The sequence below is a fragment of the Hordeum vulgare genome, chromosome 7H, assembly GCF_904849725.1.
Source record: "Hordeum vulgare subsp. vulgare chromosome 7H, MorexV3_pseudomolecules_assembly, whole genome shotgun sequence".
Lineage (NCBI taxonomy): Eukaryota > Viridiplantae > Streptophyta > Magnoliopsida > Poales > Poaceae > Hordeum > Hordeum vulgare.
The window spans coordinates 561,570,820-561,641,831 of record NC_058524.1 but is presented as its reverse complement, the minus strand read 5'-3'; the positions used below and the strand labels follow the sequence as shown (position 1 = coordinate 561,641,831).

Here is a 71,012-nt window from a genome sequence, read left to right as displayed (position 1 = left end):
AGTGTTCATCGGGACCTTCGAGGGGACGTGCAAGCGCCCTGCTGGCCTTGTGGAGCTCCAGCACTGTGTCTAGAAGCAGAATGAGCCCCTGTGCGATTTCATTCAGCGTTGGACGACCCTCTACCACACGGTGGAAAACGTCACAGAACACCAAGCAGTCTGCGCCTTCAAGGCAGGCGTGCGGTACAGGGATCTGTACCTGAAGTTCGGCCGAACAGGCGACATCTCCATGAGCAAGATGATGGAGATAGCGGCACGTTATGCAAATGGTTAAGAAGAGGACCGCATCCGAAGCGGCAAGCACAAAACAGTCGCCGATGGAGATGGGAGCAACACTCGGAAGCAGAAGCAGAAAGCTCCGTCCACTCCACAGGCAGAAGCCGCAGCTGTAACCAATGCCAAGTTCAAGGGCAAAGGGAAAGCTCAGTTCACCCCCAAGAAGAAGCAGTTCAATAATCCCATCCTGGACCAGCCATGTCCGATTCATACGAAGATGGATGAAGAGGGCAACCCCATATATCCGAAGCATACCACTCGGCAATGTCGCCTCCTGATCCAGGGGTTCGGCGAAGGGCAACCGAGTGAAAAGGATAATGAACAGGATGAGGAGGATAAGGAGGATCCGTTCCCCCAAGTCCATGCAACACTGATGATTTTTGCTGACGTTGAGAGCAAGAGTCGACTGAAGCTGGTGAATAGGGAGGTGAACATGGCCACCCCTACCAACCCCAAGTTCCTCAAATGGTCTCAGACTGCGATCACCTTTGACCAGTCGGATCATCCAGCACACGTACCCACCCAGGGAGACAGGCTCTGGTCGTCGACCCGGTGGTAGAAGGAGTCCGACTGCGCAAAGTCCTCATGGACGGCGGCAGTGGCTTGAACATCATGTACGCCGACACTCTCAAGGGGATGGGCATTCCGATGTCCAAACTCAGCGAGAGCAGCATGCAGTTCCATGGAGTCGTCCCTGGACGAAAGGCCAAGTCACTCGGCCAGATCATGTTGGACGTCGTTTTCGGCTCCGACAAGAACTTCCGCAAGGAAAAGCTGACGTTTGAGGTGGTGGACTTCCAGAGCGCTTACCATGCAATTCTGGGCCGCCCGGCGTATGCGCGTTTCATGGCCCGTCCATGTTACGTATACCTGAAGCTGAAGATGCCAGGCCCGAAAGGTGTGATCACCATCACAGGCAATCGACAGCGGGCTGGGGAGTGTCTGCAGCAGGGATCAAGAATTGTCGACCAGCAGATGGCCGTCCTCGAGCTTGACGAGTACAAGAAAACAGTCGACCCCGCTTACTTGATGCGTTCGAAGAAGCCAGCTTCAGAGTCCGCATTCCAGTCGGCGGGAGAGACGAAGAAGGTCAGCATCCACCCGACGGACGACACTGCTGCCCCGACGAACATTTCCACCACCCTCGATCCTAAATAGGAAGCCGAGCTCACCCAATTCCTCCGTGAGAACTGGGACATCTTCGCATGGAAACCCTCTGACATGCCAGGTGTACCCAGGAAATTGGCTGAGCACCGACTGCATGTGGATCCCACCGCTCGGCCTGTTCGAGAACGCCTGCGTCGGTCCGCCGCGCACAAGAGGAAGGCAATCGGGGAAGAGGTGGACAAGCTTTTGGCAGCCAACTTCATTCGCGAGGTTCACCACTCCGAGTGGCTCGCTAATGTTGTCATGGTGCCCAAGAAGGAGAAGTCGCTCCGAATGTGCATCGACTTCAAGCATCTCAATAAGGTCTGCCCGAAAGACCATTTTCCGCTCCCCCGCATCGATCAAATTGTCGATTCGACTGCGGGTTGCGAGCGTTTGTCATTTCTTGATGCCTACTCGGGCTATCATCAGATCCGTCTGTATGGCCCCGATGAATTAAAAACAGCCTTCATCACCCCATTCGGGTGCTTCTGCTACATCACTATGCCATTTGGTTTGAAGAATGCAGGAGCAACCTCTATGCGCATGATCCAAAAATGCCTTCTCGACCAGATCGGTCGGAATGTGGAGGCATATATGGATGATATCGTAGTCAAGTCACGCAAAGGTTCCGACCTGCTGACTGACTTGGCAAAAACATTCGCCAACCTTCGTAGGTACGATATCAAGCTCAACCCCGCCAAGTGTCCGTTCGGCGTTCCCAGCGGAAAGTTACTCGGTTTCTTCGTTTCCGAACGAGGGATCGATGTCAACCCCGAAAAGATCGGGACCATCATCCGAATGGAGAGGCCGGTCAGAATACACGATGTTCAACGGCTCATAGGTTGCCTAGCGGCTTTGAGCAGTTTTATCAGTCGACTCAGCGAGAAAGCACTTCCTCTGTACCGACTCATGAAGAAATCAGATACTTTCGAGTGGACAGATGAAGCCCAAGTTGCATTCGACGACCTCAAAGTCCTACTTTCCACCCAGCCGGTTCTTACTGCTCCGCTCAGTAAAGAGCCCCTTCTTCTGTATATCGCGGCTACAAATCAAGTCGTCAGCACTGTTCTTACAGTTGAACGAGAAGAAGAAGGCAAAGCATACAAAGTTCAGCGACCAGTGTATTACGTCTCCGAAGTCCTGACTCCTTCCAAGCAGAGGTATCCCCACTATCAAAAACTTATCTACGGGATTTACATGACTGCGAAGAAGGTGGCTCATTATTTCCAAGACCACTCGGTGTCTGTCGTTTCTGATGCTCCGTTGTCGGAAATCCTTCACAATCGGGATGCATCGGGCCGAGTGGCGAAGTGGGCAATGGAGATGTTGTACTTCGATATCAAGTTCGAGGCCAAGAAAGCTATAAAGTCTCAAGCTCTGGCTGACTTCATAGAAGAATGGGTAGAACAACAGCAACCGACCCACATCTACTCGGCTCATTGGACAATGTTCTTCGATGGGTCCAAGATGTTGAATGGCTCCGGCGCTGGTGTTGTGATCGTATCACCAAAGGGCGACAAACTCAAGTATGTGCTGCAAATACACTTTGATTCCTCCAACAATGAGGGAGAGTATGAAGCTCTCCTTTATGGACTGCGCATGGCCATCACACTCGGCGTCCGTCGCCTGATGGTCTATGGCGATTCGGATTTGGTGGTTAATCAAGTGATGAAAGAGTGGGACGTCAGGAACCCCACCATGACCACATACTGCAATGCAGTGAGGAAGCTCGAGAAGAAGTTTGAAGGTCTAGAACTCCACCACGTTCCGCGACTGAAGAACCAAGCAGCTGATGAGTTGGCAAAACGTGGATCCACTCGGAGACCAGTCCCGAGTGACGTCTGCCTCGAGCACCTCCACCTTCCCTCGGTTAAAGAAGATCCTTTCACGGAACCAGTACAACCAAAGAGCTTGACAGATCCGACTGAAGTCGACGTACCTGCTGTGGTTGATCTGATCATGGAGATTCTTGTTGTCATCCCCGATTGGACTGTGCCGATCATCGCATATATCCTGAGGCAGGAGTTACCAGAAGATGAAGTCCAGGCCAGGCAGATAGTCCGCAGGTCGAAGTCGTTCACTGTCATTGATGGCCAGTTGTACAAGGAAAGCGTTTCAGGTGTTCTTCAACGATGCATCTCCCCAGAGGAGGGACAGTTGATCCTGGAAGAAATTCACCCGAGAACCTGCAGTCATCACGCCTCTTCAAGAGCAATCGTCGCCAAAGCATTCAGAGTTGGCTTATTCTGGCTACAGGCAAACGAAATGGCTAAAGATATGGACGACCGATGTGAAGGCTGTCAGTTCTACTCCAACAAGTCCCACAAGCCAACATCTGCATTGAAGACAATCCCTCTTGTGTGGTCGTTTGTAGTATGGGGATTAGATACAGTCGGTCCATTCAGGACAGGCCAAGGAGGATACACACATCTGTTGGTGGCAGTCGACAAGTTCACAAAATGGATTGAAGCCAAGCCCATCAAGAAGCTCGACGCCCTAACAGCCATCAAGTTTGTCAGGGACATCATCTCCAGATTCGGGGTACCTCACAGCATAATCACGGACAACGGGACAAACTTTGACTCGGACAGATTCAAAGGTTTCTGTGCAAGCCAAGGTATCCGAGTGGATTTTGCATCTGTGGCGCATCCTCAAACAAACGGACAAGCAGAGCAGGCGAATGGACTTATTCTGGAAGGTTTGAAGCCCCGACTCCTGCGAGAGGTGGGACATGCCGCTGGCGCATGGGTCACCGAGCTATCTTCAGTGCTTTGGGGTCTCCGCACAACCCCGAATAGATCTACAGGGTGATCACCGTTCTTCCTCGTTTACGGAGCAGAAGCGGTCCTTCCGAGTGACTTGCTCCACAATGCTCCACGAGTCGAACTCTTCTCCGAAGCTGAAGCAGAACAAGCAAGGCAAGATGGAGAGGACCTTCTAGAGGAGGAGCGGGAGATGGCACTGACTCGCTCAACCATTTATCAGCAAGATCTGCGGCGTTTTCACGCGCGACACGTCAGGAGTCGTACATTCCAAGCAGGCGACCTGGTGCTCCGAGTGGATCAGCAAAGACCTCACAAGTTGGCTCCCGCCTGGGAAGGACCCTTCATCATCTCCAAGGTGCTGAACAATGGAGCATACAGACTCTACAACATCTACAGGGAAACAGATGAGCTGCGAGCATGGAACGGAGATCTCCTAAAGCGCTTCTACACGTGACCGTCGACTGAAGCTATGTAAAGAACAAGTATTGGTGAAATAATACAAAGCAGATTTTTTTTGCAGATCCAAAATTCTTCCGCGATGGCACACTCCGGTCTCAAAAAAAACTTAGCTGCGATCAAGAATCGCCTAAGTACTGACTTTCTACGAGTGTGCACTAAAAGTCGCACTCGGGGACTTAGCTGCGATCAAGAATCGCCTAAGTACTGACTTCCTCCGAGTGTGCACTAAACGTCGCACTCGGGGACTTAGCTGCAATCAAGAATCGCCTAAGTATTGACTTTCTCCGAGTGTGCACTAAACATCGCACTCGGGGACTTAGCTACGATCAAGAATCGCCTAAGTACTAACTTTCTCCGAGTGTGCACTAAACGTCGCACTCGGGGACTTAGTTGCGATCAAGAATCGCCTAAGTACTGACTTTCTCCGAGTGTGCACTAAACGTCGCACTCGGGGACTTAGCTGCGATCCAGAATCGCCTAAGTACAAACTTTCTCCGACTGTGCACTAAACGTCGCACTCGGGGACTTAGCTACGATCAAGAATCGCCTAAGTACTGACTTTCTCCGAGTGTGCACTAAACGTCGCACTCGGGAACTTAGCTGCGATCAAGAATCGCCTAAGTACTAACTTTCTCCGAGTGTGCACTAAACGTCGCACTCGGGGACTTAGCTGCGATCAAGAATCACCTAAGTACTAACTTTCTCCGAGTGTGCACTAAACGTCGCACTCGGGGACTTAGCTGCGATCAAGAATCGCCTAAGTACTAACTTTCTCCGAGTGTGCACTAAACGTTGCACTCGGAGACTTAGCTGCGATCAAGAATCTCCTAAGTACAAATTTTCTACGAGCGTGCACTAACCGTCGCACTCGAGGACTTAACTGCGATCAAGAATCGCTTAAATAAGAAAGCTTCCTTCGACTGTATCCTATAGATACACTCAGGGACTCAGCAAACCCTCATTGAGGCTCATGTGGATGTCAAGACCACTGACAATTACATGAGCAGCAGACCCTCATTGAGGCTCATGTGGATGTCAAGACAACTGACAATTACATGAGTAGCAGAACCTCATTGAGGCTCATGTAGATGTCAAGACCACTGACAATTACATGAGTAACAGCCCGTTCCGAGTACGACCTTACAGCCGCACTCGAAGACTTAGCCGCGATCACGAATCGCCTAAGTACTCTATTGCCTTCGAGTGTATCCTGAAGGTTCACTCGGGAACTCAGCAGACCCTCAGTGAGGCTCATGCAGATGTCAAGACAACTGACAATTACATGCTCCGCATGTTTGCCATTGGCTTCACCAAGAAACGCCAAACAAAAACACGAGCCAAATTCGTATCAGCAACTCTTTGGCAAAAGAAGAGCAAACAGTTCGATTCAAATTCAAAGTTCACCTAAGGATAGTTGGCTCGGTGTCGATCAAGCTTATCCACACCGAGACAAGAATGTGACGGCCAACAGCAGTGGCCAAAGTTTATTACAATCAACACTCGGCATACCGAGGTAAAAGTTTTCTCAAGCGTCGTCAGGATTGGTGATGGGACTGGCGGGCTCTACGAACGTATCGAGGTCGATCCCGTCGGCGATGCGGGTGGCGCTCTCAAGGAAGGTCTCCATGAAGTCTTCGAATCGGAGCTTTTTCGTGTTCGCGACCTGCAACACCTTCAGCTTCTCTTTGCGCACCTCCTTGCAATGCACTCGGACCAGAGACAGAGCGACGTCCGCACCACAGCGAGCCGCAGACTTCTTCCATGACTGCACTCGGTTCGGGACCTTCTCCAGCCGACTCATCAAGCCTTCCATCTCGTGCCGAGACTCGTCTTTAGGACAAAGCTCCTTGTCGATTCGGCCGACGACTTCTCTCAGTCGACCGATGAAAGGTCCAACTTTGCCCAGCCGAATGTGCGCTCGGAGCAGATCTCGATTGGCGTCCTCACCGAGTGGAATGTTCTCAAGCATCGACCGTTCAACGTCAGTTGTTTCAACCTCAGCGTCCATGCAAAAATCTGCAAAGACAGGACGACCAAACAGTCAGCGCAGAATGAAATGCACGGTCCACAAGCACTCGGAAAAACAAGACTTACCACCCAGAAGCGCTATCATTTTCCGGGCCCAATCACTGACGTAATTTTCCTGTGCTATGCACCGCCTGTTCAGCTTCTTCATCTGCCCCATCAGCTCCGTCCTTTGTTTCCCCATTTTCTCCACCTCGGCAGTCAAAGCCTTGTTCGCCTCACGAGCCTGCTCCAACGACTTTTCTCGTTCCGCCAGAACATCCTTCATACCAGCCATTGCAACCAATGTCGCATCCAGTTCACCAGCAAACTGAACCTTTTCAGCCCTAACAGTCTCGTACGCTGTCCCCATCTCGCAAGTTTTCTGCCAGTCAGCACCAAGAGACGGTCAGACAAATTAAACAATAAAAAATCTAAGTTCTTCAGACCCCTGCCGACGCAAGCAGTCGACAGCGGTCTCGGGGACTACACCCAGTGGGTTCACTAAGAGTGACCCCACTGGCATGAAACTCAAACAGGTCCGCCCTATTAAGCTACATGACAACACCTAAGCCTATGAGGCTACTACTACCCGACCTGAGCAAAATTACTCTCGGGGACTCATTCAGTAGGTGCACTCCGAGTGCCCCAACTATCAGCATTCGAACAGATTAATTTTTGATCTGCTCAAGTCAAAGAAAATGTGTATAAAGACAACTGCCGGTGCAAGCACTCGACAGAAGTCTCGGGGACTACACCCACTGGGTTCACTAAGAGTGAACCCATTGCAAAAATCTTACGATATCCGAGCACACCCAGTGGGTTACAAGAGAAAAGTAAGTACTTACTAGCCCACTTACTCGGATATCGTCTCGCAGTTCCAAACTTCGCTGGTACAGGGACGCGATGGAGTCGTACGCCTTCTTGGCCTCTCCCGCCATCAGCTCCGCCTACACCATGGCCCCCTTGGCCGCTCCCACCTGATCCTCCGGGAGGCGCTGGACGTTGTACTCGACAGTCGACGGTCCTGGGCCTGGCATCGTTGGAGCCTCCTTGGGCATCCCAAGGCCCGCTCCAGTCGATTCAGCAGCAACCAGCGCCGTTTCAGTCGACGGCATCGCCTCAGTCGGCGGCACGTTCGCGGCGAGAGAAATAACTGGCGGAACAGCCTCAAGGACAAGCACCGCAGCTTGCTCAGACCTCCCCTGGTCACCCTCATCCACATAAATCGCCCCTGAGGGAGACCCGACCGAATGGCGTGAGATCACAGGAAAAAAGGCAAGACCGAAGACAGAATTCGCGATGCAATAATGTAAACTTTCGGTTTCGCTACGACGCACCTGGCTGGGACAAGACAACATTATCCATGTCCATGGGATCATCCCCCCTGTGTGCCGGAGAGGTGGCAGAGGTAGCAACTCTGTCGAGTGAAATTCATTCGACCAATAAACAGGAGTTCAATCGAATATCGGAAGAAGTTAGAAGAACAATGCACTTACGTTGAGGTGACGGGAACAATGACCCTCATCCGCGGCAAAGCCTTCCGAGGTTTAGATCCGCTCGGTTTGGCCACCTTGGAAGGCTGACCCGCAGGCTCAGCAGCAGCGTCCCTGGTCCTCTTGATGCTCCGAGCACTCGGAACCACGGGAAAGTTGGCGGGGCGCTCGGAACAGTAGGAGCGGTTGGCGGAGCACTCGAGGATGCTAGAGGGGCCGAGGGAGCCGCAGGTTCATGTCGGCGTTTGGTTCAAGCTCTGGTGGCGGAGGTGGCGAGCTCTGCTCTTCGTCTTCCTCCTCCTCTTCCCCAGACTCCTCCTCCGTCTCCCCACTGTCGGAGACGTACTCGACGCTCTCCACGCTGCCCTCCTGGCTGCCCTCCTCCTCCTCCTCGCCCGGGTTCCCGTTCGAGACAGGAGAGAACCAATTGGTCCACTTCTGCATAAAATACAGTCGGCGACATCAGACATCAGACAGTGATTCAAGAAAGCGATAAATCTAAGAAGTTATGTGCACTCGACAAGTTGTACTCACCTCGTTCGGAGGAGGGTTGTTCGCGCAGAAAGCCCTCACTCGCCGGGACCCTCTAGGGTTCTCGCAGGCGCCTGTGATCTGAAGCACCCACGACGCCACCGTCTCCCCGGTCACGCACTCGACGTTGGTACGAGTGGAGTCTTCGGGCCCCGTGTAGTGCCACATGGCGTGGTCTCGGGCCTGCAGTGGTTCGATGCGCCGGTCGAGGAAAACTTCCAGCAAATCTATGCCGGTGACTCCCCTTCTGACGACTTCTACGAGTGCGTCGACCAGAGGCTGGATATGGATCTTCTCCGCCTTCGTGAGCGCGAGCTGCTTAGGCGGAGCTGGTCGATCTAAGCTAAAAGGAGGCAACCCTGTCGTGGCATTCGGGCAAGCAACGTCCTGGCAGTAGAACCATGTCGACTGCCAGTTCCTAACTGATTCACTCAGCTGAAGAGCGGGATAACTACTTTTGCTCTTCTTTTGGAAGCCTAAGCCTCCGCAGAGCTGCAGAAGGTGGGTCTTATCATCCGACTGATTAAGTCGTTTGATAGTTTGGGATCTAGCAGAGAATATATGTTTGAAAAGCCCCCAATGGGGAGGACAGCCGATGAAGCACTCGCACAAGACTACGAAAGCAGAGAGATGAGCTATAGCATTCGGGGGAAAGTGGTGGAGCTGCACCCCGAAGTGGTTCATTATGCCTTTGAAGAAAGGATGCGGGGGCAGGGAGAAACCTCGATGCACGTGGCTGAGCAGCAGGACGCGCTCTCCCTCCCGGGGCGCCGGCTCGGTCTCACCCTCCGCCGGCAACCTCCACGACTTGTGCGCGATCATCCCGTGCTCCACCAGCTCCAGCAGGTCCTCCTCCGTCGCCGTGGAGGGGAGGAAGTCCCCCTGGGTCCACCCCGTCGGTAGCGTTCGCTGCCTCCGCTGAGCAGGAGCCTCCGCCTTCCCCCTCTTCTTCCGCGCCTCTAGCTTGCTAGTCTGCCCCTTTGTCATGGCGGAAGCTGCGGATTCGCGAGGGAGAAGGAGAAGGAAGAAGCTTGGCGTGCGCGGAGAATGGCGAGGGAGGCGGAGCAAAGGCAAGATATCCGGCGAGCGTAACGAAAAAACCCTCGCCGCTGAGGTTTAAGTAAGGTTCCGACTGGGTCGCTGGCAAGTGGCCCCGAAATCTTACCCCCCGACCGGTCGCGGCGATATCAGTGGAGAAGATGAAGGTGCGGGATTCGAGGCGTCAGGCACTACTCGAGCGCGGTGCCGTCATCCCCGATGAGCGCGCGGTAACCGAAATTTGAGGATCTCGGAAAATCCGCCGCTGTCAGTTGACTGGTCACGTCAGAAGATACCACGGAAGCACTCGGTTTTCGACAGTTTGTTTCACAAATACTTCCACTCGGATCGTTGGTCAGAAAAGATAAAATGGATCGAGGAGAGCAACGCCAAAGTCACATCTGTACCAGTCGGATCCAAACTTCAAGCATGGCTTCGTCGTTCCAACCCCAATCCACTCGGGGACTAATGATGGGGTTGTAGTCCTAGGGTAGGGTCATAGGCCTGCCCTGTAGGTCCTACCCAAGGACTACCCCTCATAAGGGACAAGGCCCTTAGTCAGTTCCGACTGAACTAAGGAGTTACCATCATTCAGTCGGTAACAGATCCTCGACCATCCAGTCGGAGACGAGCATTCGGAGAATATCAAACTAACTGACTGGATTCCACTCTGTGCATCGTAACCCCCTTGGAGGGAAACGGTCATACGTTTCCATGTGCCTTTATTAGCATTTAAGACATACGTTACCTGTAACGTAGGCATTTATTCGCCACTACTCCACCCCTGTGCACCGAACCGTTGTGGAGGGCAGCGCACTCTATATAAGCCACCCTCCCCCACTGGTGCAGGGGTTAGCAAAACACTGCATTCTATATTCCACTCGACAACAAGCTCCCAGAGCACTGAGACGTAGAGCTATTACCTCCACCGCAGAGGGGCCTGAACTCATACAACCTCGTCGTAGCTAAGGCTCTGCCCATCCTTTCGTACCCTACACATCTACTGTCAGACTTATACCCACGACACCAATAGAAACCTGATTGCAATACCTTATGGGCAGTTCTATCTCTAGCATGGTGTCCTCCATAGGCTTCGGAATGACACTTCTGCAAGATCTGTCCCTATTCATGTTCAGGCACACGACGTCTAATAACATCATCTACTCCTTCCTTATAAAGGTGAGGATCATCCCAAAAGTAGTGTCTCAAATCAAAGAAGAATTTCTTCTTTTGCTGATAGGTGAAACTTGGTGGTATGTATTTGGCTACGATATAGTTTGCATAATCGGCATACCATGATGCACTATGTGAAGTGCGGATGACATTTAATTGCTCATCCAGAAAGCTATCATCAATAGGTAGTGGGTCATCAAGGACATTCTCTAGCCTAGACAAGTTATCTGCTACAGGGTTAACGGCACCCTTTCGGTCAACGACGTGCAAATCAAATTCCTGTAGCACGAGAACCCATCTGATTAGCCTAGGCTTAGCGTCCTTCTTCTCCATAAGGTACTTAATAGCAGCATGATCAGAGTGAATAGTGACTTTGGAGTCAACTATGTAAGATCTGAACTTTTCACATGCAAACACGACTGCTAAAAACTCCTTTTCCGTAGTGGCATAGTTTCTTTGGGCACTGTCTAGAGTTTTACTAGCATAGTGAATAACATTCAACTTCTTGTCAACTCTTTGTCCTAGAACAGCACCAACAACATAATCACTAGCGTCACACATGATTTCAAAGGGCAAATTCCAGTCAGGTGGTTGAACAATAGGTGCGGTTATCGAAGCCTTCTTAAGTATTTCGAAAGCTTCCTCACAATCCTCATCAAAAACAAAAGGAAAATCCTTCTGCAAGAGGTTGGTAAGAGGCCTAGAAATCTTAGAGAAGTCTTTAATGAACCTTCTATAGAAACCAGCATGACCTAGGAAACTTCATATACCTCTGATATTTGTGGGGCAAGGCATTTTCTCAATTGCATCAACCTTAGCCTTATCAACTTCAATGCCTCTCTCAGAAATTTTGTGTCCTAAGACGATACCTTCATTAACCATAAAGTGGCACTTCTCCCAATTCAAGACGAGGTTGGTTTCCTCGCATCTCTGTAAGACTCGATCAAGGTTGTTGAGGAAATCATCAAAGGAAGACCCGTAAACGGAGAAGTCATCCATCAAAACCTCAACAATCTTTTCACAAAAGTCAGAGAATATAGCCATCATACATCTTTCAAAGGTGGCAGGTGCATTGCATAAGCCAAAAGGCATACGTCTGTAAGCAAAGGTACCGAAGGGGCAGGTGAAAGTGGTTTTCTCCTGATCAGATTGCACAACAGGTATTTGAGAGAAACCTGAATAATCGTATAGAAAGCAGAAGTGTGTGTGTTTTGATAGCCTTTCTAGCATTTCGTCGATGAACGACAAAGGATAATGATCTTTCCTGGTTGCCTTGTTCTGTTTCCGGAAGTCTATCACCATTCTATAGCCGATAATAATCCTTTGTGGGATTAGTTCATCCTTATCATTAGGAACGACGGTGATACCTCCCTTCTTAGGTACGCAATGTACTGGACTTACCCAATCACTATGAGCAACAGGATAAATGATTCTTGCTTCCAGAAGAATTAATATTTCTTTTCTAACGACCTCTTTCATCTTAGGATATAATCTCCTTTGATGATCAGCAACTGGTTTGAAGTCAGGATCAGTTTTAATCTTGTGCTGACATAGAGTAGGACTAATACCCTTAAGATCATCAAGAGTATATCCAATAGCAGCACGGTGCTTCCTCGGAGTTTTTAGTAACTTCTTCTCTTCGTGCTCTGAGAGGAGAGCACTAATAATAACAGGATATATCTCCTTCTCATCAAGATAGGCATACTTAAGAGTATCAGGCAACTATTTAAGCTCGAACAGAGGATCACCCTTTGGTGGGGGAGGATCCCCAAGCAGTTCAACAGACAGATTATTCTTGAGAATAGGATATTGTTCTAAGACAATTTTATCTATCTCATCTATATCCTTCATATGCATATCATTTTCATGCTCAAGAAGATATTGCTCTTAAGGATCCGTAGGAGGTACGACAATAGAGGCAAGAGCAATGATTTCATCCCTACCAGACGACTCTCTTTCATGGGGTTGTCTTCCAAACTTGGAGAAGTTAAATTCATGAGACACACCCTCGAAACTAATTGTGACGGTCTGCTTAGTGCAATCAATGTGAGCATTGACAGTGTTGAGAAAGGGTCTACCAAATATGATGGGACAAAAGCTATCTTGTGCAGTACCAAGGACGAGGAAATCAGTAGGATACTTCGTCTTACCACACAGGACTTCTACGTCTCTCACAATTCCCAGAGAGCAGATAGTGTCTCTATTAGCTAGCGTAATAGTGACATCAATGGGTTCTAACTCAGCAGGTGCAATCTCATCTTTGATTTCATCATATAGAGAAAGGGGTGTTGCACTAACACTAGCTTCCATATCACTTAAACCATGGTAACTGTGATCTCCTATCTTAACAGAAACAACGGGCAAGCCAACTACAGGTCTGTATTTGTCTTTCGCGTGAGGTTTAGCAATTCTAGCGGAGTCCTCACAGAATTTGATAACATGCCCATCTATGTCTTCGGCTAAGAGATCTTTGATAATAGCAACACTAGGTTCAACTCTAATCTCCTAAGGGGGTGCAAGTGGTCTAATGTAACCCCTACGTATCACAGTTGGAGCTTTAGAATAATCCTTTATCCTAGCAGGGTATGGTGGTTTCTCAGTGTAAGCACAAGGAACAACAGGATCACTAAAAGCAATGATTTTCTCCTCAACTAGATTGGTTTTGGCTATGTTGCTTTCTACAGGAGGATGATATTTAAACCACTTATTTTTGGGAAGATCAACATGAGCAGCAAAAGATTCACATAGAGAAGCTACTATCTCAGAGTCAAGTCCATACTTAGCGCTAAAATCTCTAGAGGTGTTTGTCTCAACAAAAGATTTAACGCAATCAAACTGGAAATTCATACCTGCCTCCTTACCTTCCTCCAGCTCCCAATCTTCAGAGTTGCGTTGATTCTCTCCAATAAATTCCACCTGTGATCAATATCCTTCTTCATAAAAGAACCGGTACAAGAAGTGTCAAGCATGGTACGATCTTCATGAGAAAGCCGAGCATAAATTTTTTTAGTGATGATTTCTCTCGAGAGCTCATGATTGGGGCATGAATATAGCATTGATTTAAGCCTCCCCCAAGCTTGAGCTATCCTTTCCCTATCACGAGGCCAAAATTTATAAATAAAGTTCCGATCACGATGTACTAAATGCATAGGATAGAACTTTTGAAGAAATTCCAATTTCAACCGATTGTAGCCCATGATCCAGTATCGTCACATAGCCTATACCATGTCAACGCCTTATCCTTCAAAGTTAAAGGAAAGACTTTCTTCTTTACCTCATCCTCGGGCAAACCTGCAAGCTTAAATAAACCACAAACTTCATCTACATAGATCAGATGCAAGTCTGAATGTGAAGATCCATCTCATGTGAAAAGATTAGCCAGCAGTTTCTCAAGCATACCCGAAGGAATTTCATAAAAGATATTTTCAGTAGATACCTCAGGTTGAGGAACAACTCCTCGTGCTTCCGTTTGTGGTGAAGACACCCCGAACAAACTCTCAAAGGAACGGTTTCCATAGTGACAAGTGACAAAAAAAATCAGCACAGTATAAAAATGTTTCCTTACCAATTTCCACTTACGAGAGGCGCTTCACTCCCCGGCAACGGCGCCAGAAAAGAGTCTTGATGGCCCACAAGTATAGGGGATCAATCGTAGTCCTTTCGATAAGTAAGAGTGTCGAACCCAACGAGGAGCAGAAGGCTCTGATAAACGGTTTTCAGCAAGGTAATAACTCCAAGCACTGAAAGTAGCGGTAACAAGTGATGGTGTAGTGAGGTGAAACGTAGCAAGTGAAAAGTAACAAGTAGTAGCAATGGTGCATCAAGTGGCCCAATCCCTTTTGTAGCAAGGTACAAGCCTGAACAAAGTCTTATAGGAGGAAAAACGCCCCCGATGACACACGGGAATTTCTGTCATGCTAGTTTCATCATGTTCATATGATTCGCGTTCGTTACTTTCATAGTTTGATATGTTGGTGGACCGGCGCTTGGGTATTGCCCTTACTTGGACAAGCAACCCACTTATGATTAACCTCTCTCTCAAGCATCCGCAACTACAAAAGAAGAATTAAGACAAAGTCTAACCATAGCATTAAACTAGTGGATCCAAATCAGCCCCTCACGAAGCAACGCATAGACTGGGGTTTAAGCTTCTGTCACTCCAGCAACCCATCATCTACTTACTACTTCCCAATGCCTTCCTCTAGGCCCAAATATGGTGAAGTTTTATGTAGTCGACGTTCACATAACACCACTAGAGGAAAAGACAACATACATCATATCAAAATACCGAACGAATATCAAATTCACATGACTATTATTAACATGACTTATCCCATGTCCTCGGGAACAAAAGTAACTACTCACAAAGCATAATCATAATCATGATCAGCGGTGTAATGAATAGAATCAAGGATCTGAACATAAACTCTTCCACCAAGTAATCCAACTAGCATCAACTACAAAGAGTAATCAACACTACTAGCAACCTTACAAGTACCAGTCGGAGTCGTGAGACAAAGATTGGTTACAAGAGATGAACTAGGGATTGGAGAGGAGATGGTGTTGATGAAGATGTTGATGAAGATGCCTCCCCTCCGACGAGAGGAGTGTTGGTGATGACGATGGCGACGATTTCCCCCTCCGGGAGGGAAGTTTCCCCGGCAGGATCGTCCTGCCGGAGCTATAGATAGGATCTGCTCAAGTTCCGCCTCGTGGCGGCAGCGAAACCACGAAAAAGCTTACATCTGATTTTTTTCTGGACCAAGACCCTTCATATAGCAAAAGAGGGGGGCTAGTGGGCCGTCAGGGAGCCCACAAGCCCCCACTCCGCCACTAGGGGGTGGTGGCGGTGGCAGGGCTTGTGGTGCCCTCGCAACCCCCCTCCAGTAATTCTTTCGCCCAATATTTTTTATATAATCCCAAAAAAATCCACGTAACTATTCACGGCATTTGGAGATGTGCAGAATAGTGGACTAAGATTTGCTCCTTTTCTAGTCTAGAATTCCAGCTACCTGAATTCTCCCTCTTCAAATAAACCTTGCAAAATAAGAGGGAAAAGGCATAAATATGGTACCACAAGTAATATAACAGCCCAAAAAGCAATAAATAACAACTTGAAAGCATGATGCAAAATGGACGTATTAGATACTACTTGTGCATCCATAAACCTCCAACCCAGTTTTGCCATGAGAGTACACCATACCTACCTATGGATTGAATAAGATCCCTCAAGTAAGTTGTCATCGGTGTAAGCAATAAAAATTGCTCTCTAATATGTATGATCTATTAGTGTGTGGAAAATAAGCTTTATATGAACCTGTGATGAGGAAGACATAAAAGCGACAAACTGCATAATAAAGTTCTTTATCACAGGAGGCAATATAAAGTGACGTTCCTCCGCACTAAGAGGACACGCATCCAAACCTCAAAAGCGCATGACAACCCCTGCTTCCCTCTACGAAGGGCCTATCTTGTACCTTGACCTTTTTGCCCTTGAAAGAGTCATGGTGATCTTCACAAATTCCCCATTTTGCCTTTGTCTTGGCTACCACCACATGCTTGGGAAAGATCTATATTCATATATCAACTTGGAGATGAGTACTTATGCTTTATCATTGTTGACTTTACCCTTGAGGTAAATGGTTGGGAGGCAAAACTATAAGCCCCTATCTTCCTCTGTGTCCAGCTGAAACTTTGATCCCATGAGTACCACGTGAGTTGTAACAATTGTGGAAAACAAAAGAGATGATTGAGTATGTGGGTTTGCTTTACAAACTCTTATTTGACTCTTTCTGATGTTATGATAAATTGCAATTGCTTCAATGACTATGGACTGTTGTTGGCTACTTCTCGGTAAGGTTTTTGCTTCATACTTTGCTTTGTGAAGGAATTGTTACTTTCCCATAAGAATCTTTATGATGTATTACTGTTCTATGTGTGATCATGATGCCCTCATGTCCGTATTATGTTTTATCGACACCTTCATCCCTAAACATGTGAACATGTTTATGGAACTTGGTTTTCGCTTGAGGACAAGCGAGGTCTAAGCTTGGGGGAGTTGATACGTCCATTCTGCATCATGCTTTCATGTTGATATTTATCGCTTTATGGGTTGTTATATTACCTTGTGGTACCATACTTATGCCTTTTCTCTCTTATTTTGCAAGGTTTATTTGAAGAGGGAGAATACCGGCAGCTAGAATTCTGGACTGGAAAAGGAGCAAGTCTGAGTCCTCTATTCTGCACAACTCCAAATGCCCTGAAAATCAACATGGAATTTTTTGGGAATATATAAAAAATACTGGGCGAAAGAAGTACCAGAGGGGAGCTACCAGGGGGCCACAAGCCTGGTAGCCGCCACCCCCTGGTGGCGGCTACAGGGCTTGTGGGCTCCCTGACGGCCCACTGGCCCCCTCTTTTGCTATATGAAGGGTTTCGTTCCAGAAAAAAATCGAGGAGGAGTATTTTCGTGGTTTCGCCGCTGCCACGAGGCGGAACTTGAGCAGATCCAATCTAGAGCTCCGGCACGACGATCCTGACGGGGAAACTTCCCTCCCGGAGGGGGAAATCGTCGCCATCGTCATCACCAACACTCCTCTCGTTAGAGGGGAGTCGTCTCCATCAACATCTTCATCAGCACCATCTCCTCTCCAATCCCTAGTTCATCTCTTGTAACCAATCTCCGTCTCGCGACTCCGATTGGTACTTGTAAGGTTCCTAGTAGTGTTGATTATGTTGGAATTATGCCCTAGAGGCAATAATAAATATATTTATTATTATAATTCCTGTATCAAGATAATCGTTTATTATCCATGCTATAATTGTATTGAATGAAGACTCATTTACATGTGTGGATACATAGACAAAACACCGTCCCTAGCAAGCCTCTAGTTGGCTAGCAAGTTGATCAAAGATAGTCAGTGTCTTCTGATTATGAACAAGGTATTGTTGCTTGATAACTGGATCACGTCATTAGGAGAATCACGTGATGGACTAGACCCAAACTAATAGACGTAGCATGTTGATCGTGTCATTTTGTTGCTACTGTTTTCTGCGTGTCAAGTATTTATTCCTATGACCATGAGATCATATAACTCACTGACACCGGAGGAATACTTTGTGTGTATCAAACATCGCAACGTAAGTGGGTGACTATAAAGATGCTCTACAGGTATCTCCGAAGGTGTTAGTTGAATTAGTATGGATCAAGACTAGGATTTGTCACTCCGTGTGACGGAGAGGTATCTCGGGGCCCACTCGGTAATACAACATCACACACAAGCCTTGCAAGCAATGTAACTTAGTGTAAGTTGCGGGATCTTGTATTACGAAACGAGTAAAGAGACTTACCGGTAAACGAGATTGAAATAGGTATACGGATACTGACGATCGAATCTCGGGCAAGTAACATACCGAAGGACAAAGGGAATGACATACGGGATTATATGAATCCTTGGCACTGAGGTTCAAACGATAAGATCTTCGTAGAATATGTAGGATCCAATATGGGCATCCAGGTCCCGCTATTGGATATTGACCGAGGAGTCTCTCGGGTCATGTCTACATAGTTCTCGAACCCGCAGGGTCTGCACACTTAAGGTTCGACGTTGTTTTATGTGTATTTGAGTTATATGGTTGGTTACCGAATGTTGTTCGGAGTCCCGGATGGGATCACGGACGTCACGAGAGTTTCCGGAATGGTCCGGAAACAAAGATTGATATATAGGATGACCTCATTTGATTACCGGAAGGTTTTCGGAGTTACCGGGAAAGTGCCGGGAATGACGAATGGGTTCCGGGAGTTCACCGGGGGGGGCAACCCACCCACCCCGGGGAAGCCCATAGGCCTTGAGGGTGGCGCACCAGCCCTTAGTGGGCTGGTGGGACAGCCCAAAAGGGCTCTATGCGCCAAGAAGAGAAAATCAAGAGAAAAGAAAAAAAAAGAGGAGGTGGGAAGGAAGGGAAGGACTCCCTCCCACCAAACCAAGTCCAACTCGGTTTGGGGGGGAGTCTTCCCCCCTTGGCTCGGCCGACCCCCTTGGGGCTCCTTGAGCCCCAAGGAAAGGTCCCCTCCCTCCCACCTATATATACGGAGGTTTTAGGGCTGATTTGAGACAACTTTTCCACGGCAGCCCGACCACATACCTCCACGGTTTTTCCTCTAGATCGCGTTTCTGCGGAGCTCGGGCGGAGCCCTGCTGAGACAAGGTCATCACCAACCTTTGGAGCACCGTCACGCTGCCGGAGAACTCTTCTACCTCTCCATCTCTCTTGTTGGATCAAGAAGGCCGAGATCATCGTCGAGCTGTACGTGTGCTGAACGCGGAGGTGCCGTCCGTTCGGTACTAGATCGTGGGACTGATCGCGGGATTGTTCGCGGGGCGGATCGAGGGACGTGAGGACGTTCCACTACATCAACCGCGTTCACTAACGCTTCTGCTGTACGATCTACAAGGGTACGTAGATCACTCATCCCCTCTCGTAGATGGACATCACCATGATAGGTCTTCGTGCGCGTAGGAAAATTTTTGTTTCCCATGCGACGTTCCCCAACAGTGGCATCATGAGCTAGGTTCATGCGTAGATGTCTTCTCGAGTAGAACACAAAGTTTTTTGTGGGCGGTGATGTGCGTTTTGCTGCCCTCCTTAGTCTTTTCTTGATTCCGCAGTATTGTTGGATTGAAGCAGCTTGGACCGACATTACTCGTACGCTTACGAGAGACTGGTTTCATCGTTACGAGCTACCCCGTTGCTCAAAGATGACTGGCAAGTGTCGGTTTCTCCAACTTTAGTTGAATCGGATTTGACCGAGGAGGTCCTTGGATGAGGTTAAATAGCAACTCATATATCTCCATTGTGGTGTTTGCGTAAGTAAGATGCGATCCTACTAGATACCCTTGGTCACCACGTAAAACATGCAACAACAAAATTAGAGGACGTCTAACTTGTTTTTGCAGGGTATGCTTGTGATGTGATATGGCCAACGATGTGATGTGATATATTGGATGTATGAGATGATCATGTTGTAATAGAAAATATCGACTTGCACGTCGATGGTACGGCAACCGGCAGGAGCCATAGGGTTGTCTTTATACTAACGTTTGTGCTTGCAGATGCGTTTACTATTTTGCTAGGATGTAGCTTTAGTAGTAATAGCATGAGTAGCACGACAACCCCGATGGCAACACGTTGATGGATGATCATGGTGTGGCGCCGGTGACAAGAAGGTCGTGCCGGTGCTTTGGTGATGGAGATCAAGAAGCACGTGATGATGGCCATATCATGTCACTTATGAATTGCATGTGATGTTAATCCTTTTATGCACCTTATTTTGCTTAGAACGACGGTAGCATTATGAGGTGATCTCTCACTAATATTTCAAGACGAAATTGTGCCCTCCCCGACTGTGCACCGTTGCTACAGTTCGTCGTTTCGAGACACCACGTGATGATCGGGTGTGATAGACTCAACGTTCACATACAACGGGTGCAAAACAGTTGCGCACGCGGAACACTCGGGTTAAGCTTGACGAGCCTAGCATGTGCAGACATGGCCTCGGAACACATGAGACCGAAAGGTCGATCATGAATCATATAGATGATATGGTTAGCATAGGGATGCTTACCACTGAAACTATACTCAACTCACGTGATGATCGGACTTGAGATAGTGTAGGTGGATCATGAACCACTCAAATGACTAGAGAGATGTACTTTTTGAGTGGGAGTTTAGCAAATAATTTGATTAAGTTGAACTCTAATTATCTTGAACATAGTCTAAGTCCACTTTGAATATATTTGTGTTGTAGATCATGGCTCACGCGACAGTCATCCTGAATTTTAATACGTTCCTAGAGAAAGCTAAGTTGAAAGATGATGGAAGCAACTTTGTAGACTGGGCTCGTAATCTTAAGCTAATCTTACAAGCTGGGAAGAAGGACTATGTCCTTAATGTTGCGCTAGGAGATGAACCACCCGCTACGGCTGATCAGGATGTTAAGAACGCTTGGTTAGCACGTAAGGAGGACTACTCAATAGTTCAATGTGCAGTCTTGTATGGCTTAGAACCGGGACTTCAACGTCGCTTTGAGCGTCATGGAGCATTTGAGATGTTCCAGGAGTTGAAGTTTTATCTTTCAGAAGAACGCCCGGATCGAGAGGTATGAGACCTCCGATAAATTCTATGCTTGCAAGATGGAGGAAAACTCGTCTGTCAGTGAACATGTGCTCAAAATGTCTGGGTACTCAAACCGTCTAGCTGAGCTGGGGATTGAACTCCCGCAAGAGGCTATCACTGACAGAATCCTTCAATCACTGCCGCCAAGCTATAAAGGCTTTGTGTTGAACTACAACATGCAAGGGATGAACAAGTCACCCGGCGAGTTGTTTGCGATGTTGAAAGTCGCAGAGTCTGAACTCCGTAAAGAACATCAAGTGTTGATGGTGAATAAGACCACTAGTTTCAAGATAAACGACAAAGGCAAGAAGGGTAATTCGAAGAAGAGCGGCAAGCCTATTGCCAATCCGCCGAAGAAACCCAAAGCTGGACCTAAGCCTGAAACGGAGTGTTACTATTGCAAGGGTATGGGTCACTGGAAGCCCAATTGCCCCAAGTATCTGGCAGATAAGAAGGCGGCCAAAGAAAAATCAGGTATATTTGATATACATGTTATTGATGTGTACTTAACCGGCTCTCGTAGTAGTGCGTGGGTATTCGATACCGGTTCTGTTGCTCATATTTGCAACTCGAAACAGGAACTGCGGAATAGACGAAGGCTGGCGAAAGATGAAGTGATGATGCGCGTAGGAAATGGTTCCAAGGTTGATGCAATCGCCGTCGGCACAGTGTCACTTCAGTTACCGTCAGGATTAGTGATGAACTTAAATCATTGTTATTTAGTGCCTGCGTTGAGCATGAACATTATATCTGGATCTTGTTTATTGCGAGACGGTTACTCTTTTAAGTCAGAGAATAATGGTTGTTCTATTTCTATGAGTAACATCTTTTATGGTCATGCACCGAATGTGAGAAGATTGTTCATATTGAATCTTGATAGCGATACGCATATACATAACATTGAGACCAAAAGAGTTAGAGTTAACAATGATAGCGCCATATTTTTGTGGCACTGCCGCTTAGGTCATATTGGTGTAAAGCGCATGAAGAAACTCCATGCTGATGGACTTTTGGAGTCACTTGACTTTGATTCACTTAACAAGTGCGAACCATGCCTCATGGGCAAGATGACTAAGACTCCGTTCTCCGGAACAATGGAGCGTGCAAGTGACTTGTTGGAAATCATACATACCGATGTGTGTGGTCTGATGAGCGTGGAGGCACGCGGCGGATATCGTTATTTTCTCACCTTCACTGACGATTTAAGTAGATATGGTTATGTCTACTTGATGAAGCACAAGTCTGAAACATTTGAAAATTTCAAGCAATTTCAGAGTGAAGTGGAAAATCATCGTAACAAGAAGATCAAGTTCCTACAGTCTGATCGTGGGGGTGAATATCTGAGTTTCGAGTTTGGTACTCACTTAAAACTATATGGAATTGTTTCACAGTTAACACCGCCTGGAACACCACAGCGTAATGGTGTGTCCGAACGTCGTAATCGTACTCTATTAGAGATGGTGCGATCTATGATGTCTCTTACTGATTTGCCGTTATCGTTTTGGGGTTATGCATTAGAAACAGCTGCATTCACTTTAAATAGGGCACCATCAAAATCCGTTGAGACGACACCATACGAACTGTGGTATGGCAAAAGGCCAAAGTTGTCGTTTCTTAAAGTTTGGGGGTGTGATGCTTATGTCAAAAAGCTTCAGCCTGAAAAGCTGGAACCCAAAGCGGAAAAGTGCGTCTTCATAGGTTACCCGAAAGAGACAGTTGGGTACACCTTCTATCTCAAATCCGAGGGCAAAGTGTTTGTTGCTAAAAATGGAGCTTTTCTCGAGAAGGAGTTTCTCTCGAGAGAATTGAGTGGGAGGAAGATAGAAATTGACGAGGTTGTCAAACCTCTCATCCCTCTGGATGGTGGCGCGGGGCAAGGGGAAACCTCTGTCGTTGCGACGCCGGTTGAGGAGGAAGTTAATGATGATGATCATGAAACTGCAGTTCAAGTTTCTGTCGAACCACGCAGGTCGACGAGATCACGTGCTGCTGCAGAGTGGTACGGTGATCCCGTCTTATCAATCATGTTGTTAGACAACAATGAACCTGCAAATTATGAAGAAGCAATGGTGGGCCCAGATTCCAACAAATGGCTAGGAGCCATGAAATCCGAGATAGGATCTATGTATGAGAACAAAGTGTGGACTTTGGAGGTACTACCTGAGGGTCGCAAGACTATTCAGAACAAATGGATCTTTAAGAGGAAGACGGACGCTGACGGCAATGTGACCGTTTATAAAGCTCGACTTGTGGCAAAGGGTTTTTCACAAGTTCAAGGAATTGACTACGATGAGACATTCTCACCCGTAGCGATGCTTAAGTCCGTCAGAATCATGTTAGCAATAGCTGCATTTTTCGATTATGAAATCTGGCAGATGGATGTCAAAACGGCGTTCCTTAACGGTTTCCTTAAGGAAGAGTTGTATATGATACAACCCGAAGGTTTTGTCGATCCTGAGAATACTAACAAGGTGTGCAAGCTCCAGCGATCCATTTATGGACTGGTGCAAGCATCTCGGAGTTGGAACAAACGCTTTGATGAGGTGATCAAAGCATTTGGGTTTATACAAGTGGTTGGAGAATCTTGTATTTACAAGAAAGTGAGTGGGAGCTCTGTGGCGTTTCTAATATTATATGTGGATGACATATTACTGATTGGAAACAACGTAGAGTTTTTGGAGAGCATAAAAGGTTACTTGAATAAAAGTTTCTCTATGAAGGACCTAGGAGAAGCTGCTTACATTCTAGGCATTAAGATCTATAGGGATAGATCAAAACGCCTGATAGGACTTTCACAAAGCACATACCTTGATAAAGTTTTGAAGAGGTTCAAAATGGAACAGTCCAAGAAAGGGTTCTTGCCAGTTCTACAAGGTACGAGATTGAGTAAGACTCAGTGCCCAGCAACTGATGAAGATAGAGAGCATATGCGCTCCGTCCCCTATGCTTCAGCCATAGGTTCTATCATGTATGCGATGTTGTGCACTAGGCCGGATGTTAGCCTGGCCATAAGTATGGCAGGTAGGTTCCAGAGTAATCCAGGAGTGGATCACTGGACAGCGGTCAAGAATATCCTGAAGTACCTGAAAAGGACTAAGGATATGTTTCTCGTGTATGGAGGTGACGAAGAGCTCGCCGTAAAAGGTTACGTCGATGCAAGCTTTGACACAGATCCGGACGACTCTAAGTCGCAAACCGGATACGTATTTATTCTTAATGGGGGTGTGATAAGCTGGTGCAGTTCCAAGCAAAGCGTCGTAGCAGATTCTACATGTGAAGCGGAGTACATGGCTACCTCGGAGGCGGCTAAGGAGGGTGTCTGGATGAAGCAGTTCATGACGGATCTTGGAGTGGTGCCAAGCGCACTCAATCCAATAACCTTGTTCTGTGATAACACGGGTGCCATTGCCTTAGCAAAGGAACCACAGTTTCACAAGAAGACCAGACACATCAAACGACGCTTCAACCTCATCCGCGACTACGTCGAGGGAGAGGACGTAAATATATGCAAGGTGCACACGGATCTGAATGTAGCAGACCCGCTGACTAAACCTCTTCCACGGCCAAAGCATGATCAACACCAGAACTGTATGGGTGTTAGATTTATTACAATGTAATTCACATGATGATGTGAGGGCTAGATTATTGACTCTAGTGCAAGTGGGAGACTGTTGGAATTATGCCCTAGAGGCAATAATAAATATAGTTATTATTATAATTCCTGTATCAAGATAATCGTTTATTATCCATGCTATAATTGTATTGAATGAAGACTCATTTACATGTGTGGATACATAGACAAAACACCGTCCCTAGCAAGCCTCTAGTTGGCTAGCAAGTTGATCAAAGATAGTCAGTGTCTTCTGATTATGAACAAGGTATTGTTGCTTGATAACTGGATCACGTCATTAGGAGAATCACGTGATGGACTAGACCCAAACTAATAGACGTAGCATGTTGATCGTGTCATTTTGTTGCTACTGTTTTCTGCGTGTCAAGTATTTATTCCTATGACCATGAGATCATATAACTCACTGACACCGGAGGAATACTTTGTGTGTATTAAACATCGCAACGTAAGTGGGTGACTATAAAGATGCTCTACAGGTATCTCCGAAGGTGTTAGTTGAATTAGTATGGATCAAGACTAGGATTTGTCACTCCGTGTGACGGAGAGGTATCTCGGGGCCCACTCGGTAATACAACATCACACACAAGCCTTGCAAGCAATGTAACTTAGTGTAAGTTGCGGGATCTTGTATTACGGAACGAGTAAAGAGACTTACCGGTAAACGAGATTGAAATAGGTATACGGATACTGACGATCGAATCTCGGGCAAGTAACATACCGAAGGACAAAGGGAATGACATACGGGATTATATGAATCCTTGGCACTGAGGTTCAAACGATAAGATCTTCGTAGAATATGTAGGATCCAATATGGGCATCCAGGTCCCGCTATTGGATATTGACCGAGGAGTCTCTCGGGTCATGTCTACATAGTTCTCGAACCCGCAGGGTCTGCACACTTAAGGTTCGACGTTGTTTTATGTGTATTTGAGTTATATGGTTGGTTACCGAATGTTGTTCGGAGTCCCGGATGGGATCACGGACGTCACGAGAGTTTCCGGAATGGTCCGGAAACAAAGATTGATATATAGGATGACCTCATTTGATTACCGGAAGGTTTTCGGAGTTACCGGGAAAGTGCCGGGAATGACGAATGGGTTCCGGGAGTTCACCGGGGGGGCAACCCACCCCGGGGAAGCCCATAGGCCTTGAGGGTGGCGCACCAGCCCTTAGTGGGCTGGTGGGACAGCCCAAAAGGGCTCTATGCGCCAAGAAGAGAAAATCAAGAGAAAAGAAAAAAAAAGAGGAGGTGGGAAGGAAGGGAAGGACTCCCTCCCACCAAACCAAGTCCAACTCGGTTTGGGGGGGAGTCTTCCCCCCTTGGCTCGGCCGACCCCCTTGGGGCTCCTTGAGCCCCAAGGCAAGGTCCCCTCCCTCCCACCTATATATACGGAGGTTTTAGGGTTGATTTGAGACGACTTTTCCACGGCAGCCCGACCACATACCTCCACGGTTTTTCCTCTAGATCGCGTTTCTGCGGAGCTCGGGCGGAGCCCTGCTGAGACAAGGTCATCACCAACCTCCGGAGCGCCGTCACGCTACCGGAGAACTCTTCTACCTCTCCGTCTCTCTTGCTGGATCAAGAAGGCCGAGATCATCGTCGAGCTGTACGTGTGCTGAACGCGGAGGTGCCGTCCGTTCGGTACTAGATCGTGGGACTGATCGCGGGATTGTTCGCGGGGCGGATCGAGGACGTGAGGACATTCCACTACATCATCCGCGTTCACTAACGCTTCTGCTGTACGATCTACAAGGGTACGTAGATCACTCATCCCCTCTCGTAGATGGACATCACCATGATAGGTCTTCGTGCGCGTAGGAAAATTTTTGTTTCCCATGCGACGTTCCCCAACAGATTACTCTTTGTAGTTGATGCTAGTTGGGTTACTTGGTGGAAGAGTTTATGTTCAGATCCTTGATGCTATTCATTACACCTCTGATCATGATTATGATTATGCTTTGTGAGTAGTTACTTTTGTTCCTGAGGACATGGGATAAGTCATGCTAATAATAGTCATGTGAATTTGGTATTCGTTCGGTATTTTGATATGATGTATGTTGTCTTTTCCTCTAGTGGTGTTATGTCAACGTCGACTACATAATACTTCACCATATTTGGGCCTAGAGGAAGGCATTGGGGAGTAGTAAGTAGATGATGGGTTGCTAGAGTGACAGAAGCTTAAATCTCAGTCTATGCATTGCTTCGTAAGGGGTTGGTTTGGATCCACTAGTTTAATGCTATGGTTAGACGTTGTCTTAATTCTTCTTTCGTAGTTGCGGATGCTTGCGAGAGGGGTTAATTATAAGTGGGATGCTTGTCCAAGTAAGGGCAGTACCCAAGCGCCGGTCCACCCACATATCAAACTATCAAAGTAACGAACGCGAATCACATGAACATGATGCAACTAGCATGACAGAAATTCCCGTGTGTCCTCGGGAGCGTTTTTCCTCTTATAAGACTTTGTTCATGCTTGTCCCTTGCTACAAAAGGGATTGGGCACTTGCTGCACCGTTGCTACTACTTGTTACTTGTTACTTTTCGCTTGCTACGTTTCACCTTGCTACACCATCACTTGTTACCGCTACTTTCAGTGCTTGCAGTTATTACCTTGCTGAAAACTGTTTATCAGAGCCTTCTGCTCCTCGCTGGGTTCGACACTCTTACTTATCGAAAGGACTATGATTGATCCCCTATACTTGTGGGTCACCAGCCGCCGCTATTGCCAAAGCTTTGTCTGATGTTCTTGATACCCCCAAATTGCTAGACTTGACCGGCGAGGTTGTTTTCTTTGCTTTCTTTAACTCTCGTGGGGAGATGTACGCAGGTGGTGGCGGTGGTGTGTCAGAAATCTGAAAGTTTGCATCTGCCCCAGCCCCTATTGCATGCTCCTTTGCCCGATCAAGGCTTAAAGTGCTGCTGGATGCCGCCTGTGCCACAAGGTTTTGATTATGCTGGCTAGCTGATAGAGCTAAATTCAGACTTCGACGGGTGTCGGTTCAGTCTCCGGCCCTTCCCCGTCCGACCTAGTTGTTTTCAGAGGGCTCGTCACATCTTCCTCCTCGCCTTGTCCCTCATCCATACCAGCCTCCTGGGAAGATCGCTTACGTAGGGGTGATTTCTGGTGGGTATTAGGATCGCCCCGACCCCTGCCACCTGCTCTTCCACGACCCCTCGATCGACCTCCTCGTGTTGCATGGTCTTCCTCTTTCATCCCCGGCGCTACCTCCTTACGCTGTGCCAGCATCCAGCTTCCCCATTGCTTCTGCTTCGCCTCCCAAACACCATCTCCGCACTCCTCATGGTTATGACCCATGAGTCCACAAACTTGACAGAAGTATGGTATTTTTTTCATACTTAACAGGGAACATGTGTCGTCCCTCTCCCATGACTGACAGCGCCGTAACACTGGTGAGAGGCTTGCTCACGAGTACACGCGCTCAAACTCGTACATAGTCACCTTCATAGAACAACCTTGGAGAAAGCTGGGTTTCTTTGACCCTGCCAATACGCCTAGCAAGTTGATCCACAATGCCTGTACTCCGATACATGTCAGGGATCTCGTGAATCTGAGCCCAGATGTGTAGACCATCAAGGACCACCGAAGCAGGATTACTCTTCCCATCATAATCTTCTACTATGAGTCCCATGCCTCGGAACAGCCACAGACCACCATGGACAACTTTCTTCCAGTCCCCTAGATAGAACATGTGGAACACAAAGAGATTATCCCCTGCTTCTCTGTACTTTGGGGGTTTAGCCAATCCCCATACGGATTTTAGGGTTTCGAACATTGCCGATGAGGAGAAGGGGCGTGATGTGTGCAGCCTTCCAATCGCAAGCCACCTAGCATCCGCCTCGAGTTTCTTAACCTCCGCTTCGCCCACAACCACATCATCTAGCTCTTCATCCTTCAAATCCAAGTGCTGCAGCATATCTTTCAAGTTCTTCCCGGTCCATCCAGAGGAAGAGGATGACCCGTCATCCCCCGCCATTGGCCCAGAGAAACTCCTTGCACCCCCACCGAAGTCGGCCAAGTGCCTCACCGGAGCGGGGAAACAGCCGGTGGATGATACTCGCGGCGGCGATCGGATCGCCGTCAGAGGTCTTAAACCCTAAATGAGAGGGTATCCAAGCCTGGGTAACTGTATATTTGTTTTGTCTTAACTAGCAAAATGGCACGTGCGTTGCCACGGAAGAAAAAAACATAATCTCCAATGATGATGACCACATTATGTTCACATATCATCGCTTGATTTATAAATTTTTGTGCACAAATGCAAGAAAATGTTTTTTCTTTTAAATTTATTCACAAGTTGAAGCAATCTTTACATTTTCAAAAAATATATATCATGGTTGTCAAAAATCTTGGTAACTCAAAGATTTATTCTGAATTTCAAGATTTTTTTTAGAAAACATACAATAATAATCCGATTCATCCAACAGTTAATTCTTCAAAATTCACACAGGTATATTGTCACATAGACTTAGAAACATTAATGTTTAACTACATACATTAGATCTTTCGTGAACAATTTTACAAATATGGGAACAATTTTAAAATCAAAAACATTTTTTACAATTTACAAACATTTACTAAAAATCGTGAATATTTTTTATATTTCGAACGGGTTTAAATATTTCCTTTTGAATTGGCGACCAATTCAAGAAAAGACGAACATAACTTTTAATGTTGGAGGATTTTATTTTAAATTCACAAACATTTTTTGAAACGCGTGAAGTTTTCTGAATGAACAAATATTTTTATAAATCAGTAATATATTTATTAAATTCATGGACATTGTTTTGGAATTTTCAAAAAAAATATAAAAATGCGGCGCTTTTTTTGAATCCTATTTTTAATTCAAAATAAAAATTCGTCAGCATTTTAATTCAAAATTCCTATTTTTTAGTATGCAAAAGTTTTTGTAATTCTAAATTATTTAAATTATAAATAAACAAAAATGGAACGCAAAATTGTTTAAAAAAAAGAAACTATCAAAACAGGCATTAGCTATTTTTAAAATTGTAGGACATTTTTTAAATGCATTAACATATTTTGAATTAGAAAGCATTTTTTTAAATGCCTTTAATAATTTTTAATACATGGAATTGTATTTTAGATCATGGACTTTTCTTATTGTACAAACATTTTTCTAAAATAGCAAACATTTTATTGTATATGCGAGCATTTTTTATAAAACTCCGAGCAGTTTTTGAAGTCACAAACATTTTAATTTTTTAAACATGTTGATTTATAATTTTCATTTTATTAAAATTTTAAAGATTATTTGAAGTTCTAAATAATATAAAATAAAAAAATAAAACGGAACTGAAAATAAAAAAATAAACGAAACTAAAAGCAGGCGCCTGTGCATGGGCCGGCCCTTACGGTGTGTTGGATATTCTCCCAGCATGCAGAGCGTAATATATGACGTTTTTACATGGGCCGGCCCAGTTCAAGATTTTTCGCTTTGTGAAACGTTTTCTATTACTTACCTGTGGCATGGTGGGTAATTTATGCAAACTTTAGGGGTAATTTTCAAGACGGACGACCAGAAACCGTATTTGCTTTATTATTATTAGTACAAATGCCCGTGCGTTGCACCGGGCGAAGAAAAAGGCACAACCAGCTTTATATTGCATTGTGTACCATTTTAATAGACATCAATAATAAGGTAAAACTGATTATTGCTTTTTGTATAATCAAGTTTGGATGTGAAGAAGCCAACTTAGCATTCTTCATCAGATGCAAGAGCAGTTTTGCATGGAATAGTTTGTCAATAAAAAAAATTTAGGCTTTTCTGGTAAACATGAAAATTTCCTTATTGCTAATAAAAGTTCAGGTTTACATAAAAATTGGAACACTTCTTTAAGAATCTTAAATGTTTATGAAAATTAGAACATTTCTCTAAAAAACACATCCTTTGACTGATTTTTTTCTTTAAAGAATGTTTTGATTTTTTTTGTACATTTCGAAATGAATTTTCTAGTAAAAATAGATTGTTTTTTTAGAATCCTTACGATTTTAAAACAAGTGCAAACATGATTTTTTTTAAACAAAAATAGTGTAAACATGTGTAAACCTGTGAAATTTCTTGAACTAATTTCTTAGTAAACAAATTACACTGGCCACATGCAAGGTCGGGTCATATGCTCTAAATATAGTTATAAATCCAAAGAATATTGAGCTTAAGATTACTAAGTAAAACCAAGTGTATATATATATATATATGACAAATTTTATCTATCACCGGTGGTAGTTACCACCACTTACGTTTTGTATGTTATATGGAGTATGTATCAAATTGAAGAGTATGTATGCATAGTATGTAGTATATAATCATGTTTAGGTAGTATATATACTGTTTTTTTGATAGTATATATCATATTTTGTGTATGCTCTTTTTTACATACAAATATATATGTATTTCACAAATATAATAAAAACTATGGGTCAACTTGTAATTTTTTCATGTAACTCACTTTAAAAAATCTTGTATATAGTATATGAACATAATTAAAATGATAAATTAGTATATATAATCCTGCATGGTAGTATATTGAACAAGTGGGGTAACTACCCCTGGGTGGTAGGATGTATTTTTCATATATATATATATATATATATATATATATATATATATATATATATATATATATATATATCTTGTCTGTATTTTGGAGTTTGACAGCAAGGGGAGTTATTGATCACCCTGTGCTGGTGTGAATTAATGCTTTCCCTTTGACATCTTACATGTAGACACGGGTTGCCTTTTCAATACCGATCATAATTGTAGTCATACTTTGATTAATTTTTCTGGATAGGATGAATTATGCAACCGTTCAGTCAACATATATGTTTTACTATTCATATTACTGGACAAATTCCATTTGTTAATACAATTTTGAAAGCCATGCGTTAATACCTGATGTAGTTGTTTCTGGTTGAGCTTCTTTTCCAAATTTTATTTTGTTTGTTTTTGTTTCCCCTGTTATAACATTGTGTAATTAGTAGTCGAAGTTGCTGACCTTGTTCTTGTTTCTCTCTCAGTTGAAACCACTTGCATACAGGAGTATGGATTTTGAAGAATTCTGCGCCGCAGCTATCAGCCCTTACCAGCTCGAGGCTCTGGACAAATGGGAGGAGATTGCTGGAACAGCTTTTTTCAGCACTTTGAACAGGAGGGCAACCGAGTCATATCAGTCGAGGAGTTGGCACAGGTATGTAGGGTGACAGTAATTTAAACAGCATTTGTCTTAGCCGGGCTTGGGAGCGTAGGATAGAGCTTTTGGGCCTCCTCCCCGTTTGTACGCAGGAACTAAATCTTGCTCCGACTCATTATTCCATCGTGCAAGATTGGATGAGAAAAACAGATGGCAAGCTAAACTTTCTTGGGTTTACCAAATTTTTACATGGTGTTACAATACGGGGTGCAAACACAAGACGGCATTAAGTAACCGTGGACCAAAAAAATATGTATCTGGTTCTAATTTTACCGCTGCTCATTATATGGCTCCCCTGATTTTGTTGTTGCCCCCTCACCCCTGCTTCTTCTGTCTTGTGGTTAATGATCATTCTTCTTCCTTTTTGTGATGTTGTCAGTTGTTGTCATCATAGCTCTTGTAGAGAGAATACATGTAAAAATCTTTTGTAATGAAAGCGATCGGATGGTTTGTTCGAGAAATATAGTGTTCAAATGTTTTCCCAAGCCCCCATAACTCATCGCTTGGTATCAATGGAGAGCTACAGCTGATCGTAGCGCTCAGCTTAATAACATCTTAAGTACCTGTAATCCCTAGAAATGCAGCGCTCCTCCAGAAGAATGTGGGGTCTGCATTTTTCAGGCTCTGCTCGTTCCCGCTGCATCATCCAGAAGCTTTTGAACCTCTATTTTCTCTCTGAAGTTACGTTGTGTGGATGAACTGGTGGAGGTCAGTTCCGTATGCTGCACGTCGCGTCATCATTGACCATGGGCACCACTCGAAGCTGCAAATTTTTCGTGCTCTCTCGCCATCTCGCTGCAGTTCCATGAGGGAAGAAAATTCGTTGTCGTTGCCAATTGTCAGCCGATCATGAATTCATGATGCGGCGCTGTTGCTGAAACCGACCGGAATTGATCGTTTTTTGCAGCTGGAATTGCAGAAGAGGTCAGCGACTTGCACGTGCAAACGGGGGGGGGGGGTTATCTGTGATCCCCGTTACGGGCCTGTACTTGTCCCTATAATGGCCCTGTTTCATTGGTTGATTTCACTGTCATGACAAGGAGATGGCATTTAGAATGTGGCTTTCAGCCCATGCCAGAGAGACAGAGAGAGAGATAGTGACGATGAAAGGGAAAACCGCCGGTAACAGCAAGCAAGAGATCATTCTTTTCCCGTTCCTCCAAGTTGCTCCACCCTCGGCCATGACGGTGATGGGCCGGCGGCTGATTGATTCCATCGTCAACGCGCTCACACAAAGACGGAGTGTCCCGAAGCTGTGCAGTGTGCTGCTCGTCCATTGGATTGCCACAAATACTAACTAAGTTGCTGGTCTTCTTCTCTGGCCCTTCTCCTCCGCTCCCGTTGCCTTCCTCGCCGCTCTAGCCCTCCTCTTCCTCGTCGGCTCCGTCTCGCTCCCCATCGGAACCATGGCTAGCCACGTCCTCGGCGGCAAGAGCGACAACCCCGCTGCAGCCAACAGCCTCAAGACCGACGGCCTCGCCGCTTCGCCGTCGACGAAAGACAACAAGCGCGAGGTGACGCGATTTGACTACCCATCCTCTGCGTTTCCCCCCTCCTCGGATGGTCTGCTATTTTTGCTGCTGTGATGAACTCGTGCAGTCGATTCCTGTCGCCGCACCCGTGGGCAGCGCCAGCTCCCCGCCTATTTGAGGACGCGTCCGTGGGCAGCGCCGGCTCCCCGTCATGGCCTCCTCGCCAAGCCTGTCTTCCTCGCGGCCGGCAGCTGCAGCTGCTGTCGGAACTTGTTGTTGATGAAGTCGTCCGCCCTCTCGTCCACGCACGCGGCCTCCGGCGGTCCCACGTCCGGCCGCCTCGCCTTCGTCAGCACCGCGGGAGCCCTCGGCGCGTGCTGCACCAGCCGAGCCGGCGCCGGCACCGGGCGCGCTCCAGCCTCCTCACCTCGGTCGTGACCACTGAGACCTTATCTTAACAGAAGGATCTCGGGTGGAATACTCCAAAACACGAGGTACTTTTTGTAAGAACGAAACGTTTTCCTGGTTAGTCACTTAAAGAGGGACGGCGGGTTAATTACTTGAAAATACAAGGACTTTTTTGTAAAATATCCACGACGTACGGTGCTTTATTATTAGGGGAGATTAGGAGATTAGGAAGAGATAAAAGTTGCACACAATCTGTATTTCCGGATCTGCGTTCTTAAAGCCTATCAGGCTCACAATCTGTATTTCCGGATCTGCGTTAATCGGCCATGCAGTGTCCTTAAAGCCTATCGGTCTCACCATCGCTTTGGGCAGAACGAAACCCAGTCCTAACCGGACCAGCCCAAGACCCCCCCAAATTGGGCTATCAAATTCTGGTGTGGCCCATAATTCTTGTCCCCCTTCATCGCCTACGCCGCCGCGCGTCATTGCCGCGACAGCGACCAGTGCGCCCCGTCAGCGTCTTCCCCTCCCTTCAGCTCGCCAAAGCTCAAAGGCCAGCCTGGGTGGAATGGGCGGACGAGGCGAGGCGAGCTCGGCAGCCATGACGGCCTCCTCAGCGCCTCTCCTCCTCCCCCGCGCCCCGGCGCCGGCGGCGCGGGACGAGGTGCGGCGGCAGGTGGGGCTCGCGGCGCCGCTGGTGGCGTGCAGCCTGCTGCAGTACAGCCTGCAGGTGGTCTCCGTCATGTTCGCCGGCCACCTCGGCGAGCTTCCCCTCTCCTCCGCCTCCGTCGCGGCCTCCTTCGCCAACGTCACCGGCTTCAGCGTCCTGGTAATCCGTGTCGTTAGTTCGTTACCAAACCAAGCCTCGTGTTGCTACTTGTGAAGCATGACAAAAATTGTTTCCAGAGCTGAAATTGTTTCCGAAGTTGAAAGGAAGAGCGAGTTGATATGGAATGCAGAGCGAGCACCTAGGAGCTACTAGTTTTTAGTGCGTCGTGAGCAAAATTATCGGAAAATTAGTATGCTTATTATGTGACCAGCAGGCACAAAATTTTCTTCTAACACTACCAGATGATGCCTGCTTTCAGTTGCAATTTGGTTTGATGGAAATTTTTCACATGTTCAGCTGGGAATGGGAAGCGCGCTCGATACACTGTGTGGGCAATCGTACGGTGCAAAACAGTATGATATGCTGGGGACGCATGCTCAGAGGGCTATCTTCGTTCTTATGCTTTCAAGCGTTCCGCTGGCCTTTGTATTGGCTTTCGCTGGCCAAATTCTTACTGCTCTTGGTCAAAATCCTGAGATATCATATGGAGCCGGAACCTATGCCAGGTTGTTGATTCCTGGGCTTTTCGCATACGGCTTGCTTCAGTGCCTTACCAAGTTCCTGCAGGCCCAAAATATTGTCCACCCACTGGTAGTTTGTTCGGGGGTGACATTGATATTCCACATTCTGCTGTGCTGGTTCCTTGTTCAGAATTCCGGTCTTGGCTACAGAGGAGCAGCTTTCGCAACCTCGGTATCTTATTGGTTTAATGTGATTCTGCTAGCGCTGTATGTTAAATTCTCTGAAGCTGGCAGAAGGAGTTGGCATGGATGGTCAAGGGCAGTGTTAAAGGATGTTAACTTGTTTTTAAGTCTGGCCATTCCATCTACATTTATGACCTGGTAAGCCTGATATGAGCAACCGCCAAAAACAATGTCTTACTAATGAGTATCTCGACAATAGAATGTCTTTACAACTGGGTGAAAAGTAGTGATACGTGGTTTACTCTTCTTTCTTCTTCATGGAACATATGTTGTTTGACTTGAAACATAGTTCAGCTTGGAGTACTGGGCATTCGAGATGGTGGTTCTTCTTGCAGGTTTTCTTCCAAATCCAAAACTGGAAACTTCAATTTTATCCATCAGGTAAGGAAACAGGACTTGAAACACTTTCTTGCATTAAATTACTGAGAATTTCTAACAAGCAGACGATTTTTGGTAGATTCAACAGTGCTGTTATATAACAAGACTATTTACCTGCCTGGTAGACTCAAATCACATGGCGGTAGGCCGGTAGCAGGGTGTTACATACCTTCCCTTCCATTTTTTGTGATAACCGCGAAGTACGATGTTAGCTAGTTTGACATTATGCTTTCAGATACTTGATTATGCCACTAACTTTGGTTCATTTTTCTAGCCTAAACACAATGTGGATGGTTTATACAATTCCAAGTGGCCTCAGCAGTGCAATAAGGTCAGGGGAGCACAATATCAGAAGTCCACTCCGTTCCTTTCATTTTGTGAGAATTAACATCTCAAAATTGTACTTAACCAGTTTGAATCCATGATTAATGTTTGTATGCAGTATTAGAGTGTCCAATGAATTAGGTTCCGGGAATCCACAAGCAGCACGTCTATCAGTTCTTATTTCAGGAATTATGTGCCTAACAGAAGGCCTTCTTGTACTTATCATCACAGTTTCTGTACGAGATGTGTGGGGTTATTTGTACAGCAATGAAGAAGAGATAGTAAAGTATGTATCCATAATGATGCCGATTCTCGCCACTTCTAACTTCATGGATGGCATACAATGCACACTATCAGGTATGGCCTAAATATGCATCCTAATATTAATTTTATATGTCTAGAATACAGCAGTTCCTCCCTTCTGAAGAAGACTTATGTGCAAACAGAATAACATATTGCATAGTCCACTGAACCATTTCTGCCAATATTAATGCTGTTTCGTTTGCCTCAAGCATGTTACCTTCGAATAGTAGCCATCAGATTGAACTTCAATCATTAACAGATATTGAACATAAATTGCTAACAAATGCTTAGAAACAGGATAATTTTGAGGATGGGTGGATTTTTTTTACTTGCATGTCTATTTCAGAAACAATCTCAGAATGTTTTCATATATACACTGACTGTACAAGAAAGCATCAATTTCTCTGCAAGAAATTGCAGTTGATATTCCTAGTTTTGCTCAAACTCTCACAAACCAACCATTTATTTTGTTTTTTTTTTCCTTTTCTTTCTATGCTAATTTTCCTAATTGTCCTAATTTTCTATGCTAATGTATTGAATTGCAAATTCCCTGCACGATCTGACAAAAATATAAACATTTATGAAGTATTCCTAAACTTAAGACCTGTTCGGTAACCCTCTACGGAGCGGAGCAGGCGGAGCGCCCTTTCAGCCACTCCCCAAATTTGAACTGAATGCTGCTCCGCTCCGGAGCGGAGTTAGAGAGCGGAGACAGTCCGAACAGGTGCTTAATGTCCACACCACACTAACTAAACAGGCAACTGTATTCATGCTTGCTTGGAGATCTCTTTGATCACCAAAACTCTAGCTCTATGGATTGTAGCAAGGCACAGGCCCACATGCTCTTCTAGCTCCATGGCCAATCTCCTAGAGCTAGAACAACTCCTCCTCAGCTCCATCACCATCTCCTGCACTGGATACTTCTCATCCACCATCTCCATGCAATATGTTGCCATTGCATTCTCCCGCTCAATACCGTCAGAGAGGCGCACAGCAAGGTGACTCACCGTGTCGAAGTCCCTGCCAAGAACATATGTGCCCTTTGCGGCAGTATCGAGTTGCTCCTGCAACTGCTGCAAAGACTCTGTCTTGGAACGTTTCAGCCTTGTGACCCTCCTCTTGAGCGCAATAGGGCAGAGCCCCATGAGCGCAGACCCAACCAGAAGGCTAAAGACCAGCAGGTGTGCTGCAATCCCGATGGCAACCGCACCACCAGCAATGACAAGGCAACTCCTTGAGAGCTTCTTGATGATTTTCACTATCTTGAGCTTCTTTGCCACTTTCTTGTGACTTGATTTGATGGTCTGGAGCACGGAGGAGTACCTGTCATGAATCTGTCTGAAATTGCTTCTTGTGGTGGTGCTGAAAGGGTTGCTTCTAACAGGGAATGTTTCCAGTGCAAGGGAGGTGCTACTAGTGGCAGTAGTACTACAGCCTATGCTTGCAAGGAAGCTGTCCATTGATTGGTAGTTGCTTTGGGTGTTCTTGATGTTCATCAGCAGCTGCTTGCAGATCTCGGAGGCCTCAGCACTGGCATCAAAGTAACCAGCCATTGCGAGCTCAATGTCGGCAGATTTTTTCCGCCTCATATTGTGAAGCATCGGGAGGATGAGCTCTTGCTGAGGTTGAAGAAGGGCTTCCATCCCTTCCTTGTTTGATAGGAAGCGCATGTTAGACTGCGTGCGCATGGTGTTGACATACTCTTGCTCTATGTTCAGGCCGTCTTGCGCGCCCGCCAGCAGCTCCATACCTTTCTACAGAACACACAGATTTTCAGTTTGCAAACTCTAAATTCAACAGAACTGCATGCCGTCGAAATTGCTTTTGGGAAGAGAAAACAGAAAACAAGAACATGAAGAGAAGCTCGGCGATGTTCACCTGGATGCACACGTCGATTCTTCGAGGCCCTCAACTCCTTCAAGTTCTTGATCCTTGGAGGTCGGTCGCTGCTTGCCTCTTATCCAGGTGCACCAATTGGCACCGCGCCTGCCTTGGCTTTAAATGTACCTCTCCTCAGGCTTCATATACAAGCACCTGAGCCGATAAAAATCTCGTGCTTTGTCTTGTATTGCGCCCCAAAAGCTTGTGCACTGCGGCTTAAGGCTTAAGTTTGCCACTCCCTGACCCTCCTGGATACCAGGGCGGGGCCCATATCTCCTGATCCCGAGGCTGTGGCGGTTCCACGGCGTATTCTTTTATGACCAACTCGTGCACTCCACACCACTGTAGCAGTCCAACGGTGTACATCTTCATCATCTCTGTCCTTTACCAGCCGCCATACATGCTGGGGGCGTTTAGATTGTGTGCAAGATTTCCTGGTGGTTGCCGCTCTAATAAGCCGTAGGGACACTAGCGGCTATTTAGCTATACTTCAGGTGCTCAAGTTGCCTGAAGTAGCTCCCTTTCTTATGGCTACTTGCCTGCGCCAAGACACGTCATTTTCTTTGATATGTGTATCCAACATCTTCCACAGTCTGCCATGAAGTAAAAAGCTTATGAACAATTGGGTGCATTATGGGCATGCCATCACATTTTAGAACATGCACTTGTGCAAAGAAACAAACTGGTGGTTTAGAAGTTCAGAACATGTTAACAGATCAAATGGTAACAACTTGCTTAAACTATTGCGAGAAAAAACATAAATAGGATGGAAAAACTACTGGTTGATTTGCTTGCTGCAACCAATTAGATTCCAGTCTAGTTTCTGATTCATTTCCTGCATTTCGGTTGGCACTTTGCCACAGAAGTGCGTTGCTCTTGCTTGCACAGGAGGACATCTGTGTCTGATCACATCACCGAACACGCTATCCCGAATAGAAAGCTTGTGGATGTGGTGACATCATACAGTATGTGTATACATCATACGCGGCAGCTCCAACATGAGCCTTTTTGGCACATGTAGAACCTGAATTAAAATTGGTCCTCGTCAGGTAGTAGGATCCCACGTGCGCAGTGCCACTGCCAACACGGGATCATATACAATCCCATTTGGGCAGTGCCATATGGGCTCATTCCTCTTAAATGTTGGGCTTAAACAGTACCGACGTGGGCCATGGTCCCCGTGTTAGCTCTGTCCACTTAAACATTAGTAGGTTTGTCTTTTATTTAATAAGATGCTTCAAATGGTCACCCCTTTAATATTTTCCTTTTATGGGAAAAATGACCTTATTCCTGAAGCTCGTTGGAAACATTAGTAGGTTTGGGGTTATTTTTTTGTTGAATGTGCTTCAAATGCCCACCCCTTTATATTAGGTTTGCCCTCATATGAGAATAATCTACCCTGTGTAGCTTTTTGGAAACATTAGCACTTATCTTGGATAACATTTGCTGAATTTATCTGTTTATGGCTCTGAAGGTGCGGCTAGAGGGTGTGGCTCGCAGAAAGTATGCTCCTTCATCAACCTGTGTGCTTACTATGCTTTTGGTATCCCTTCAGCTGTTATTTTTGCATTTGTTCTGAAGATCGGTGGTAAGGTAAGTTGTACCATGTTTTATCCAATTCTGGGAGGATATATATTCTATGGGTTCTGCCTGAATTCTTGCATGGGTCTCTTTTCTATGGCAGGGGCTTTGGCTGGGAATCATATGTGCTATGGTAGTGCAAATAATAGCTCTGCTTGTGATGATGCTTCATACCAACTGGGATAAAGAGGTAGGTCCGTGCTCTCTGTTGATAAAATTGGATGGTACGTATTATCTAAAATTAAGCTTCACAAGAGTGCTGCTCGTGGAGAGGTGATGACGACGACATTGCAGGCAACCTCGACGTTGCGTGTGGTCTTGCGGGTGCCAAGCCGTCCAGTGTGCCATTTTCTGTGGGCGTGTTTTATCGGTTTTCACTCGTGTTTCTATTAGTTAACCGGATAACTCTCTTCTTCTTAATCAATGAAAATGGTAAATCTTTTGCCTCGTTTAAAAAAAGTTCTGCTGTGAAGGACCAGCTTAGACAGCAGGGCGGGACATAGCCGTAGCACTGTGGGGCCAACGGCAAAGGTGCTCTAATTTTTTTTTTTTTGCAGCGCCATTCCAGCAGGCGCTGCCACTCCTGCAGGCGCTGCAAATTTAAAACGCCTGCACCGTGCACAATGCACCGTGCACAAACACAACTTTTACTTTTTGAAGAACAAAAGCACAATAATAAGTGAACAGTAAAAAGTTCATATCATTGTTAAAATAGTTCAAGTCCAAATGATACCAATGGAAACGATAAACTATATAGATAAACTAGATAAGCTATTACTCCTCATTGCTTTCTTCGATGGTGTAGTCTGACGTGAGGAAGGCGAGGAAGGGAGAGGCGGGGGCAAGGGAGAAGGGCGCCGGCGACGAGGAAGAAGTGCGCGGGGGGCGGCGGTGGCGCAGCGGAGGCGAGAAAGAATGCAACGGAGGTGGCGGTTTGCAGGCGTCCACGTGCGGTTTATAAAGAAAGCGATGTACGCGGCACACGAGAACCCACTTTTTCACGCGCGTGCCGTTTTATTTAGCGTGCGTTTTTTCCGCGCCTGCTTGAGCGCGCCAAACACCCGCACGCGTGCAAAAGGCGCATTTTCTCTCGCGCGCATCATATTTTCCGCGTCTGTTGGATATGCTCTTAGTAGTCTTTGTGAATTACTGTCTTCCATGCTCTGTGACAAGAAAATAGATTGCACTTCTTGTTTCTCCTCATATTTTCCGCGCCTGTTGGATATGCTCTTAGTAGTCTTTGTAAATTACTGCCTTTCATGCTCTGTGACAAGAAAATAGATTGCACTTCTTGTTTCTCCTGAACTTACTTTACACGGACAAATCCATATCGATCATTAGCCTTTCAGATGGCTTGGTAAAGTTGGTATGATAACGAAGTCTGGTATGATTCAATCTGTCTGCATCGCCATCACCATACAGGGCTTGCTTACCTCACCAGCTCGTCATGCTGTGCTGGGATGATGTGTATGCTCTTATTTTACTATGTTGACTACGATGATTACTCACTTTTTGTTTTATTTTTCTTGTAGGCTGAAAGAGCCCGGGCTAGGACTAGAATTCCAGAATCAGATGACACCGTAACATTTGCTTGACTATCATCATTTCTGATGTTCATAGAGAAGGCCTATGGTCCGGCTTTTCATCCAAAGCTTTTTCGGGGTTTGATGTACAGTTGAAAAGGAAACAAAAGCAATGGGTGGCCTGGTAACCATGTTACTAGTACAGGTCTACAACCAAGGATAAACCATGTCATCATTTCTGATTGTTCCGCCATTAAGGTAGATGCTCCATTGTACATAGTTCAAACTTGATACCATCTTGATTCTTGAATGTCATCATTTCTCGCTATACCACCAATAGGTAGATGCTCTATTTTACCACGCAGTTCATTCAAATTCATACCGCAGAGAGTGATACTCCCTCCGTTTCATAATATATGTCTTTTTAGAGATTTCACTAAAGGACTACATACAGATGTATATAGACATATTTTAAAGTATAGATTCACTCACTTTGTTCCGTATGTAGTCCTCTAATGAGATCGTTTAAAAGACTTATATTTAGGAACGGAGGGAGTACATGCTTAATGTATATTTTATTTTGTTTTATGAGGCAAATGTATATCTGTTAATGAAATACTGTCTGTGCACATTCACCTGCACAGTTTCCATTCCTATCATCGCTCCAGTGAGTAGTAGGCGACACTAAACCATCCGAAACGCAAATGGTGGTAGGCATACCGGTAGGTAGGCGAAAGCTGCAAGAGACCCATATTGTAATAGTTGGTATGCAAAAGCTGTGGCTGAGCTTTGCCGGTTGAGACGTGTCAGCTGTGCAGTTTTGCCGGTCACGTCCACCTACCGCCTTCACCTTGAACCCCATGCATGCATACATGAACACTCGAGCGCCTGCACTGCATGCATATCGAACAGAACAATGCATCTCGTCGCCATGGATGTCCCTCTCCCGTTGCTCCTCTCCACCTTGGCCGTTGCCGTGGGCATATGCTATGCGCTCTTCTCCTTCCGCGCCGACAAGGGGCGCGCGCCGCTGCCGCCGGGGCCGAGGGGCTGGCCGGTGCTGGGGAACCTCCCGCAGCTCGGCGGCAAGACGCACCAGACATTGCACGAGATGTCCAAGGTGTACGGTCCCGTGCTCCGGCTCCGGTTCGGCAGCTCCGTCGTGGTGGTGGCCGGGTCGGCCGCCGCGGCCGAGCAGTTCCTCCGCATACATGACGCCAAGTTCAGCAGCCGGCCGCCCAACTCCGGCGGCGAGCACATGGCGTACAACTACCAGGACGTGGTGTTCGCGCCCTACGGCCCCCGGTGGCGCGCGATGAGGAAGGTGTGCGCCGTGAACCTCTTCTCGGCCCGCGCGCTCGACGACCTCCGCGGGTTCCGCGAGCGGGAGGCCGCGCTCATGGTGAGGTCCCTTGTTGATGCTGCCTCCGGCGGCGGGGTGGTGGCCGTCGGCAAGGCGGCGAACGTGTGCACGACCAACGCCCTCTCGCGGGCGGCGGTGGGACTGCGGGTGTTCGCCGCGGCCGGCACCGAGCTTGGCGCCCAGGAGTTCAAAGAGATCGTGCTGGAGGTGATGGAGGTTGGGGGCGTGCTTAACGTCGGGGACTTCGTGCCGGCGCTGCGGTGGCTCGACCCGCAGGGGGTCGTTGCCAGGCTGAAGAAACTGCACCGCCGGTTCGACGACATGATGAACGGGATCATCGCCGAGAGAAGGGCCGGAGGTAGCACGGCCGGCGACGAGAAGGAAGGTAAGGACCTGCTCGGCCTGCTTCTCGCAATGGTGCAGGAAGACAAGTCCCTCACCGGCGGCGAGGAGGACAAGATCACCGACACAGACGTCAAGGCGCTCATACTGGTAACAATCTAGCACTTCGTTGCCGTGGCTGCGACGTGTGATCCACAACCGCAGTCATATAATGTGCTTGATTAATTAACCCTCCCTGCATGCATGCATGCATGCACGCACGCAGAACTTGTTCGTGGCCGGCACGGAGACGACGTCGACGATAGTGGAGTGGGCAGTGGCGGAGCTGATCCGGCACCCGGACATGCTGAAGCGGGCGCAGGAGGAGCTGGACGCCGTCGTGGGCCGGGACAAGCTCGTCGCGGAGTCGGACCTGCCGCGCCTCGCCTTCCTCGGCGCGGTCATCAAGGAGACGTTCCGGCTGCACCCGTCGACGCCGCTGTCGCTGCCGCGGATGGCCTCCGAGGAGTGCGAGGTCGCCGGCTACCGCATCCCCAAGGGCACGGAGCTGCTGGTCAACGTGTGGGGCATCGCCCGCGACCCGGCCCTGTGGCCCGACCCGCTCGAGTTCCGGCCCGCCAGGTTCCTCCCGGGAGGGACGCACGCCGACGTCGACGTCAAGGGCGGCGACTTCGGGCTGATCCCGTTCGGGGCCGGCCGGAGGATCTGCGCGGGCCTCAGCTGGGGCCTGCGGGTGGTCACCGTGACGACGGCCACGCTGGTGCACTCGTTCGACTGGGAGCTGCCGGCGGGCCAGACGCCCGGCAAGCTCAACATGGAGGAGGCCTTCTCTCTGCTGCTGCAGCGGGCCGTGCCGCTCATGGTCCACCCCGTGCCCAGGCTGCTCCCGTCGGCATACCAAATTGCGTAGAAACGAACAAGACAGAGGACAAAGTATGCTGCTTTTTTTTTTCTTTTTTCTGAGGGGACAAACTATATATGCTGCTGATTATCGTGATGAGCTATGGAGGACAAACTCCAGTTGTGCCATGTAACTGTTGTAGATGGGCGTGCCTCACCGTTTTCGACTAAAATAATTCCACCTACTTGTGTATTGCTTTGCACTCATTAGTAACAATGGAAAATAACATTTTATGTACCAAGAAATATGGGAGCGCCTGGACCTCAGCTGACTGAGATTTAATTTGGTTTCAGTCAGCTGACGTCAGGTACCTGTGGACCAGCTGTTGTTGCTTTTTTTTTCTTTATGCGTTGTGGGTTGTCGTGGCAACTTGGGCTGATATAGGGCTGCTGTGTGGGTACTGCCATGTATTCGTTTTTTCTTTCTTTTTTTGTATATTTTAATATTTGTGACTAAATAGGCCTTTAACTATGTAGGTGTTAGGGTTGGTACATGATTTAGTGTCAGGCTGAAATATTAGACGTCATTCTATTTTTTGTATTTATATTTCATTAGCAAAGATGGCTGTGTATTTGTGTTCTTGGACAGAGAAAATGAGAAAAAAGATAAAATAAAATAAATAAAATGAGAATGAAGTACATTTGTCTATGGCATGCACAAATTGTGACTAGTAGGAAAAAAAAATAAACAGGGCCAACACCAGTTGTGTGAGTGTCCATTACAATTGTGTATGGGTGTATCACATGCAACATGCGCACATACAACTTGTAAGGCGACATAAAAAGATGAAAAATAAAAAATGGACTATAAATACTTGCAATTGCGCATCGATTATAAATACTTGCAATTGCGCACCGACTATAAAATACTTGCAGTTGTGCACCGACTATGAATACTTGCAATTGCGACTTGACTTTGAATACTTGCAGTTGCGATTAGACTTTGAATACTTCCAATTGCGACCCGACTTTGAATACTTGCAGTTGCGATTAGACTTTGAATACTTCCAATTGCGACCCGACTTTGAATACTTGCAGTTGCGGCCCGACTTCGAATACTTGCAATTGCGACCTGACTTCGAATATTTGCAGTTGTGATTAGACTTTGAATACTTGCAATTGCGACCCGACTTTGAATACTTGCAGTTGTGGTCCGACTTCAAATACATGCAGTTATCATCCAATTTTGAATACTTGTAGTTGTGACCCGACTTCAAATATTTACAGTTGCGACCCGAGTTCTAATATTTGCAGTTGCGACCGACTTCAAATATTTACAGTTACGACCCGACTTCAAATACTTGCAGTTGCGGCCACATTTTAAATCTTGCAGTTGCGACCCGACTTTAAATATTAATGTCGTTAATATAAAAAATGAATCACTAAAAATATATAAAAAATGTTAATAATAAGTGCGAGCATGTCCTCGCGCGCGCAAGTATATGGATAATAATATGAATAAACGAAAAAACAAATGAAAATAGAAATGAGAGAAATAAATAAATAGTAACAAAAAATAAAATGATAAAAATATTAAAAATTAACCAAATTTCATCTTATTAGAAATCAGTTAGAAGAGTGTCTACATATACTCTCCCCTCAAAAAAACAAAAACAGAAAACAGTGAACATATAAATTAAAAAAAAAGAACTTTAGAAAGTGTAAAAAGGATAATAGAAAAAATAGAGAAAAAAATAAAAACAACAAAGGCACAAAGAAAAAAGGGTCACCTCTTGCAATTATCTATCACATGCACCCCAGTAACCATGGAAAAAAAGGAACATGTGAAGCATTGCAAACAAGCCCAACAAACAAGAACCCACAACATGAGTTCTTCCTCAGCGTGAGATAGAAAAGCACTGTACAAGCACGAATCTTAGCACATTAATCAAACGGCTATGCTCGTGAGTGAGACCAAACTAAATCTCAGCTAGCTGAGTTTTAGCAATCCCGAAGAAATATTGTTTCATGTCACAAATTAGAGACCAATAGTCGCCAATCCATGCATTCGAGTTATTCAATATTACATTATAATCTATGTACCATAAAGGTATGTCTTGTGTATATTTACATTAGGACTTGCCATATACTCCCTCTGTAAACTAATGTAAAGGAGTTTAAAAAATTCTGAAAAAAATATGCATGTATGTAAGGATGTAACCCACATGTGTGTAAAAATTCATGATGAAATACCTTGAGTTGCGACCTGTATAAAAAAGACAAATTCGTGGCCTCGGAGGATGAATAGTATCATGTGTTAAACAGCCCCAGATTTATCTTTTTTGCATAGCCCTCATTTCAATGTATTTTGAACTAAAATTTTACACACGTGTGTGTTATATCTTCATATATATCTGTATTTTTTCAGAATTTTTTAAAATGTAAAAATATGAATTTTGATAAAATTTCAAATTTGAATTTGGAGGCCTCACTGGAGGCCGAGCTCCAAAAGGGATTTCCGGACGAGATTGCCCAATATGACATGTTGTTGGACTATGCAAATGAGCTTAGGAGATCAAATCCTGGTAGTACATCTTTTGTAGAACTTGCAAATGTCGGCCAGTTTCAGAAATGTTATTTCTCTTTTGATGCTTGCAAGAGAGGTTTTCTATTTGCCTGTAGGCCCGTTATTTTCCTATATGGATGTCACTTGAAAACACAATTTGGAGGCATTCTACTTAGTGCAGTAGGAATGGATCCGAATGACTGTATTTTTCTTGTTGCACATGCAGTGGTTCAGAGGGAAGATACAAAAGCCTGAAGGTGGTTCTTGACAGCTCTAAAGCAAGACCTTGGCATTAGAAACACTTCTCCTTGGACAATCATGTATGACAAGAAAAAAGTGAGTATTTCACATAAGAAAATACATATATAATTAATTGTACTACTGCATTTCTAATTATATTATGTTTTCTTACTAGGGTTTAATTAAGGCGGTTAGAGAGCTGTTCAGTGACTCCTCACATAGATTCTGTGTCACACATTTATGGCAGAATTTCAACAAAAACTTCAAAGATGAGGCCTTGAAAAACCAACTGTGGAAATGTGCTAGAAGTAGCACAGAAGGACAATTTGGACAAAGTATGAATGAGATGTTAGTTCATAATAAGGAGGCCCATGATTGGCTAGAGGAGTTGGCACCTGAAACATGGGTAAGGGCATATCAAAATGATTTCCCTAAATGTGATGTTATGTTGAACAATACTTGTGAGGTCTTCAACAGATACATATTAGATGCAAGGGAAATGCCCATTATAAGCATGTGCCAAAGGATTAAAGGGCAGTGTATGGGGAGAATTTATACCAAGCAACGGGAGCCTGTTAAGTGGCATGGTACAATATGTCCAAAGATAAGGAAAAAGTTGGATAGGAATATTGAATCAGCAAGAACTTGTCTTGCTTCACCTGCTAGAAAGGGTGTGTTTGTAGTAAATAATAGAGGTGTGGATTTTAGTGTTGACATTGTATGCCCACTTGCTGCTTTAGGTTGGTCTGAGTACTGTACAAACTGCATTTCACATACATGTGATACAAAGGATAGATCAAGACACCACTTCCTGACATTAACATAGTTCTCATACATAGCTGGTATTACATTTCGTAATTAATAAAAAAGGCACATACTGTTGCGAGTAAGCATCGTTCACGGAATAGTTGTCGATGCCCATGCTGAGGAAAAGTGGGGATTAGAGTTAGGGATTTGGGGAGGGAATAGGTGCCACGAACAAGTTAATCGGTTGGCCCTGGGCCCTATACTGACGTGGCAGGTGTGGCGTACACCACATGTATGTGTTGTAGTAGCACAAGACTGGTTTGCCTAGATTAAGGACTGTACTCAGTCCGTATTTACAAGTTCCAGGATTGTACTCAATCAGTTTGTGAGTTTGTGGACCATTGTAGACATGGCCAGCAATTTGAAGGACCAAAGATGCATTTTACTCTTGAAGAGTGAGAGAGTGATGCGTGAGAGATTGAGAGAGATCTTGTAGATATATTTTTTTTTTATTGGAGGGATACATGAGAGATTGGGAGAGAAGTATATTTTTTAGCTGGAGATACGTGAGAGATTGAGAGGCTTGTATTGCGGGAAGTAATTTGAGAGTTTTTTTTCTTGTTGGAGATTGTTTTACGTGCTAGTTTTTTTCTAGATGGAAATACATGAGAGATTCAGAGACTTACGTTGTGGGAGGTATATGTGAGTTTTTTTCTTGCTGGAAAGAAACGTGAGATTGGATTACGTGTTAGTTTTTTTCTAGATGGAGATACATGAGAGATTGAGAAGCTTACGTCGTGGGAGATATATGTGAGTTTTTTTTTCTTGTTGGAGAGATACGCGAGATTTGATTATGTGCTAATTTTTTATGTATGTTTTTGCCCATGATTTTTTCTAGATGGAGATACATGAGAGGTTGAGAGGCCTACGTTGTGGGAGAGATATGTGAGGTTTTTTTCCTGTTGGAGAGATACGTGAGATTTGATTACATGGTATTTTTTTATGATTACGTGCTAGTTTCTTTTAATGTATTTTCTAGATGGAGATACATGAGAGGTTGAGAGATATGTGAAGTTTTTTTCTCTGTTGGAGAGATACGTGTACGTTGTGGAAGAGATATGTGAGGTTTTTTTCTTGTTGGAGAGATACGTGAGATTTGATTACATGCTAGTTTTTTTAATGTATTTTTTTGCCCATGATTTTTTTTCTAGATTGAGATACATGAGAGGTTGAGAGGCCTACGTTTTGGGAGAGATATGTGAAGTTTTTTTCCCTACTAGAGAGATACATGAGATTTGATTACCTGCTAGTCTTTTTTATGTATTTTCTGTTAATCTACACCGTTATAACTCGGTCCTACCAGATTAACGGTCCCTAATTTATGATTAACGTGAAATTTTTTAGAGAGTCCATAATTAGTATAGGTATAGATTTCACGTAAAAGAGGAGTGGGCAATGCAATAAGTTTATAAAAAATCATACACCATGTACATTGTTATGTTACTACTATGTTATCTGTGACTAAATAGTCCTATTTTCTCTTTGGTTCCTTGATGTATATACATCCTATATGCGAAAACAATATAGCAATTCAACAAAAAGTTAAAAATATATATTTGAAATAAATTTGACCTTCCTTTGTTCTTGTAAGAAAAAATCCATAAAAAATATATTACATGTTGACGACTTTTCAAAAAAGACATTTTTTCGATTAAAATAGTGTGAATAGTGACCTATAATACTACCTTCCTTCGAAATTACTTGTCACATAAATGGATAAAAATGAAAGTATCTAGAACTAAAATACATCTAGATACATTCATTCCTATGACAAGTATTTTCGGACGGAGGGAGTAGCAAATAAATTTTGTCTTTTTTGTCCAGAAGTCAATGTTGGGTTTCTTTTCATGAATTTTTTGATACGAGTGCAAAACAAAGTCAACTCGAATACAAAAATATTTTTGAACTATTTTGACTTTTTTATTTAATTATTAAAGAAAAGTTTCCATATGAGATGCATATACAACCAGAACCAAAATGTATTTTCCTATTTTCTCTCTCTTTGTATGTTGAAATAACCCAGGCCTATGGCATTATAAGGGCGAATATCCAGATCTGAGCCCGGGCTCACCTGCACCCAGTGACCAGTAAATAAAAATAACTAGAAAAAAATAAAAAATATGATTATTTTTTCCACGTAAGATATTTGAATGCGTGAGGTGTGTGCCAAATTCCAAAAAAATTGGACATATGAGTAGCTCTCAACAACAACAAAATAATCAGGTCCAAAAAAATTTGTCTTTGTTTTGCTGAGAGCTACTTAGACATCCATATGTTCTCAAATTTGGCATGTACACACTCACTCGGGCATCTTTCTCCACATAAAAATTCAGTTTTTTTTTAATTTAATTAATATTTAACGATCTTTTTATTTACTCCTGGTCTCATATGAGTCCGGGGGGCCAAAACACCTCGCTCATTATAAGGGCGCGTATATTGATTAATAAAAGAGTCTTATCTTAATATATTTTTTGATAAATAAGAGATTACAATTACAAAAGTATGTACAATGGTTTTTTATTTGTATTATCTTCAATCAATAACTAGTCATTTCTAAATATGTGGCAAGACATTCTGTGCTAAGGTATCATCTCTTAATGAAGAGAAGGCATGCCTTTTTTTTCAGATTTCTCTTTTCTCCACCTCTGTATTTATCCTACTTGTCACTTCTAAGGTAAAACCATTGTACACGTCCTAACATTTTTCCGAATGCCACCATTCCTCGTTACGGTACCTGTTGCAAGAAGGACACCTTTTTGGTGATCATGCTCACAAGCAGCATAAGAGAAACCCTAGCAAAGTCAACCATACCATTCCGATCGCTATAATAACCGTCATTATAGTGATTTTAGTCGAAAAGGCCACTCTAGTAGAGTTGCCATCTCGCTCTCAACCGCCTTAATTTTCTGAGGGCGCTCCAAAGCTAGCCCGCGAGCCTCCATATTTGGAGCTTGGGCGAGGCAATGTAGCGCACCTCCATCTATCCAAATATTGGCACCATGCACATTTCAGGGCGTGTGCTCCCTTATGTCACCGTCAACATCGTCGCCCTGCCTTCCTTTGTGGACACCCCCAAAGCCTGTGACTTGGCCCATGTCGTTTCCACTGAGCCATTTCGGAAGCTTCAAAGATCGCTGGTTGGTTGTACGACATTTGACTAGAACAAAATCCTAGGCCACAAGCGGTTAATGCCCGAGTACTTTATCCTCAATTCTATGCGGTACCCTTGAATAGTTGCTCCCATATGTCACGCTTTGCATCATAATGCCGACAAAACAAAAATGTTTGCTTGACTAGGCCGGCTCATTAGCTTTCAATGTTATAGCATGTTGTTCCTTTTTCAAGGTTTTATGTTGATTTAAAACCTTGCTTTTTTTAAAAAGTGATCCTTTTTAAAATTGACCTCTTTCGAAAAAGACGATCACTTTTTTAAAAAAACACAAAAATAATTAAAATATATATTTGAAGTTCCATTTTTTTCCAAAAAACCCTGAAAAAGAAAATAAACATTAAAGAAACAAGAAAAAAAACATGTCTAAAACCTTGAAAAACAATGTCCCACTCTAGCACTTCTAGATGGAGAGGCTCAGTCACTCGTTCACTTGATGAGACTATGTGATTATCCCACAAAGGAAGTCTTCATGGTCCACACCAACAACGAAAGAGGCTTCGTGACTAACACCACCGACACCATAACAAATGGTGTGGATGATGGCGAGGAGACAAACAATCCTAACCATGCATATCACCGGTGCCATCCGTATAGAGAACAACTCAGGAGGAGAGAAGAGTCATGAGGAGGCCAGACTCTATGCCTTGGGTAAAAAATGTCTGGCAAAGGAAAAGGCGGATTTCGAGCTCAAGGCAGCCCGAGAACGTGACTATGCTGAGACCATGGCGCACCAGCGACGCCTACCTCTTACTCGGGCATCCGATTGCATGGTTCTAAGGGGGTTGCGAGGCTATTTAGAATCTGAAGATAAAACACGTCCCTATTTTTAGAATTCTCGCCCAAAACCTCATCACAAGCACTGTTTTGGTTGACACCACTCAGGCACTGATGCAGAAGGCAACCCCTATTTAGCGCTGCAGGTGCCGGTTATAGTTGTTTTTGGCAAACCGGCACGTGCACCCGGGCTAGCTGGGCTTGGCCCATCTTGTATTTTTCTTCTGTTATAAAAATACGCAGCCTACAGAATTCAATCCTAGGATCTCATGGTCATTCTAACGATACAATAACCACTACACCATCCAACATAAGTTGTTTAACAACCGCTTCTACCTTAAATTCTACCGATACGTCTTTTTCGTTTTTCTATATCTTTTTTCTAAAAAAATTGTCTTTCTTTCTTTCTTTTGGGAGGGTTTTGTTCTGTTTTTTACTATTGTTCTTTTTTGTTTTTTCTTTTCTATTTGCAAGTTTTTTTTTTGGTTTTTTATTCCTTTTCTGTTTTTCTTTTTCAAATTTGATGGATTCCTTTTCAAAATCGACACTCTTTTCAAGATCGATGAACTCTTTTTCAAAATTGATGAACACTTTTCAAAATCGACGAACTCATTTTCAAATTGATGAACTCTTTTCATAATCGATGAACTTAATTAAAAATCGATGAACTCTTTTCATAATCTATGAACTTAATTCAAAATTGATGAACTCTTTTCATATTCAATGAACTGAATTAAAATCGATGAACCTTTTTGTAAAATCGATGAACTCTTTTCAAAATTGATGAACTTTTTTGTAAAATCAATGAACTTTTCTCATAATCAATGTTTTTTCTATTTTTCTATTTTTCCTGTTTTCAAATTTGATTTCTATGAATTTTTTTCAAAAATGTTAACTCTTCTTCAAAACCGCTAATTTTTTAAAAAATTTATGAACATTTTTTTAAATTTGATGAACTTTTTTTTAAGTTGATGAACTTTTGTTTGAAATCCGCTGAACTTTTTTCAAATCAATGAACTTTTTCTAATTATGATGAACTTTTCTCAAAGTTCATGAACTGTTTTTAAAATTGATGAACTTTTTTCTGAAATCCTCTGAACTCTTTTCAAATCGGTGAACCTTTTTTAGATTCGATGATATTTTCTTAAATTCCATGAACTTTTCTCAGATTTTATGATCCTTTTTCAAATTATGATGAACTTCACTGAAATACGATGAGTTTTTTTTTCAGATTAGCTGTACTGTCTTCAAACTTGATGAACTTAAAAAAACAATGAATTTTTTTCAAATTTGAAAATTTGCATGCACTTAAATAAATGATAATTTTTTTTACAAAAATGCACATATTTTTTAGTAAAAAGGCACACATTCAGAAAAATAGGAAAGAAAAAAGATGAACAAAACCGTTACATAAAAAGAGAAAAAAGATGAACAAAACCGTTACAGAAAAAGAGAAAAAAGAAAAAAAAAGTTTGGGAAGCTTCCCATGTCGGGGGCTTTGCTAGCTAGTAAAATAATGAAATAGAGCTGACTATAGCAAGTTGTCCGTTGGCGTAGTGGTTGGTACTTTGTCACGTGAACAATAAGGTTCCAAGGTCGATTCCTCCTCTCCTCATATAACTTTTGCAGTTTCTGAAATAAAGAAAAAGGTAAATGGGCCGGTCCGCTAATACGGTGCTGCGGGCGCCAGCATCTCTAATCGGCGCTCACAGCGCCGACTAGGAGCTCCCGATGCAGAACGCCTCCACATGGCGCAAGTCATGATGATGAAGGTAGTATAGTCTACAGGTCCTTGACAAATGATCAAAGATCCAAGGCTATCCTTGAAAAAAAGGAGGTGAGAGAGTAGATCTAGGTAATCTTGGGTCCATGAGTCTATGGGCTTCTAAATGGGCTAGGACGGGGGTTGTGGACATGAAAGAGATTCCCTCCATATGGAGGCCTTCTTACTTGGATTGAGATTCTTTGCTCATTCGCCTCAAACTTTTACTTGTTTTTTTCCGGGCTCTTCTTATTTTAAATTGTTGATCGTGAAAATTTGGTTGAACTTTGGTTAACTGGGTTGGCTTACTAGGACCCAACCCAAGGTGGTTTGCTTGTTATTGACCTATTGACGTCCGTATGAGAAATTAGAACAAGTAAGAACACTAGATGAGCAAGTCAATCTTAGAAATCCGTGGTGAGTTATAATATGTAACTGCAAGTACATGTATACAAAAACACCAGTACATGTACTCAGGATTTTTGCACTCATGCCTTGCTTTCGCTTTTGTTTTTTGCGCTCATGCTTTAATTTTGCTTTGACAAGTGAAGTGCAAATTAAAGGACAACCCATTGTCAGGTCTACCTCCCACACATTCCCATATTGATAACACGTATCGTCATAAGCGACCACACATACTATATGATATGCACTTAGACAATTTTGACATTTATTTGAATATGTAACAGTCAAAAAGGAAAATATGACGTCATACTATCAAAACTACATCATCTGTTACTAAATGTAAGACATTTTTGCAGTTCAACAAAGGTAGTATCAGATCAGACTGAAAGCACCAATACCCACTGGTGCCTTTCCATCTAGTTTATCTTATGCAACAGGCAAAGAAATACTCTCAAGTAATAAAAGGTAGTTTTGTATTTTTTCCGTCCCAAAATAAGTATCGCTGCTTTAATATAAAATGTAGACTAACTTAATATTAAATTTATGTTATTTATTTTAAAACAGATGAAGTACTTTTGTAGAAGACTCTCCATGGTCATGATCCGTACAAACGTTTCATAACTCAACAAGTGTACTAGTATTTTGCTCACAATGCGTGATATTTTTATTTATTGATACAGATGTTGTCCTTGCTATTTTGTACTGATATAACTGTTCTTCTGCAGAAAATGACGCGACTTGGGCTCAAAGGACCACTCACAGTTCGGCTAAGAGCAACTTCAACAAACACATAAAAATTTCACGCGCTAAAATAAATTTACTGCATCACTGTAGCATTTTTAGCGTACCAAAGCTAACATTGATTTAGCAGATGTTTAAAAACGCGTGTCCAAAAAACATATAGTATTAATTATGAAGCACGCCTAATTCAGCGCTTAAAATATGTTGCGCATGATAGCCCTTTTTAGCGCATGTCTAAAAGCTTTTATACGCACGCACAATTTTATAACATTTATTGGAGCTCTCCGACATTTAAAAAATAAATATTTTAACGGAGCAGTTTTGAATGCCTGTTAAAGATGCTGCAAACGACATCACAGAAGGCCAAAGATCACATCGTATCACCTTCTGATCATACATTCCTTTCTTGTAGTCACTAACAAAACGAAAAGAGACGAGATAGCCAATTTCATTGGAATGCTACGCATCCTGCGTATTCGCGGAAAAAGAGAACGAATTTCAGCATTTTTCACGTTACAGCCTGCTAGTGGTCTCAAAATGTTGTACCCCTAGGCAACAGTTGCCCCCAAAAAATCTAGTAGGTCATAGCTGGCAAATCTTGAAGGAGCATCAGGGAATCTATGCGCCACCACATGTGCTCCTTGCGGTGGCCTTTGCTTTTACACCACCCCCAACAGAAACATTAGTGATGCCAAGTCCTATCGTAAGAGGAATTCCTAAGCGTCGACCTATTTCGTCTACGCATATTTGTTTGGATCACGGCAAATAAAAAAATCGATTCAACGCGTCGATCTGAACGGATGCGTGTCCGCTTTTCCTTCGTCTGTCGATCCAATTCCGACCCATTTTTAAGCTTGATTTATGTCGGTGCTGGCACGAGACGAACGCGCGTGGCGCCCACCTATTTCTCCCCTGGTCTGCTAGTCGGTGGCACATTGATCATCCTCTCTCACCCATATCGACAATAAGCCCTCGCCCGCCTCCGCGGCATCGTCGCTGCCGCCCATTTGTCGATGCCGACGCACCTCCCCCAACATCGCCACCTTACCACCACCATGGTCTCGCCGCCGGGACTTCTCCAGGCCAACCACCTGGTCCAAGGGAGGCGCGCATCTCTTTGCCGCCCAGCTCCTTCGACGCCGCCCACAAGCTATTCGACAGTTTGCCAAGGTACAAAATGGACTCCGTCAATGAGGTCTTTTTCCACAATTTCCTTTGCGACTCCGACGATTCCTCGTTCGATGATGAGGAGGAGATCTTGGCTGCCGTTTTGGTCCATCACCACCTTAATAGCCAGCGACCGTTGTTCTGTGGCTCGATCTTGAGACACTTTCGACGTTGAATCGTACCCGAGAGAGCGGTCATTTCCTTCTTGAAAGGACTACTTTGACACAACCAATCCGCTATTTAAACATCTGAAATTCCGGCGGCGTTTCCGCATGGCTAGACATGTTTTTAACCGTATTAAAGAGGGGAGGGGGTCGAATACGATAACTATTTCGAGTGTAAGGAGGACGCACTTGCAAAGATTGGTTCTCATCTTATGAGAATTGCACTACAACCATCCAAATGCTTGCATAGGGAGTGCCCAATGATCTCATTGATGAGTACGTTCGTATGAGCGAGTCTACATGCCTAGAATCCATGCACATGTTTTGCAAGGTTGTGATCGTTGTGTTTGGGCCTGAGTAATTGAGAGAGCCGACTCCTCAAGATACAACCCGTTTGTTGGCGATGAATTCCAGGAGGAGCTTCCCAGGTATGCTTGGCAGCATAGACTGCATGCACTCAGAGTGGAAGAACTGCCATACCGCTTGGCAAGGGCAGTATAAGAGCAATGTCAGGGCTTGCACTATCATACTTGAGGCCGTTGCCTCACAAGATCTTTGGATGTGGCATTCTTTTTCGGCATGATCGGATCACATAATGATATCAACATGATTCAACGCTCGTTGGTGTTTGCAAGGCTTGCGGAAGACAACAACCCACCAGTGAATGTTATCATCAACGACCACAACTACGACAAAGGATACTATCTGGGTGACGGTATCTATCGTCAGTAGATCACTATTGTGAAGACAATCTCCGATCCCGTCGGAGAGAAGAGGAAAAGATTTGCCCAAGAGCAAGAGAGTGTTAGGAAGGACGTCGAGCGTGCCTTTGGTGTTTTGTAATCTCGATGGGGCATCGTTGGGTACCTTGCCGGGACTTGGAGCACCAAGAAGCTATGAGAGATGATGACGACTTTGTAATTATGCACAATATGATCGTAGAATATGAGCGTCCGAAATGTATCTACGATCAAGGGTTTTAATTTCACGGTGAGAATACCGTGCCTCAGCATGGAGGAGCGACAACGTTTGAACAGTTCGTTTAATTTCATTATGAAATGCGTGATTGAAAAACTCACATGCACCTCCAAAATGATTTGGTTTAACATATGTGGGCACGTGTTGGCAACCAATAGATGTATCTTTTTCTTATGTATTTAAGATAATCTAATTTTTAGTCGATTTATAAAACTATACTTATTTATTTAAAAACTATGCTTTATTTGGTTGTAAAACTGTGCTATTCTTTTATGCGCCTGCTTGTTAAATAATGTAAAACGTGTGCACATTTATTGAAAAAGACAACCAGTCGGCCAGACCGATAAATATGGATCGAGGTGGTGGACACACCATCGACTCAAATCTTAAACAATGGACGCCGAACGGACAATCGACCCAAACGAATAAAAAGCGGACAAAAACACCGTTCATTTGAGTCGGCGCGTTAGAGTTGCTCTAACGAACCCTGTCAAAAATAAAAATGTAGCACCGTAACAAAAGCATTTGATATTGTTGCATGTTTTGGGAGTGGTGCTGCTAACCAGCAAGATTATCGGAAAGTACTAATCCTGATTTTGTGAGATATCAAAAGGGGCGAGAAAGGCACAGCACAGAGCACCTCCACCTCCCCAATAGAGTATCTGTCAGAGAGAACAAAGCTGAATTGGTCCCGTGCTAACGTGCACTTAACTTGTGGAGTAGCCATCTCCAGCAGTTAAAAGACGAGCCTCCACACACACTTCACATCTTAGTTTCTCTGTTGGCATCCAAGTCCATCCCGAGATGAAGAAAGGTGCTCTCGCTCTCTTCCTCATCCTCCTCACCTTTGTTTCCCATGGCGTATGGTGTCAAGCAGCCCGGAGAGGAACCATGGCTGAGGCAGCTCATCGTCATCTGAAGCCTCATCTCCAGGCGCGGGGATTGCATGGTCAGTAGTTTGTGTACATCACCCCCTATATTTGCTCTCAACTTTCTTGATATTTAAAGTAAACCCTTGCCATGAAGCCAATCTCTTACGAAAGTATTTCTGGAATTGCCGCTTACTTTCCAGAAACTCAAGGCAGGAGGCTCCTGGGGGAGCTCGAGCACATGGCAGGTGGCGGTGGCCCCGGCGGTGGAGCCAGTGGCGGCGGGAGGAACACCGGTGGCGGTGCGGTGAACACGAGGCCGCATAATACCAAGAACGGCGGCGCTGTAGCGCTGCCGGACCCTGTGACCTCCGTTCTGGCACTGGTTTTCAGCACTACCATCCTTCTCTCGGTCCTCATCAGCTTCTAAAGTACTGACTGATCTTGTTCCGGGTGGTACTGCTAGTATCTGTGTAGTGTTGCAGTTTCAGAAATTGTTTGCCCAACGTTTATCGGTATCAGACTGATATTGTTTACGCCTACTGCGTGCTTCGTAAGTTCTCGAATTACCAAGCTATGTTTAGTCGGCAAGTACCAAATTATCCTGCTACACCGGAAAATACATGTTTGTACACCAAGCAATCGACAGTATGCGTGGATAAAATGGAATTCAGACATTGCATACACTAAAATGCCGTATGTTACTGGTATCCATGTATTTCATCTTTTTTTTTCCGGGTGAAACGAGAATGTATCAATTAAGGAATGGTGTTACGCTCGTTTTGACAAATATGACAAAGATCATCAGGCCCGGAGCCTAGCCATACCATCGTACGTGTTAGCTTAAACTTCAGTTCAGTCTTACAGTCTAGGTGTCGAAAAATTCAGTTTCGACAGGTTCGTCAGTCCTAGAAATTCAGTTTCGCTAGAATAACCCGAGCTGCCTCTCGGTTCAGTTCGAGTTTTCTACGGCGCCTTGATGCGATCGTGGGATGACACGAGTGCACGGTCAAGGCGCCATGACAGGCGACCCCCGGGGGACACTGAGATGGCGGCGTCCACTACTCGATCATGGCATGTTTTCGCAAAAAGGCAGGAAAGCTACAGTAGTTTACAGCGCAAAATATCTTTGGTCTCACTCGTTTTCCCTCTTCTCTTCCCCTTCGGCGATCGCCGGAGTTAGTCGTGGGTGGGGCCGTCTAACAATTGGCATCAGAGTTGAGTTGCCTGATTGACCTATGAAGATGATGGGACTCGGCAGCCTGAAGAAGAATAACCCGACGGAGGCGGAGAACGGCGGCGGCGCCATGATTGTATACCAGAGGGTCGTCCGCGACACCAGCAGGGCATGGGCCATGCTGACACGCACGAACTACGGCGACTGGGCGCTCCTGATGCAGGTGATGTTCGAGGTGCGTCAGCTCTGGGTCGCCATGAGTGAAGGGACGACGGAGCACGAGACAGATCACACGGCAATGGAGTGTCTGCTGTGGTCTGTGCCGTCGGAGATGGTGTCCACGCTCGCCGTGAGGGACACGGCGAAGGATGCTTGGGACACAATCAAGACGACACGACTGGGCATGAGCCGCGTACGTGAGGCCAAGGCGACGACGCTCCATCGTCAGTACGAGGCGATCAAGTTCAACGACGGCAAGAGCATCGACGATTTCGGTTTGCGCCTGTCTTCTCTTGTCACACAACTCGAGCTGCTAGGTGATAAGATCGGCGAGCATGCCGTCGTTCGAAAGTTCCTCTCGGTCTTCCCCAATGCGTACTCGCAGATGGCGTGCACGGTTGAGACCCTGGTCGACCTCAACACTCTGGCGCTCGAGGAATTATCTGGCGGCTGAAGGCCGCCAAGGAGAGATTTGAGCTCAACGCGGCGCCTGGCGCCGGCGCCGGCAATGGCAGGCTGTTCCTCATTGAGGAGGAGTGGTTTGTGTGCTTGAAGCTGCGGGAGGGCGGCGACTCCTCAGGGAGCAACGCCCGTGGCCGTGGACGCGACAAAGGGCGCGGACGTGGGCGCGACGGTCGTGGCCAGGGCAGTGGCCCGGCACAATCAGCGGGGACAAGTCCAAGGACATCCGCCGCTACTGCAAGAAGAAGGGGCACTGGGCCCGCAAGTGCAGGACCCGGATCAAGGAGCAGGCGAATCTCGTCGAGGCCGGTGGCGAGGACGAGGAGCAGAGCCTGCTGATGGCCCAAGCCTGCGGGCTCTTCCACCACAACTCTGAAGGCGTGGACGACACCACAGTTCACCTTGTCGAGGACTCCGCTCAGGTCCATATTGGGAACGAGGGAAGCTGCAGCGGCGGCGACGGTGTGTGGTACCTGGACACGGGCGCCTCCAATCACATGACGAGCGGTCTTCGCCGAGCTCGACACGATCGTCAGTGGCACTGTCAAGTTTGGTGAGAACTCTGTTGTCAACATCTGCGGCCGAGGGACAACCCTTCTGACATGCAAGACCGTCGAGCACCGCGCGATCACCGGAGTGTACTACATCCCACGGATGCGCTCTCACATCATCAACCTGGGACAACTCGAGGAGAGCGGCTGCCAGGTGCTGATCCAGGACGGTGTGCTGCGCGTGCACGACCGGCAGCGACGTCTCCTCTCCAAGGTAAAGAGAGCCTCAAATCGCATGTACTTTGTTGTACTTCGGATCGGGAAACCTGTGTGTCTCGCTGCGCACGGTGGCTGTCAGCGTCAAAATCGGCGAATCTCAGGTAGGGGGTTCCGAACAGTAGACCTAGAATGAATGGGTTGCAGAAGAGAAGGGGAGACAATGTTTACCCAGGTTCGGGCCCTCTTGAGGAGGTAAAACCATACGTCCTGCTTGATTATATTGATGGGGGACGATGGTTACAGATTTGATCTACCTCGAGATCATATGAGCTAAACCCTAGATGAGATATCCTGCCTCTACGCATAAGAACCTCTCGTTTATATAGACACCAGGGCTCCTAGGGTTACATGTTACCGACCTTAGTCGGGGATAGATAGGCTGAACTGTTCCTCCTAACTTGGAGTGCACCCATAGTCTTCGGAGCTTTACATCTTGATTGCGAAGCTGTCAGATAATCCAGTCTTCAGTGATGCAGCCCATATGCCGGCCCATAAGGGATAACCCGACTCCCCGAGGACCCCTTAATCCGGAACTCCCTTAGTATCCCCCGAACTGGCCTTCAACACCGATGTGTACGGTCTTCGGAAGCCGGACTTAGACTAATCGGCTTGCACAACGAGTTTTTCTTATATTTGGCTGATATCGGTTTAGTCTCTCCAATGATATCGCATTCTCAAAACGGGCGTTAATAAATGTCAAGGTTTTAAAGGCCCAAAAGTGAACAGTCCCTTATGTGACCATTCTTCTGATGAAAATTCGTGATAACAAATAATGAGAAAAACTCGAATCACGGCTCGAGGCCACTTTCCCCGGGGCACGTTCTATCAACAAAAGAGACCGTGTCCCACATTTAGGGGGATTCAAATTAAAGACCCGGGCCAACCCACACATGCTCAACGGCGCGGTCGTTTCGGGAAGTGGTGGAGCTGGTGGCGTGGTAAGCGGAAACCCCAAGCTTCACGACCTCCCTTAAAAGGGGAAAAAGATCCAAAGCCCACCACAGGCATTCCAAACTCCACTCCCTCTCCTTCCAAGCTCGAGCGCCCAGACCCATACCATCTCCCGCCCTTTCGAGCCGTCCTTCACCAATGGCTGGCTTAGGATCTCAGGGCAAGTGGGAGATCTCTTGTGTCTTCGAAGGGGATATCCAGGAGCTGAAGTGTTGTGGTTATATACTAGCCGACATCGCCCATCGAGCACCCAAAAAAGGCCAGGTGGTACCTACAACAAAGCCCGGTGAGCGGGTAATGTTACGTTGGGTGGTTCGTCCCGTATGAGCTAGACAATGTGCAACATTGTTGGATGATCTCCGGACGTGGGCAAAACTATGCCTCCGGATGCCATGGATGCCCTCTTCGTCTCCTCCAGGAGGATCTATTGACGCTCCTATCCATCAGGGTATCCACTCCCGCCTTGCAATCCAGCTCAGTGATAAGGGGCTTCTCCGTTCGTTGCAGCGCCAGGGACGTGCCCTCGAGACACCCTGCCATTTCCGTCTCCATCGGGGAGCGACAGGATCGAAGAAAGCGACACGAAGAGAAGATGATGGCTCCCATGTCATCCCTTAGTACCATGCGTGTACCCTGTGTATTCTGGCCATGGACATAAGATCCATTCATGTTTAGCTTCGCCGATCCTGCCGGAGGTTTCTCCCAAGTTGTGTCAGCTAGCGTACCTTTTGATGATGCTACTGTTTGTTTGACCACATGCAGTATACTCTGAACTACCATCTTGCCTTTCAAGAAATCTCCTTGTAGATGCCGCTTGATGCACAACAGGGACTCGACATAGCTCTTCAGGAACCTCCGCGAACTCTTGATAGGTGGCGCCGACTTATAATGTGTGACCTCGCTCCTACAATGCCACGCTCGCCAAAAGGTCATGAGGATGATGAGCCGTTGCATCTCGGTGGAGCTATCCACGAGATGAAGTATCCATTCTTTGCCGGTGCTTGTGACCGTCGCCAGGTCCAGGAGTGGCCACGACTCCCTCATGGCCTCCCATAGAGCACACGCCATAGGGCACCTGCAAATAGCGTGGAAGGTTTCCTCCCACTCAACGCCACATAGGACACATACATCAGATTTTTCCAAGGTTCTCTTATGCTTATTCTCCATCGTAGCTAATGAGTTGGTTGCGACCCGCCAACCAAAGATATGTACCTTAGGTGGAGCAGGGCACCTCCACAATACCTTCTAGATGGCACGTTTGCCATCCGGTGCCCTACTTGTCGCGCACGAAGATGTGCGACGTTTATCTTCCATTCCAATGTTGTAGGACGACTTAACGGAGAAGATGCCTTTCGGATCCTTCCCCCAAGCTAGGACGTTCTGCATCCTAGGCGACGGGTGCAGCTTGAGTATCTCGTCGACATCCAGCTGCATGAAATGATGTTGTAGCATCTCCCTCTTCCATGTACCACGCTCATCAATCAGCTCTGCCACACATCAAAGACGACACCTTCCAGCCAGAGATATTGGTCAATATGGCATCGACCGGTCCAGCCAAGGGTCATGCCAAATACGAACAGATTGTCCGGTACCAATCCGCCATATTAGACGTTTTTTGAGAAGATCCAAGCCATAAGTAATGGCCTGCCACGTCGTTCAAGCGTTACATGCAAAAATAGAATCCTCAAGTCCCCCACTAGGATAATACTCCCTCCGTCCCAAAATAAGTGTCTCAAGCTTAGTACAACTTTGTATTGAAGCTAGTATAAAGTTGAGACACTTATTTTAGGACGGAGGGAGTACTTAGTTTCAAAACTCTTGCCACAAGCTTTCCGGGTTGATCAATCGTCACGCGTGTCATGTCAGAAGCGCCTGGTTAAACAATTTGTAATCCTGGAACTCGAGGCCACCCATCGCTTTGGGTTTAATGATCCGATCCCAAGTCATCCAGTGAGTTTTTAGTTTCCCTTTCTTTGCATCCTGCCGGTAATTCTGGACCATCGCAGAATGGCTCGCTCGCTCCCCCACTCGAGCGACAAGGAGGGCGACTCCGCGGCCGGCGCCCGCTCGGCCGATGCCGTCGCTGGACTCCTCCCATCTGCTGCCCCGGCGAGGCCATTGCCGTCGTCTCCGGCGGCTGCCCCCCCCCCCCCCCCCCCCGGCGACTCGCTGCCCCTCATGGCCCCCTCGGCGTCCCTCCCGTGGCCCGACATTGCCACCGTGACGTGCCCACGCTGGGACGACCTGGCCACAGAAGAGGACCTCGCGGAGGCGGCCGCGGCGGCGACCGGCGAGCCGCGGTCTCCCCGTCGCTTCGGGGACCGGCTTGCGGCGGCCCTTGCCCCGTTCCTTCTGTCGCTCCACGCTGACGCCTATCCGACGCTGCCCCTCGCTTCTCCATCCTTGGCTCACCCCTCCCGGTCACTACCTTCCCCGTCGCCTGCTGTGGCCGGCCCTCCCGTTGGCAGCCGCGGGCGCGGGGCCCAAGCTCGCTCTTGGGGTGGTTGCCAGGCGGCCACGTCGTGGCGGAGCGGCGCCCTTCCGCCGGTGGCTTCACCAATGCAGCCACCTATGATAGCGCTCGACGCCGGGCAGGCGCCAGTGTCATCGGGTTGGAAGCTCGGCGGGCCTCGGTTCCAGTCAATCCGTCCCTCCAGCGCCCCAATAATGCCGACGCCCATGGCCATCGCCGTTTTCACCGATCAGGCGAGCCGCCGCCACCCCCGGTCGTACAGGGAAACCCCTTTTGTTGTGATTTTGTCAGGACAAATGTCCTCGTGAAAGCACTCAGTGGTGAAGCCGTCGCAACTATGTGGCCACTCAAAGGGGTTGATCGGGAACGGAAGACGAGTTTACCCAGGTTCGGCCCCTCGGATTGAGGTAAAAGCCTACGTCCTGCTTTGTGTATATTGCTGTGGGAATCGATTACAAGGATGCGGAATCGCCTGACCTAGCTCTCGGTTGATGTTAACTTAACCCTTTCTACCCCAGAGACTCGCCTTTATATACAGGTCAAGGCTCTAGGTTTACAAGAGTCCAACTCTCTTGACAATTTGTAAGCCGGTCTATCTCTAACTCGCCTTGTTTCCCACACAAGGAAGCTTATGGTGTCTATTTCCTTACATGGGCTGCAAGTCGCCTTCGCTCAGTCTTGGGCCAACTGTCTCATTCAGTGCCTTCCGCTTCTTAGAGTACGACCCATCTTGTTCATAGAGGTAGAGCCGCCATTATCCTGACCCGGCCTCATAGGGCGGGTCTTATAACGGGATAATATCCCCAACATTAGGCCCCAGATTGACTTGAATTTATTCACGTCAATAGACTTTATTTTAACCTTTGGCGGCTCAATTGAAACGTTATCTTATTCCCAACGGAAAAATTGCCGGCTTGTGAATTTTCTCTGATTTTCCGCCACGTAGAGTAATGACGTCACTTACTCCGAAATTCCAGGAATCTTCATGACATCACCCAATTGCTCCTTTTGATCTTATCTGTTCATTCCGAAAATCGAGGCGCCATCAATTCCGTATTTACAACGCCTCCTAGTTTCCTTCGCCTGCCGTTTTCATTTCCCCACTCCGGTCTTTAAATACTGAGAGGGAATCTTTTTTACTTCTTACCCTAGCTCGTCTTCTTCCTCCTTGAGCTGTTCAACCCTCGATGCGCCGCCACTGCATCTTTTCCGGCGAACCTCTCTGGAGCACGGATTCTGCCTCCGTTCATCTCTTGCGCCAAGCCTCGGTCTTCTTCCTACGTCAGTCGACGCTGTTAGGTACGCCTTCATCTCCTTGCAATAGATTTGCTCAGGTCGCATGCTATAGTTCACCGGAGTTTTTCCAGGGTTCGTCGCACCACCATTAGCGGCGCGGGTTGGTGCACTCCTTTCAACGCAACAAAACTCCCTTAATAGGTAGCGGAATGATGCGAGATGAATCTTGCATGAACTTTACTGATATCTTTTGTATAAAAATCCATCGCCATTTAGTTGTTGTTGCCTCTGTTCTTCGCTGTTTATTTCGGCCATTAATTTTTCTTTTTTGCACCGCTGGTAGATCCATCATGTTCTATAGTTTTGATAAAAACTGTACTTCCGACACTTAGCAAAATTCAATCTTTCCTGGTCCTTCGTGACCTAGTGGCGGCTTATTATGAAACCGGCTTAGTCTTTTTTGTGACTCGCCATCATCATGCGCCCTCTCATTCTTAGGCGACTTAAAACATTACGATGTTCCTTCTTGCTAGTCGTTAGAATAACCCGTTATTTGTATCCATGCAGCTGACCTCTTTCTGGCTTGGGACATTATGTCAAAGCCATCGAAATGTGACTGGTTACCTTGCGATATTGACGAAGCCACCTTACAACATTTTGTGTCAATTGGAATCTTGCCTCCTAAAGAGGTGATTGAATGGAGAGCTCCTGCGAGAGAAGTACGACCTCAACCCGCCAAAGGGGAAGTCCATTTAGAGCGAGGCTTCTCTCCTCTTGGCTCAAAATTGTTTTGAGATGCCCTCAGCTTTTTCAATCTCCACCCCCAAGATTTGGGTCCCAATTCAATCAGTAACTTGTGCCAATTCCAGGTTTATTGTGAAGTATACTTAGAAATAGAACCCACCGTTTCCCTGTTTAGGGAATTTTTCTATCTAAACCGCCAAACGGAATGTGTTGATGGTCCTTGTCGGTGTTTACTGACAACATAAGCCATGGGTAGGCTAAAGATGGTGGGAATCGAAGTGGCACTGGAGGACGCTGGGAACGAGGATGGTACAAGCATGGAACACATGATGTACCCAGGTTCAGGGCTCTCCGTAGAGATAATACCCCTAATCCTGCCGGAGTGTATGATGTATGAATGGGATTACAAAGTGCTCCCGGAGCTGTATTATGGAGGAGGAAGAAGGAGCCGCCGACTCGCGTCTGCCTCTCCTATGTGGGGTGTGTGTATGCTGAGTTGACCGACCCTCTGCATGGAGGGGAGCCGAGGGGTTTTATAGACGAACCCACCGACCTACAATATGGATAAAAGTACAAGAGTGGCCCCACGGGGGTCTTGTCTTGTCGCTGGAGGGCCCCGCCGGCTGCGAGGTCCCGTCTAGATGTGGGACCCGCCGGCTAGCCAGTAAGGATCTCGCGTAAGGTTGACGCAGAACACGTGTGGTACGTCCGACATCGTCCAGCGAGAATCGTCATGGGCAGACATTACGACCGTCTCCAGTTCCCATGCCGAGTGTAGTAATGGAGTGGGAGTTTGATGGGCCGACATTGTGCAGGGTGATGGATCGGAGCCGAAGGAGGTCAGCGGCGTAGCCGCCGACGCTGTACCTACCGTGCACCCCGCTCCAGTACCTTTGCTGATGCCTAGCTTCCTTTAACCATAGGGTCTCGTTATGACCTACGTCCTGATGTTACTTGAGCTCCCTAGCCGGCTAGTCGCTTGACTAGTCGGCCTGGGCACGACCGCCTCGCCTCTAGCCGGCCGGCTTGGCCTATACGGCCAGAGGGAGGTAGCCGTCTCGCCTCTAGCCGGCAGGTGCTTCCTGGCCGGCCAGAGAGTATGCCGTTTTGCCCCTAGTCGGTAGGTGATTCCTAGCCGGCCGAGGGGACTTGGGCTTTGTAGAATGATTCTTGCTATTCCTTCCTGGTTGAAGGCAAAGGAGTAGGCTTGATGAGCCTATCCCGGGGTTATCCCCGTGACAGTAGTCCCCGAAGCTCGGGGGGCCCGCTGCCTTGGAGCGGGTGGCCTCTCCGGCTTAAGTTGTTGGCTGTTGAATTCCTACCGCCGCTTGCAGCAGGAGACGCTGGCTCGGAAGCCGGCTGGCTTCCGAGCGACGCCTCGACTTCGTCATAGGTCGCGCAAATTGCGCAACATGCCATGCCCGGCCTGACGTGATGATGGATTGTTTAGATGACGGGACTGGGCCTGAGCCCTGGGTCCCGCCACGACGCCCCCTCGGCCCCCGCGTGGAGGATCCTCTGTGGATTTACTCCGCGACGGTTGGGTTTGGGGAGTCGTAATGCCTCCGTAATAATCGGAGATGATGGGACCGGCGCGCACCGGATCCCCTCCCCACGATCCATCGTGGGATTTAAATGGGGTGCGGGGGTACCGAGGAGGCCATTCGCCCCCTTGTCGCCCCGCAGTTGTTCCCCCTCCTTCCCTGAGCCCAGAGAAAGAGAGAGCCTCGTCTTCTTCTTCATCTTCGCCGTCGCGCAGATCGTCGCCGCCTCCCCTTCGAGCTCCCGCCACTCGCCGCCATGTCGAGTAGCTCTTCCAAGAAGGGCCAGCACAACAGTGCCTGGCTCGACAACGAGATCTGCACTGACCACATCGACGCGCTCTGTCATTGCCGAATGCTGCCTCCGGCCTCCCTCGTGGCCATGCGGATTCCTGGAGCCGAGACCGCCCCGACGCCGCAGGAGGGAGAAGTAGTCGTATTCGATGAACACTTCTACAGAGGTTTCGGGCTCCCGGCGAGGACCTTCTTCTCCAACTTCCTCACATTCTCCGGCTTGCAGCCGCACCATCTGGCGCCAAACGCCATTCTTTAGCTCGCCTCGTTCGTCGTCCGATGCGAGGGCTCCTTGGGGATCGAGCCCCGTCTCGACCTCTGGCAGAGCCTATTCTTCTTCAAGCATCAGTCCATTAAGATGGACAAGGCCGATATAGAGAAGATCGGTGGCCCTCGCCCGATGACCCCGTGCGGCGCGGCACTGGTGCATCATCGGACGAAGTGCGACTTCCCCCAGATGCCGCTCCAGGACTCCATCAAGCAGTGTCAGAGGGGATTCTTCTGTGTGAAGAACGTCAGCTCCACCCACGACGCCATCAACATGCCCCCTTCGCCATCGAGCCTCCGATGGCGAAGAACAACTCGCAAGCCACGTACCCGAAGCCAATTGCCGAGGTAGCACAGATAGGCGTCTACCTCGAAAGCTTGAAGGCTTGCGGCCTCCTGGGCCGCGACCTACTCACCACCATGATGGCCCGCCGGATTCTGCCTGTGTAGAAGACGGCCTCATCTGATACGCCAGATGAGCGGCCGACACGATCCCTGCCGGCTCTCCACCAAAAACTTTCATGCTGGCGCGGTGGCGAAGAACGTGAACAAGATCTCCTCCGCCAACATGAATGAAGGAGGAGACTTGGAATGGGGGCTGATCCCTTATGACAGAGCCCATCCTCCCCCAATGGTGAGTATCTTCTCAGATCTTGTTGTTCTTGGTTTTTGGAAACTGTTGTTTCCTCTTTTGAGCCAGCTACAAGCTTTATTGCCATAGTTGTTTGAGAACCTACAAGGGCTCAACCCGCCGGCTCCCAACGTAGAGACGTCAGACCCCTCGGAAATCGAGGACGAGGGGATGATCCAGCTGCGGGACGCCATCTTGGAGGAGGCGCTGGAGTCGGAGGGCTCCGAGCCGTCTGGTGAGCACCTGAGGACTTTCCTTGTTGACTGAACGAATGATGACGAGACGCCGCCTTCTTCATATGATGCAGCCTTCGAGGAAGACGCCAAGGAGGTGGAGAAAGTCACCAGCCCTCCCCTCACACGAGGCCGCCACCATGCTAGCGAGACGGCCGTGTCTGGCGAGGCGGCCAGGAACAAGGGCAAGGGTGCCACGACCTCCAACACGGCCCCTGCTGCGGCAACAAAAGTCCTTCCCTGGCGCTTAGGAATTCTTCTTGTTACTTCTCTGGTTTGCGTCGGTTTTTCCTTTGAAGAGAAAAGGGTGATGCAGCACAGGAGTAGTAAGTATTTCCCTCAGTTTGAGAACCAAGGTATCGATCTAGAAGGAGGGCCTCGTCAAGTCCAAAGTACCTGCGCAAACACAAACAAGCTTGCACCCAACGCTTCAAAGGGGTTGTCAATCCCTTCAAGATTGTTTGCAAAGTGAGATCTGAAGGCAGAAAGTGCAACGAATTAAAAAGTGTAAGGCTGAAAATATGGTGTGGAGTAGACCCTCGGGGCCATAGTGTTCACTAGAGGCTTCTCTCATAATAGCAAATATCATGGTGGGTGAATAAATTACTGTCGAGCAATTGATAGAACCGCGCAAAGTCATGACGATATCTAAGGCAATGATCATACATATAGGCATCACGTCCGAGACAAGTAGATTGATACTTTCTGCATCTACTACTATTACTCCACACATCGATCGCTATCCAGCATGCATCTAGTGTATTGAGTTCATGACGAACAGAGTAACGCCTTAAGCAAGATGACATGATGTAGAGGGATAATCTCAAACCAATGATGAAAACCCCATCTTTTTAACCTTGATGGCAACAACATGATGCGTGCCTCGCTACCCCTTCTGTCATTGGGTGAGGTCACCGCACGGTATGAACCCAAAACCAAGCACTTCTCCCATTGCAAGAATCATAGATCTAGTTGGCCAGACAAAACCCACAACTCGAAGAGAATTACAAGGATATGAAATCATGCATAAGAGAGATCAGAAGAAACTCAAATAAGATTCATAGATAATCTGATCGTAAATCCACAATTCATCGGATCTCGACAAACACACTGCAAAAGAAGATTTCATCGGATAGATCTCCATGAAGATCATGGAGAACTTTGTATTGAAGATCCAAGAGAGAGAAGAAGCCATATAGTTACTAGCTATGGACCCGTAGGTCTATGGTGAACTACTCACGCATCATCAGAGAGGTCATGGTGTTGATGAAGAAGCCCTCCGTGTCTGAATCTCCCCTCCGACAGGGCACCCGAACGTGCCCCAGATGGGATCTTACAGAGACATAAGCTTGCGGTGGCGGAAAAGTAATTGCAATGATCTCTTGATTTTTTTGGGATTTTTAGGGAATTTATTGCGCAACCCCTAGGCCAGGGGACGCTCAGGGGGCCCACAAGCCTGGATGGTGCGGCCTCCCCCCTGGCCAGAGGGTGGGGGCTTGTGGGGGCCCCTGGGGCTCCCCTGCCTTGGCTGCCAAGCTCCCCGATCTTCTTCCGTTCCAGAAAAAAATCTTTTCGGGGATTTTCTTGCGTTTGGACTCCGTTTCAAAATCTCCTCTAAAAGGGGTAAAAAACATGGAAAAAACAGGAACTTACACTTGGCACTGAGTTAATAAGTTAGTTCCAAAAAATATATAAAAGGCATGCAAAACATCCAAAGTTTGACAAGATAATAGCATGAAACCATCAAAAATTGTAGATACGTTGGAGACGTATCAGCCCCCAAACGCACTGCGCGAGGACCTCCAGCCGGAGGACGAGCAGACGGCCCCAAGAAGCGTTGCACCGGCGCCAGCAGGAAGCAGGTGCCCATCATGGCGGGGTAAGCGTCCCTCGCTGTCTCTTTTTAATTTTGTCGTGTGAGGATGGGATCCTCAAATTGTGCCTGGCAGGGAGGCAGAAGACATGGAGGAAGAAACCGCCTCCGTCGCCGAGTGAGCCGGCTGGGTAGCCACTGACGCTGCCTAGAAGGCTCTGGAGGACAAATCTGCCCTTCGCTGGGAAGTGGCAGCGAGGAAGATGGCTGCAGGCCAATCTCAGCCCAGCCGAGCTGAGACGCCCAAGGAGAAGTGCTCGAAGGCTAGACATGACCCCTCCAAGCGAACTCGCATGAAGGAGCCAACTAGCAAGGAGGCTCCGAGGCGCACCCAAGGAACCGAGGCGGCCAAGCCTCCCGAGTCGACCATATCCACACCTGCGGACCTCGAGGTGATCCTCGACGCGCCAGAGGCCGAAGTAGGCGACGCGCCGGAGTTGAACCTGGAGGCGCTGGAGGTGACCATGGATGCATCGGAGGCGGCCGATCCACCCCCAGCTGCAGAGACGGTGCCGACCGGAACATCCATGGAGCCAGCCACCAACCAGCCACCTCGAGCCGGCGCCATCATCGTGACCAACCGCGGCCCAGCCGCTCCAGGAGCAGGCTCCAGCTCGGGGAGCCG

The 71,012-nt window shown here is 46.6% G+C and overlaps 4 protein-coding genes and 1 long non-coding RNA gene across 8 annotated transcripts; 4 read left to right on the top strand and 1 right to left on the bottom strand.

Moving 5' to 3' along the window:
* The first annotated feature begins 31,734 nt into the window (after positions 1-31,734).
* On the top strand, positions 31,735-32,062 carry LOC123412858. Its single transcript, XR_006613617.1, has 2 exons — positions 31,735-31,920; positions 32,016-32,062. It is a non-coding gene; the product is annotated as an uncharacterized LOC123412858 (long non-coding RNA).
* A 2,393-nt stretch (positions 32,063-34,455) lies between these two features.
* Positions 34,456-41,701, top strand: LOC123411421 (protein DETOXIFICATION 16-like). Of its 4 annotated transcripts, none has more exons than XM_045104360.1 (9): positions 34,456-34,632; positions 34,930-35,474; positions 35,626-35,717; positions 35,794-35,914; positions 35,989-36,045; positions 36,157-36,395; positions 39,697-39,815; positions 39,907-39,993; positions 40,609-41,008. In XM_045104360.1, the coding sequence occupies exons 1-9, from the start codon at positions 34,546-34,548 to the stop codon at positions 40,762-40,764; spliced, it is 1,503 nt and encodes a 500-aa protein (XP_044960295.1). In that variant the 5' UTR covers positions 34,456-34,545; the 3' UTR covers positions 40,765-41,008. The 4 variants fall into 4 exon arrangements, with proteins under 4 accessions (XP_044960295.1, XP_044960296.1, XP_044960297.1 ...); XM_045104358.1 differs by lacking the exon at positions 40,609-41,008 and adding an exon at positions 41,336-41,701 and having other exon boundaries at positions 34,464-34,632; XM_045104361.1 differs by lacking the exon at positions 35,794-35,914 and having other exon boundaries at positions 34,459-34,632; positions 35,631-35,717.
* On the bottom strand, positions 36,731-38,509 carry LOC123411422 (putative UPF0496 protein 2). Its single transcript, XM_045104363.1, has 2 exons — positions 38,220-38,509; positions 36,731-38,095 (listed from the first exon to the last, which is right to left on the bottom strand). Exon 2 carries the CDS (start codon positions 38,087-38,089, stop codon positions 37,109-37,111), a length of 981 nt encoding a protein of 326 aa, XP_044960298.1. The 5' UTR covers positions 38,090-38,095; positions 38,220-38,509; the 3' UTR covers positions 36,731-37,108.
* Positions 41,702-42,130: 429 nt separating the features above from the next.
* LOC123411420 (flavonoid 3'-monooxygenase CYP75B4-like) lies at positions 42,131-44,169 on the top strand. Its single transcript, XM_045104357.1, has 2 exons — positions 42,131-43,181; positions 43,297-44,169. Exons 1-2 carry the CDS (start codon positions 42,243-42,245, stop codon positions 43,939-43,941), a joined length of 1,584 nt encoding a protein of 527 aa, XP_044960292.1. The 5' UTR covers positions 42,131-42,242; the 3' UTR covers positions 43,942-44,169.
* Positions 44,170-57,376: 13,207 nt separating this feature from the next.
* LOC123409982 lies at positions 57,377-58,220 on the top strand. Its single transcript, XM_045102850.1, has 2 exons — positions 57,377-57,596; positions 57,720-58,220. Exons 1-2 carry the CDS (start codon positions 57,452-57,454, stop codon positions 57,944-57,946), a joined length of 372 nt encoding a protein of 123 aa, XP_044958785.1. The 5' UTR covers positions 57,377-57,451; the 3' UTR covers positions 57,947-58,220.
* The last annotated feature ends 12,792 nt before the right edge of the window (positions 58,221-71,012 follow it).

What these genes read in the sequence shown, in the direction of transcription:
- LOC123411421 (XM_045104360.1), top strand. Translation starts at nt 34,546, where the DNA reads ATGTTCGCCGGCCACCTCGGCGAGCTTCCCCTCTCCTCCGCCTCCGTC. An exon ending in CCATCTACATTTATGACCTG is followed by an intron (nt 35,475 to 35,625) that starts GTAAGCCTGATA and finishes CTTGAAACATAG; the next exon opens with TTCAGCTTGGAGTACTGGGC. An exon ending in TTTTTTGTGATAACCGCGAA is followed by an intron (nt 35,915 to 35,988) that starts GTACGATGTTAG and finishes TCATTTTTCTAG; the next exon opens with CCTAAACACAATGTGGATGG.
- LOC123411422 (XM_045104363.1), bottom strand. Translation starts at nt 38,089, where the DNA reads ATGGAGCTGCTGGCGGGCGCGCAAGACGGCCTGAACATAGAGCAAGAG.
- LOC123411420 (XM_045104357.1), top strand. Translation starts at nt 42,243, where the DNA reads ATGCATCTCGTCGCCATGGATGTCCCTCTCCCGTTGCTCCTCTCCACC. An exon ending in ACGTCAAGGCGCTCATACTG is followed by an intron (nt 43,182 to 43,296) that starts GTAACAATCTAG and finishes GCACGCACGCAG; the next exon opens with AACTTGTTCGTGGCCGGCAC.
- LOC123409982 (XM_045102850.1), top strand. Translation starts at nt 57,452, where the DNA reads ATGAAGAAAGGTGCTCTCGCTCTCTTCCTCATCCTCCTCACCTTTGTT. An exon ending in CCAGGCGCGGGGATTGCATG is followed by an intron (nt 57,597 to 57,719) that starts GTCAGTAGTTTG and finishes CTTACTTTCCAG; the next exon opens with AAACTCAAGGCAGGAGGCTC.